The sequence below is a fragment of the Haemaphysalis longicornis genome, unplaced genomic scaffold (assembly GCF_048455015.1).
Source record: "Haemaphysalis longicornis isolate Haplotype H1 unplaced genomic scaffold, Haemaphysalis longicornis Haplotype H1 scaffold_4, whole genome shotgun sequence".
Lineage (NCBI taxonomy): Eukaryota > Metazoa > Arthropoda > Arachnida > Ixodida > Ixodidae > Haemaphysalis > Haemaphysalis longicornis.
Window position 1 is genome coordinate 219,284,751 of NW_027526361.1, and position 60,948 is coordinate 219,345,698.

At 47.9% G+C, this 60,948-nt stretch overlaps 1 protein-coding gene across 1 annotated transcript; it reads right to left on the minus strand.

The window, feature by feature from the left end:
• Positions 1-14,737: 14,737 nt before the first annotated feature.
• LOC144180220 (uncharacterized) lies at positions 14,738-60,027 on the minus strand. The gene is made up of 6 exons (XM_077708600.1): positions 60,007-60,027; positions 33,890-33,976; positions 33,725-33,808; positions 30,742-30,846; positions 28,561-28,665; positions 14,738-15,172 (listed from the first exon to the last, which is right to left on the minus strand). The coding sequence occupies exons 1-6, from the start codon at positions 60,025-60,027 to the stop codon at positions 14,738-14,740; spliced, it is 837 nt and encodes a 278-aa protein (XP_077564726.1).
• Positions 60,028-60,948: the final 921 nt, after the last annotated feature.

A 60,948-nucleotide genomic window follows, 5' to 3' on the forward strand; every position in this document is an offset into this window, starting at 1 on the left:
TATACGACGTTGGCGGAATCGCAGTTAAAGTTCCCTTTTATATTAACATAATAGTTTGAAGCTGTGCTGGCGGCGCGCTCTGTGGTAGTCATTTGTGGGCATACCTTACACCGTTGTTTGTTACAGGGCATGCAACCAGTAGTCTGTGGTCGGCTGATGCGGGATTTAGTGAGAACGTCGCCCAAATTTTTGCTGCGTCTGTAAACAACACGTGGCGGCTCGGGGAATATTCTCTTTAGGCGTTCACTTTGAGCGAGGATATTGTGATGTTTCCTTAGCATGGATGCAACTTTCAGAGAAGAGGCCGAATGGGTCAAAACGAGGTTTGTTTGTTGATTTGGTTTTGGAGCTTTTTATACCAAGGATAGGCCCCACCTCTACCTCCGCCTCCACGAACAGCCGCTGCTCTATCCTCCGAGGCCCCCTCAACCAGGCCTCGATATTGCGATGTCGTCCGGGGAACACGCCGAGATTGACTTCCTGGAGATCCCCGAGGTGAACCCGGTGCCCGTCGATTTTCTAGAGAATTTTTAAAGCTAAGGAAAGTTGTGGAAAAAACAATTTGATATGAACATCACGTTAGCATTTTAATTGTATACAGGAAATCAAGCATTGGCCCAAAAGGCTTGATAATTAACCTCAAACCAGCTACCTCTGACCTCTCGCCTACTCACGAGGCAAACTGGCGGAGCATACTACATAAGCCATCGATGGATCTTTGGAGCATTGTAATCGAACATGACCAGTGTTGCCTCGATGCCTTAAAAAAGGAAGAAACCTCTCTACTTAAAAAAATTCATTTGGCTGCGCAAGAAAAGACCGAACTAGAAATGTTTAAACTGAACAAAACAAGCCATTTTTCCGTTCTCAAGGCAAAAAAAATGATCCGCCATGGTGTTGATTTATCCCTATCCGAACCTAGCACATCATCTTCCCATAATGATGTACCCGAGCCCGACACTCCTGTTAATTTAGTAAACCTTTCACCGTTACTCTTTCAAAGGATGAATTGAGCGCATTGTCTAAGGGGCTATCCTTTTGTCCTTCCAGTGGAAAATTAAATGAGCTGCAACTGTACAAGGATCTTGAAAATTTCTCCCGCTCACTCCGATTAAAAATGTCCCCAGAGATGATAACACAAGACCGAGCCTGCCATCAGTTAGCCATTGGACGCCACCACCACAGCAACGTGACAAGTATATGGATACGTACATCAAGGCGGTTCAAAAAGATGTCATAGCGGAATATAAAAAGCGCACCTCCTATCGACCGAATCTCACAGGAAACGAACAGAGGGCACTAGAAATCCTTAGCACCCGCTCTGACATAATTATAAAGCCCGCTGATAAAGTAGGAGCCATTGTTGTCATGAACCAAACGGATTATAACACTGAAGCGCAAAGGCAATTATATGACACGTCTTTCTACCAGCCCCTTGCGGCCGATCCGACATTAGAATACAAAGAACGAGTCCGCAGCACCATAATTGAACTTAGGGATGAAAAACTGAGACAAAAAAAACTGCGCGAGCTCTTATTCCATTGCACTGCACCCCAGGACGTTTTTACCTCCTTACCACAAATCACAAATACAACAATCCGGGCAGGCCCATAGTCTCTGGCATAGGAACCGTGACCGAGAACATTTCTAGCTATGTCGGCAACATTATAAGGGAAATCCCGCCCATTCCATTTGTACATAAAGAATACTACTCATTTTCAAAGTGAAATAAAAGACCTCACGATACCAGATAACCACTTCCTAGCAACAGTAGATGTAGCCTCTTTGTATACAAACATACCTCACGCCGGTGGAATCGAATCCGTTATAAGAGCCTACGAAAATTCAGAAGGGAACAAACCTATTGACAGCAACACTTTGGCCAAACTATTAACTTTAATACTTGAATTAAACAATTTTGAATTCAATAACCAGCACTACGTCCAAATAAGTGCACATCTAAGGGAACAAAAATAAGCCCAAATTATGCGAACATATTGATGGGAACCCTTGAGACACAGTTCTTGGAGAAGTTCCCTTTAAAACCACTGTTTTACAAGCGGTACATCGACGACATTTTCTTGGTTTGGTCTCACGGTGAGGAAGCCTGAATCAATTCATATCCGATTTCAACAGTGCTCACAGTGATATCTCATTTTCACATGATTATTCAACTTCTACATTAAATTTCCTTGACCTGCAGATAACAACTAACGGACACAGACTGGATACTTCGGTGTACAGAAAACCCACCGACCGACACCAACACTTGAACTTTCACAGCAGCCATGTGAGACACTGCAAAACGGCCATTCCATACAGCCAAGCCCTACGGTTCCGCAGAATTTGCTTAAACCAAAATGACTTCGCTTCTAATTGTGATCACCTCCGCATTGACCTCGCACGATAAAAATACCCACTACCACTCATTGAAGATTCAATCAGGAAGGCATCAGAACAGGAGCGTTCTAGACTTATTAGTGGCAATAAAACCTCCACTTCGAGGTCACAAACCAATCTGATTCTGACATATTCGGCATCTGGCCCAAACGTCAATGAAATTTTAAGAAGACACCACTACATCTTGCTCCAGAGTGAAAGAATGAAGCACGTCATTCCAGACCCACCCCGCGTGGTGTATCGCCGGGAAAGAAACATCAGAGACATTGTAACATCATCTCAATCAAGAGAAACTAGTTTCACAGGTTCTACACCATGTGGAGAACCCCGGTGCAAATTGTGTCTGATGATGACACCAACAACAAGCGCTCAGAGCAGGGAATCTGACTTTTCCATGCAGATCAGGGGCAACTTTAATTGTGACACTGCAAATATAGTTTACCTTCTCGAATGTGGTACTTGTGGTGCGCAATATATTGGACAGACTGAAAATTCTTTTAGAACTCGCCTCAATAATCACAGATCCGGTGCAAAAAAAAAAACCTTATCTCCCCCTTTCAAAACATATCAACTCTTTGAAACACCCGTTCGACCAATTTAAGGCTACAGTGCTCCAATCAGGAATTAAAACCCCTTTCGACAGGGAAGCCTGCGAATCTTGTCTGATCCACAAATATAACACTCTCACAAGCGGTATCAATGAGACTCCGGGAAGGCTGTCGTGCCTTCAAACCTAGACCTTGTAGCGGCCCGTATCGCATTTTACCACTTCACGAGCATTGGATGGTTCATCGTTGTCAGCAGGTTACTTTTCAGTGTGCTTTAATGCTTCTCATGCACGAAATCTTGCTGTATCCCATCATTACACTTTCCAAGCACTATTTGGTCTAGAGTTGTGAATAAGTTATTTTCTCCGTATTATTCATTGCTGTTTTGCCCGAAATGTCACTTTGTTAGCTATTTTTGTTCACTGTTATGGTTCCCCGTGTTCTACGATTTGTACGCGTGTATTCTTTGTTTGTTCTTTCTTTTGTCAGTTTGTTGAAAGAATGCTGTGTGCGAATTCATACTGCCATTGATGACTAGCTACGAAGTGTCATTTTTTCATAGATCACTGGAGATTTCTTTTCGTACGTGCGCCACATCTTTGTTTTACTTTTTCCATAAAGTGCAAGCCCTTGTTACTTGCAAAAATATCAAACGTAAGCTAACAATTTGTTGTATCTATCCATTTCATGTCATGAGCCGGGGGCTCGTTCAACTGCTTTTTTCTGTGTGCTGTTTCTTTGTTTATTTCCTGCCTTGTTTGTCATTTCTCAAAATCCTCGCACAACCTGCGCTCTTCTTGGGTGGCTCACGCACACCTTTGTCGGCGTCGGCGCCCATCGAGGCGTCTTCATTGTCCGCCTTGTGCCCGGGACGCGGGCCGCGGATAAGCCATTTATGTCTATTATCTGGTCTCCTCGGGAAGCGGCGGCATTTTCCTTTGAGGACGCGGCCCCCTCGCTAATCTGCCCGCCTGCATTCTTGAACTTCAACGTCGCCTTCTGTCATTTTGCGTTCCCCAGTGTCTGGATGACTAATTGTCGATTCTACGCTTCCGCCTTATGCGGCAGGTTGTTTCCGCTCCTTTGGAGTGAGATGCCCAGTACCCCTTCCTTATTTGTTCACTGTTCTTAATATTGCTGTGCGTGGGTGGGCGGTGGCTGAAGGAAACACGCTTCCTAAGTGTCTCGCTTTTGCTTTTCGCCGCGTTGTATATTCAGATGGATTACCGGCGCGCCCAGTCGTGCAGTACGTTTCTTTCCACTTTTTTCTTGCTGGACTTCCTTCTTGTACACTTTTGAAATCATGTGTCCACGTGCTCACAGCGCTCCCTACGAGCCTACATATACCCTGTATTCGACCCTTGGACTTCACTTGAAAAAGGCTGTATCCCAGCCGAAACGTCGTATTGAATATTGTTATGTTTTTCGTGGTGATTCTAATTTAATATATATATATATATATATATATATATATATATATATATATATATATATATATATATATATATATATATATATATATATATATATACATATATATATATATATATATATCAGTGTGTAGAACCGAAAAAAATACCGGTTCGGTTACGGTTCTGGTTCAGGCGAAATCATTTCGTTCCGGTTCAGTTCCGGTTCGACAAAATCACATACCGAACCGGTTCGCGAACCGGTTCGGGAGCTTGAACCGGTTCGCGAACCGGTTCGATAACTTGAATTATCCCTGAAATTAAAAAGAAAAACATTTCGTAGTTTCAAACGACAGTCAAATCAAAATATAAACAAAAATTCAAAATGCTGCTGTTCCCCAAGGGCAGTGGCGCAATTTCAAAGCAAACTTAAACAATTACCAGATATTACAAAAGCAGGTGAAGTGGCGACGATTTACCACCTACTTTCTCACCCAGACTTTATGTTGTCCTAGCGACTATTCATAATATTTTCCGCCCTTTCCTTTTTTGTTGAAATTGCAATCGTCGCTATGGAATCGCTCATCACGCTAACCTTGAATCCTTAAATTTAGGCCTGCGTGCTGGCGCGTTCAAATACCAGCGCTTAATACCAATGGCGCACATTCTTTATATTTGTAACAAAACAGAAAAATTCTACAACAGGCACATAAATAGTACCAATGAATTAGATTATTTGGTAACGGTGAATAATTTGTTAGCTGTCACCTTATCGAATGTGTTAGCCACACTTTTGTTAAAAGTAAGCTTTAGTTAACGCTCAGTCACTGCATTGATGCTCTGACCGCTGCAATTCATTTTGCGATAGCTATACCGGATGTGTGCATTACAATCATGCAGTATGTCATCGTACGGCCTGACCAACGGCCATCGTTCCATGTGCTACATTGCGGAATCATATAACAAATTATTCTGTTACAAAATGAAAGGGAAATTTTACGCGCGGAGCATGAGATGGGACTTTTATGGGAAGACGCTCGCTAATTCGTCCACAGCAGTACTCCCCTCCGGAACGAGCAGTAGAAGTAATGTAGCGAGTTGGGCAGTCAGTACAAGTGCACATTCGAAAAACTGCAGATCTGAAAGAGACAAGACTGCATCAGCAGCAAACGGCTTAGCCACTGAGCAGCTCCTGCGGTCACACTTGTCAAGTATTAACAATTTGCAGGTGTCGGACCTTTTAAACAAATTACGAAATGCAAAAAGTTTGCACACATCAAGTGTGGGCTTTCGCTGTTGCGCAGTGGAGCACTCCTGCAGCCTGATTGCTCCAATAAAGTCGCAGCTAGGGAAGGGCAAAGTCGTTTTATATCCCCTGCAAGCTACGGAGAGTTACATTTCGTTTGGTCTGCTTGCACTACGCTCGCTCTTCCAGCAGCAACAGACCATTGCTACATTGGTCCTCATTCATTTTCCCTGTTGTTACATAGAGCGTGATAGTGTTCAATTGTCTGGAGGGACAAGTGCGCGAGCGGGTACGAAGTTGCACCACAGTTGTGGCACAGCGAGGAGGCACACAGCCATCGTGCTGATGCGGGCCGCGCATGCTAACATTCTACAATCTCAAACCATGCGTTATCACTAGGTGTCTCCCGCGCAGTCCGGAACACGCCGCTCAAGCGTTATAGACAAGCCTTTTGCCGACTGTACGTGACAGAAAAAAAAAGGCCTGAATCACGTTGACTGTGCAATATCAACAACGGAGGGTCGAACCGTTTCGGCATGAACCGGTAACCGTTATTTATTTTTTCGGTTCAGTTCCGGTTCGGGTTCAGCGTGCTCAAAAAATAACGGTTCGGGTTCGGGTTCAGTTCCGGCAAAAATACCGGTTCAGTTCCGGTTTCCGGTTCGGTTCGGTTCCGGTTCGACACCCTGATATATATATATATATATATATATATATATATATATATATATATATATATATATATATATATATATATATATATATATATATATATAACTAAAGAAGGACTTGTTATTTATTCTTCGCTCTTTAAATAAGCGTTACAGTCTTCGAAAAGATGGAAATAAATTAGATCTGAAACCGCAAAAGAAAGCCGACCGTGCTATTCAGGTAGGCTAAAAGGGTCGTACTCGAAACCGGCTTAACCCTCGTGCGTCGGAAGTTTTGACACAATGTGGTAGAACACTGTATACCTCACAGAAAGTTAGCGCTGCAGGGTTTTGTGAGAAATGTGCGAATAAATTGCTCCTCAGTAACAGCAACCACAAAACAACTACAGCCAAAATACAATTGTCTCAACTTAAACCAGCATATTTATGAAAGAAAGTAAATATTATAAGTTACGATAGCAACCATGAAAACAGATACCACAGTTCGGTGCCCCCGCTCATTTGATATGAGCTAGTCGATGTGGCCATTGTTTCAATTAGTGCTACAAATTGAGATCAGTCAATCATTACGCAGTCACGGCCAGATACCATCGATGATCCATGCCTGCATCGGAACGCGTTCGCAAATAACTCGAGCGCCGTGACAGGGTAGTTGCACATTCGGTGTCCATCGGCACTGCCACACTGCACGAGGCACCAGAAGACCAGCAGAAGCTGAGTTTCCGTCACGTCTTCATAACGAGGCAGTCTAGAAGGGCTCGAAAGAAGGCTGGATTGGGCTGAGGCCTTCGCAACTATGCGGAGAGATGTAGCCCTGTTAACCACTTCTAGCTCCTGGGGCGCCACGTCGGTGAAGAGAATTTCCCTGCCAAAGAAGCACGGCGTCTTAAGCCTGAATAGCCGACGCAGACTCTTGTCAATCGCTGCATCCTTGTTAAACACTTTACACAAGAGAGCGTATGCAAATTCAGCGCCCAGCATTGCGTACTTCACGGCGGGGAGCGTATCGAGTCCGTAGAACGGCATTCCCATTGCCACAGGGAGAAGCACGAATTCATTTTGGCTGGAGAAGGAGAAGGGCGGAAGGTGACCTCTCCTAAGGCTTCGCGCGCTGACGTCGTATTCGACCATTCGGCGGCTGCCCGCTGCCCGTTTTATGTTTTCGAAGACGTTGTCCCCCATGTCTGGGTATTTTCCGTAAATCTGGTCCAAAAGTCCGCTGCTCACTAGTCTTACAAGCTTCAGGGACTCCGGTACTACTTCGCTATCGAGAAGAGCATTGGGAACCGCCGTTGACCAAGCTGACCTAGCAAAGTGCTCGCGAAAAGTGGCGTGCACGCTGCTCTCAATGCTTTCAACATCCTTAATGACTGTGTCACCCACTTCATTGCTCAGAAAATCGGCGTAAAAGGCAATCCCCAGGTAGGTGTGAGCAACGTCAGCACAGAACAACAGCTGACCCTTGTCGGGTTCGACGTGGCTCATAAAGAACCCGTTGATGAGCTCGGAACTGGCCAGTAGAGAGAGCGCTTGTGCGATTACCCAGCCTACGAAGTAGGAGCACGCACTTTCGCCCAGAGACACTACTATGCTGAAAAAGCTCTCAAAGAACTCTTCGTGCTCTACTTGCAAAGAGAGCTGGTCACCTTCCGGTAGACTGAAGCTGATCCTGAGCTGTTCTTTCCATTCTGTGTGTGAAAACGGCTTCGGTCCTAGGAGCCTGCGGACACGTTCATGGTGGGTGTTGTTCAACCGGTCTGGGTAGACGATGGTGAATGCGCGGCTCAGATTTAGCAGGATTTGCTGCTCCAGCTGCCAGTGCTCTTCGAAAGAAAGTGCGCGATTACCATTGACTGAAAACGCCGCAACCATGCTGTCAAAGTACTGGTGGTGGTACTGTATTTCGCCGCCTCCAGTCAGCATCGCGAATCTCTCGACTAGGATCTTCTCGAAGAATGCCGATGGCCGCACCATCACTTGTGTCTTGTTGTACAGTGAAAACTGTAGGACGCTCGCCCAGCCCCAGCCAGCGGCCGACACTCCGAGCAACGTCGGCAACAGACGAGTGCCATTGCTCCGAACAGGCCAGCGAACGCCAAAATTCACCAGAAGGGCTCGAACGTCGTCCAGGTGGCTCACGTTTTCAGAGTAGACGAGCCTGCACGACCGGTAGAACATGGCAGCCTTTTGCATAGTCGACTGTGCTTTGCGGGGTGCGCTTTGGCGTTGAGCTCTGGTCGCTACCTCGATCATAAACCTGAAAGAAGATATAGAAAACAATTTACATCTTACAATGCTCGTAAAAATAATCTACGTACTAAACTAACAAGATTTTATGACTGCGAAAGGGCTGGTGTCAAGTTTCCAAAGGTTTTGTATCAGCGGCAGCCGCTCAGCTGACAAGCAGCCGCAGTCGCGCTGTCCCGCAGTTGCTTGCACACGCATGCGCCAACTCCTCTCCACCGCTGCCACTGGCGAGGCGGTGATTCTTCAAGCGTTACTGGTGGCTTTCCTGCACCACTATAGAACTCAATATGGTGGATGTACGTGCAACTCTGCTGCCCTAGAGGAGCTATATAGACGAACTCTGGGTGAAGGCGGCTTCGGCGTCTGCCGTCGCATTGCCGGTGCGTCGGGTTACGACCTTGCTGTGGTGTTGTTTGCGCGATAAATCGTTATTACCTAATCGCGAAGAGCAAACCATGTAACCTACCGTGTGTCACATTTTCTGCGTCGCTGGTTGCTGCACTGGCTATCGAAGTACATGGGAACATGCTCCACTGTTCGGCTTCCATAGCGGCCGCGAACGGCGGCACAGTGGAAGCGAGACGGGTGCTTTCAGTTTCGAATCTGTCAGTTTCGAGTCGAAGCACGTGCGCGTGTGCGAGAAGCCTTTCGTCTCAAGGGAGGTTATTCAAGCCAGTTGGCTGATAATAAGCGGCCAATTTGTGCATCTCTAGTGCGAGAACCGCAAGCTCCGCGTTGACGACGCAAGCGATCTTGACGCGTTGACGCGTTGGCAAGCGATCTGCGTGTGAGTTTTTGTCTGTTAAACACCTAACCTATATGCTGAGTCTAGTAGCCACCCATGGCTGTAATACCTACCCCTCCTTCCAACCCCTGAGCCCCAATGCACGCTTTTACGCTGCTTCCATTTCGTTATTGTTTTTTCCTTCCGCTGTCCTTGCTCATTTTGAAGCTGTAGAATTGTATTATATTATTTTGCCTCGCTATAAGTGACGCAGATACAGCGCCTAACCAACGTAATAAGATGCCGGGTTCGTGTAATTATTTGCTCAGCACAGCAATTCACCCACGGCTGTATATCGCTTTAATTCCGGTGATGGTCATCTAGTATCACCTAGGCAACAAATCAAAGGCTAGTCAAAATCCGAAAATGCCAAGTGCACACCCTCCGAACCTGAAAACATACCCGTGCCTGTCACAACTAACAAACACCGCACCATGCCTTTGTAACATGTGTGTTCTTTCCTTTACCTCGAAGAAAAGCTACGCCGCAATATCTGACTCAAAAATATGCCTAGTTTGGTAGCGTTTGTACTACTGGAAAGAAGAGCAGCAGAATGTGGGCGTGTTGCCGACGGAGAAACAGCCAGCCAGCGAGCAAGCGTTGCGGAAGGCAGGCGGAGCCTTCTCATTAACAAGGGCCATCCTAGCGGCAGCTGTTGTCCCTGAATGAAACTTCCGCCGGAGTTTCGTGACCAGAAAAGTGGCCAAAGGTTAGTTGTTTGGTTGGGTGGAATATCTGCTAAAGAAAACGGGTACGTACAGTACCCCGAAGCACCATTTTCCCAAAAAACGGAAGTTGTTTTTTGTTCATTTTAATATACCGATTTGGTGTGTAAAGAGCTTCTGCACAAAAAGGCCGAAGAAAGCAGGAGGGGTAGATACAGCGCTAGGAAAATCTTGGGGAGTGTTCTAACACTAAAACGCCCCCCCTCCCCCCCCCCCCCCCCAAGCTACGCCGGGGCAGTGCGGCTTATACTGACCCTAAAAAATGTGCTCCCCAATTAAAGCAGACAAATGTGAGTTACGGTACAGCAAGTTAGATTTTCCATATGTTCTGAACGTGCGACACGAATGGAACCCAATAACCGCCACGGGACTCGAGTCTACGATGATGTGCCGATAATATTTCGGCTTTCGACGATCGTGCCAGCGTGACAGGACGTAAGCAGTGAGCAAGAACCGACGGCGTATATCCTGAGTCACAGAATGCGGCAAAGTGCCTTCGGCGCCAATGTGCAAAATTGGAATAGTTCATGGAGAGCTACGCCAGGTTCCAAGCACACTGCCTCGATCGTCCATTAGGGCCCAGTTGCAACGTGTGCTAAAGTCTGCAGTTCGACAACAGCCTCACCCTGGACACAAAACACCGACACACACACTCGAATCGAAGCATATCCTCAACAACCCCAAACGCACCCAGTTTCACTCGAGCAACAGCCTTTACAGAATCGAATGCCTTGTTATTTTGTAGAGGCTATGCTTTCGAGTTTTGTTATCGAATTGGCGGGAGATAGTGTTCGGAATATTTACAGTACCATGTTATCGGTTCTGTGCTACGCTCCATAATTGATTGGAGATTTACGAACAATTTCATACCAAAGATACAGTACCATGCGTCAAACAGTGCAAGCGCTATGAAACGAGTCGACGCCGATGTGGTCGCTCTTTTGTGAACATTCCACTCTGATACACACCATCTGCATCGCACCCACAGTTATCTCGCAATAAGGAGCAAGTGGGCTGGTTGGCTCATGCTAGAATGTGAGAAAAGAACGCGAACTAACGGGACACAGATTAGGACGCACTCTGCGTCCCTTTGTACACCACAGTGTATTTGTGTGTGTTTCCTACTCGGCATCCCATTTGTTCTCGTTGTTTTCTAACATTTCAGGTGCCCCCAAAGGCGGTCAACGCCTCCAGTGTAGTAGAGAAACTGTGGCGAGTGACCCTTGCTCCCAGGAAAGGCTGCTGTTCTCGTTTGCTCGCGAGTGGGTTGAGGGAAAATGGTGGCACATACGCCGGACGCGGGGTTTCGTGCCATAGGTCAGAAACAGCCGCCATGACCGGGGGGGGGGGGGCGGGGGATAACCCAGACGCATCGTACCAAACCAAGAAAACGCTGCCAGTGAGGCTATCAGAATCTACGTTTTAAAATTGTAATTCTCAATATCGGCTGACTTGGCATATGGCAATCGTGGCCGCGTAGTTTTGTGATTAACGTTGATACAATAATTCTCACTTCCACCCCCTTGTTACACAACAATTTCTGCAAAGTAGTTGTGCGTTCGGCTCATCCTCCACCTCTAGCGAGGTTGCAGCTGTCAGAGCTGCCCTTCATTTCAGTGGCGCCAATCGTCCCCGGGGATGGGTGATCTTTCTGGAGTCGCGGGGCGCCTTGCAAACCCCGCAAGGGATATCCATTCACCACAGTCAGCTTGTGTGCGAAAGTAACGAAATATACACAGTGGAAAGCACGCGCGTGCCATCAAATCGTGCTTCAATGACTGCCAGGTCACTCAGGAATAGAAGGAAATGTTACATCGGATGCACCCGCCGGCACCGGCCACTCGCTACGCAGAACAATCAAGCTTCCTTTCTCTCGCAAGGCGAGTTGCGCCCCTATCTCTCCAACTAGGTGGACTGAGCAAATGTCAAAATGGCAGGACGCTCAGAGGAAAGATCAGCCTCTTCATGCCATTTACCCCCTTGGAAAATCCTGTTCCCCCGGGACTACAGTTTGGTCATGAAGGAGTACTGCATCGCTTGCTCCTAAGCTTGGCCTGCACCCGAGGCTTCAAGTTCGAAGTGGGGTGGAAATATTCTCCGCTGTTCCCCACGTGCGCTGTGGCTGCCCCTACCGAGCACTTGCTTAAATGCCCGCGATTTGCCATTGTGTGAGCTAGAGTGGCTAGCTTCCTGTTTCGTGTACGGCTTGCAGCGATGCTTCAGTTGTGCTTCTTTCTTGAACCCTGGGTCCCCAATACTGGGCAATCTTTAGCGACAAATAATTTGCTGCGTTTCTTTGCGGGACTCTGGGCTCTACAAAAATTTGTAATTGTTGAACTCTGCGTGTTGCTACATCAGTACGCGTTTGCGTCATCGTGTCCATTGATTTGATTGATTGTAGGGTTTAACGCGCCGACGCAACGCATGAGGCGCGCCGTAGTGGAGGGCTCCGGATTAATTTCGACCACCTAGGGATCTTTAACCTGCGCCGAAATCTCGTACACACGGGCGTTTTTGCTTTTCGCCTCCATCAGAAAAGCGGCAGCCGCGGCCGGGAATCGAACCCGCGACCTCGTGCCCAGCAGCGCAACGCCTTAGTCACTGAGCCACCGCGGCGGGTCAACGTCGTCCTGTCCATATTTATTTTCTCTGTTGGTTTGGCCTTCTGTGCCTTTTCGGCACCATAACCTCTACAATTTCATTAAACATTCTATTGAGTTTGCTTTCTTGCATATTATCGCGCGCCTTTCTTGCCTTTCTTCATATTTAATTTTTGTGTTGATTGTCATTGTGGCCTTCCCAATCTACCACATCCACATAACTGCATTTTAATGATCCTCATATGGCGTAGCAACCACTGCCGAGCTGACAGTGCTGTCTATACACTCGAAAACCTCTCTCTAGCTCTTCTCTCTAATTCATTATGGCTCATTTATTGACCTGTTTTCTACGTCTGCGTGTTTGTGTGTCTCTGCTCTGTATTGGGCGGTGTACTTAACACGCTCCTGTCCCTGCAGAAGACAATAGCCACGGGAATACTCGGTGGCTCATTATCTGTCTTCGAGGTCTCTATTGCATCGAGCACTGCATACCCTCATTTCTGAGAAGGAATCAAGTACAAAGTAAACAGTTCTTGATATGTAATTATGTGCCGAAATAGTGGACGCAACAAGTGATCAATCAGCATTGCGGGCATTCAAGTTTAATGCTCACATACGTAATTTGCCTACTTCGAAGGTATTCGGTATCAGAGATTTGAGGGGAATTTGCCTCCTCCGTTCTTACTGAGCCGCTGTTTCAGGCTTAGTTACCGCTCGCCGGTACCGTGCGGCAATGCGTTCAACTGGCAATTTTTACTGAGCAATAGTTTTACAGGCGTTACTGTCTCATCGATTCTACTACAGCCATAGCCCTGCCACGGTATGCGTTCCACTATAGATTTTTTTTTTTTTGCGATAGGCATATGAGCATTCATTGAGCGTTTCAATGCTTCTTGGGCCGCAAATATTTTAGCGCGCAGAGCTTTGGCGCATGATACAGGGGCGGCATCCGCGTAACCGAGCGCGCGAACAGGCCACCCCTGCAGAATGAAGACGGAGGAGTAGCCCTGGCGAAAGTGTGCGGGGGAGGACGGCACGCGCTGCTAAGGCGTCATCTCCGACAGCGTCACCACGTCTCAGTAAGTCTCACTGCCTCCCCCTCAGACTTTCGCCATGCTTCTCCACTGAGGTGCGCACTTCCGGTCGCACTATGCCAGTCGCTCCCCCCGCCGTTTGTGGCTCATCCGATCCATGTGACATTTGCGCGGGAGGTTCAAACACGATTTGGAACAACACCGTGCTCTGCGGCAGCGAACAGCTACGAGATAACGGCAGAGTAATGCGCGCCGCCGTTCTTTCGTTGATCGCACGACCACTTCCTGAGGCGCAGCGGGTAGGCGTAGCATTAAAAATTTCATATTAGGAAGTGTAGTACCAGTGACGTGACTTTTTTTAGATCCCATACCACTGCTACGTCACTGCAATGCAAGAGACTTACGCCCAGGACATTGCCATGGTTAGCAACACCATGACCGTAAGGAACAACAATTCTGTAAACGCCCTCGGTGGTGGCAAGACTTGTCTCTTGCGTTCATATGCAGTCCGGCTTTCCTAAATTCGGCGCCTCGCAATGTCGTGTTACGGCGCCTTTGAGTGGCCATGCGACGTGGCGTTTGGAAGGGAGGCTTCACTAAGCCGTGTTTACACGCCTATGGCTACTATGTACGCGTCTTCTGCTACACCACCAGCTGAGAAAACAGATTCTTCTATCATGATATCAAATTCAGTAGGGGCACTGCTAATCGGGGTAAATCTGTTAACAACTGCTAAAAACTCAGATTAAAAATCTCGGTATGTTCATAATTGTAATCTTTTATAACTCGCAAGGGCAAGAAGTGAAGCGCTCGCAAATACGGCCCAGTCGCTGCGCAATTCGTGCGGGGACTGATTGGCCAAGCGTTGCCAAAACAGGCCTGAAACCCTCGCTAAGTCACGTGGTACCGCAGCGGTGGGGCATAGTGCGAGAGCAGTGGCTCCGCCACTCCGTAGGTGATCATGCGGATGTCAACAAATGACGTTGTATATCTTTCACTGTAAAACCGCCAGTAAAAAACATTAATACCAAGTTGACCAGTAGCAACGCAGCAGGAGCTAAACACTCCCTCACTCACTGCTCATAGATGACACTGGCGAGTGGTTTGGTTCGCGTCGACTCCCAGCTCGAGCAGACGTATCCGTGGAAGTCTTGGCAAGGGTCCACGGACCGATTCAGGCTTGCATCGAGCAAGGCGGCGTGCCCGGCGCAAGCATTGCTGGAGCAGAGTCGAGGGGCGTCGCCGTAGGGGCCGAGGGAGGCCAGAAAGGCGGCTCCGATGAGCGTGAGCATGACACAGGTGACGGCCGCAAGGAGCGCGAGCTGTGCGCGCCGCTGATCAGCCGGCGGGGCAGCGGGAGCACCCGACGGCAGGCCAGACGTTGTCTCGCTGGCCACGGGCGGAGTGGGGACGGCACCGAGGGCGGGCTCTTCCCCCTGAGGCTTCTCTGGCGGGTGGTGCTTGTCCGGGCGACTTCGTTGTTTCTCCTTTCCACCGCCTTCAGCCGCCTGCACGTGGTTTTAGTTGTTTTGCATCAGGACCAGCTACACAACTTTACTTATTTATTCTATGTATTTATTTTAATTTGTTGTACTTTTTATTTATATATTTATTTTTTGTTATTTATTTATTTATTTATTTATTTATTTATTTATTTATTTATTTATTTATTTATTTATTTATTTATACGGCGAGGAGCCTTTAGGCTGTCAAAGCAGGAGTATACAGGACAGCGAAACAATGCCTGTTGGAAACTGCGAGCACAGAGGACCCCCCTAAGTAATACCAGCCATTGAGGGCCTTTAGGGGTACTACGAAATAAACAAAAAAATTACGCCCACCTCCCCTCGCGGGAACCCTGGTGTGATGCGACGCTGAAGGGGGTTCCATTGTGCGTTTCCGTTGGGTGGATTACTCGAACTGCGTGAGCAATCATCGGGTATTGCGAGAGAGAGAGAGAGAGAGAGAGCAAGCGTAGCGCGGACGACCGTCGACTGACAGACCGGCCGGAGCTCGGCACTCCGCCTAATGCGCAGCACCCGAAGGAGAGGAGACCGCGGAGAGAGAGGGCGCTGCACATGCGCCGCGCGCACCGCCGCCCACCGGCGGAGTGAGAGAGCGCGCCGCACTGCGCGCGCATAGATGTTGGGGGAGAGGGCGCGCTATCACCGCGAGAGGAGGAGGGGCACAGCGGTGCGGACAACAACGGACGCACGCAGGAAGGACAGGGCCGCCGACAAGAGATGCTCTCACCGTCGCATCTAAAATAGACATATAACATGAATATGTAGAGTAAGGTGGGAGGGACAAGTTCGTACCAGTGTGATTGACCACTTAATAGACAGAGTACTCACTGAAAAAAAAAACCGCAGGCGTAACAGTAGTGTTAACCAGATATTTGCTGTCATTTGTCAATATCTTATGGATACCTTTTTTTCGTTTACAATTGCACCATATATTTTCCGGCATTACGCGAAATATTACAAGGAAACATTTTTTATGCACATGTGATAGTGCCTGGTTGCCCCCCTTCGAAGGTTGTTGTGTTTGTGAGCGGCGAAGTGCCGGCACGCCCGAGTGAAGCTAGCGATCCCTCGCACATTTTCCAAATAAAAGAACGAACACTGCTCACGTGCTCGACTCAGGTATAGTGATTAGCAGGAGTGATCCCAAAACAATATATCATATCGTCCTCGCCGTGTAGCAGTTGGCAGCCCCGTTCCGGTTTTTATGGGTAAAAGTATCTCGAAAACATTTACTCCCTAAGAAGTAGTGAATACGAAAGGAAAAGTGTAAAATTGTGCTCTTTGCCGCCGAATCGCCAGGGCGACCACGTTCAACTGCTGTTGTTACCGTGGACTGTTTAGATTCCATCGCTGTAGATGCCGTGCACAGACGAAATCCGAGTAAAAAGCTTCACGTGGAAAGCAGCGCGCTCATTTCGTGTGCATTCCTTAGGTGGTGCCTACAGTGGCCGCAAAATATTCCTGTCACGCGGAACCGCACGCGTACATTGGTACAATTGCGTCTTTTCGTTCTCACCGTTACCCTTTTCCTTCAGGGTCTAATTTATTGTTTCTCTAATTTTCCGTGACTGAAAACTCTCGGCAATCGCGTATCGTAAACCCCAATATACGCTAGCAGAAGAATCATCATCATAATTTTACTAGGGTTCAGTGCAGGACGATCGGTTTCCACCGTCGCCCTCCAACAGCTCCCCTTCTGCGCCGCTCGAGTACGCAGTTTACCCCCGAATTCCTTTTGTTGAAACTTTCGATGAAGACGAAGATGAAGGTGGCACCAAACTCAGCAGACGCATAGGCGAGAAAAAAGAAAACGACTAGGCGAGGCTTTAAGTTGGCTGCTTAGAATACGGCTCTGTACAAAATGTAAATATATCTGTAAATATATCCACATCACGGAAAACCAAAGACATCAGGGCCACTGTATCGATTGCCAGGCTCCAGAATACTGCCGGCCTACTTGCTACAATCAGAGAGAAGCTGGAAGCCCTTGCATGCGGAACAGAAATCGACGGCCAACACCACGATGCTTTAGAGTCCGTTAAAGATGCGTGTATAATCATTCGCTACTTAGAACAAAGTCTTTACGGACGAGAAGCGCATGCCCCTCAGGACGCATATCTCGTAAAAGAAGAAAGAAGGCAACAGCTACGAAAATATGAGTGGAGTCACACAAGCGAGAGTAAAGGGTCACCACCAGCCGACCTTCCCCATCTCCCGGACACCGTGTGCCTCCGTGACCTAAAACTCGGCTGACACGGCACTTGAAGTACCAGGCTGCTGTGCATAGCGCCCTCATAATTGACGGCACAACAATGCCCGAAAAGAGAGATCAGAGCAGAACACAGGTTGCACCGGGTGCGCGTAGTCTACTTTGGCCGTCTCAGCATCAAACGAAAACATCCTTGACGCTGAGGTAGCTTTCTAAGTTTCCTCCAGTAAAACCTACGTTCCTGAAATTATTGAGTGTACCCTTACGTGTGAGTATCCAGGCGTGTGGTGTCCTGCATACTCTATGTGAAAGAACCTTTACGACGGGGAAGATGTGAGACTAGATGAGGATCGGCTAAGCAAAACGGTCGAGACAAATTCAACAGACAACATGAAGTCATCAATGCGAGACAAGCCGGACCATGCCTCGGAGGGCTGTGGTTGCGGAAGAAGTGCGTACGCGGTAAGATATACGACTGAGACAAACGTGAAGCAGCTACACCCAGACGATGGCAAAGCCGGAAGACACGAACGGCTTGAACGCCCTGATCGTAATGACTCGGACACCTGGAGAACCGTACACATTCAAGTAAGCTTTAGAGACACTGCCAAATTATACGCATCCTGTTGTTCAGAAAACTGGCCAGATGAAGATACAGCCGTTGAATGAGGACATCCGGGATTAACAAAGCGACTAGAAGTGTTTCCAAATCAATAAAACCTGAAGAACGTGGTACCGTGGCGGTGTACGCTGCACAGGGTGTAGGCATTGAAGGATACAACAATCATGTCAGTTGCAAATTTCAGGCATCAATGAAGATACTTCTGATGTTAGCCCCCATTCTGACCTGCAGGAAAATATATGACTGTGACTGATCCCCTGACGCGCTCTTCATGAAGAATGGCAGACAGAAAGTGAGAACAAAGACGAAGTCCAGACGAAAGGGAATGCGAAAATATGAAAAACGAATCAATTCGAACACCTGCTGGATATGGATGGGAAACTGAATAGACACCATCACTGCTCGCACGAACTCTTGTGGGGCGGGAAGATGCTGAAATTTTGGATGAAGGCGAGGATGAAGCTGGCACCGAGCTCAGCTGACTCATAGGCGCAGAAATAGTAGACGACTAGGCTAGGGTTCAAGATGGGTGCTTTGAATACTGCTCTGTGCATAATGTAAATATATCTGCTATTCCTAGACGGCGGCTTCCTCCCTTGCCTCCCTGGACGTTCTTCAACACCCTTATTTCATCTCTCCATCGGATTATTGGTATTCCCCTTCTTCCAGACCCACTCTTGGTATCCATTGTTACCCTAATTGTCTACCGGTTGTCAGTGCGCCTCACTACATGGCCAGCCCAGGTCCATTTCATTTTCTTTATTTCAACAATGATATCTTCTACTCTTGTTTGTTCTCTGATCCACGTAGCTCGTTTCCTGTTACTTAGTGTTACTCCTAACATTATTCGTTCCATGGCCTGTTAAGCCGACCTAAGTTTGCTTTTAATTGTTTAGTAAGGCGCCATCTTTGAGCTTCATATGTCATAACCGGCGGTATGCACTGCTTGTAGAGTTTCCTTTCGAGTGGCAGAGGTAGCTTACTTGGCATAACTTGATAATGCTCGCCGAGTGATCCCATCCTCATGTGTATTCGTCGCCTGACATCTCTCTCGCGGTTGGAGTCAGTACTAACCATCTGTACGAGGTGGTGGTATTCTTTCACGTCTACCAGCATTTCGTTTCTTAAGCTGCAGCTGTCGATTTTGGCATGCTTATTCCTTATTACTTTAGATTTATTCATATTTACTTTTAGCCCCACGGCTGGGCTTTCTGATTGCAGTTCTTCAAGCATTGCTCTATACTATGTCGTCCGCGAACCTCAGATGGCTCAAGTATTGTCCGTTTATCCTTAATCCTATGTTTTCCAAGTCAAGCTTCCTATATACCCCTCCATAAATGCTGTGAATAGTTTTGGGTAGAAGGTATCTCCATCGCTTACTCCCTTCAAGACCGGAATATCTTCCAGAAGTCTTATGCAGCTCTCGTCTACTTCCTGTTCTTTTAGTGCTTCTAGCACAGCTGCGGAGAGTACCGAATCAAACGCTTTCTTATAGTCCATAAAGCGCATGTAATTTGGTTCGGTATATTCTACTGATATTTCTATCGCTTGATGTGATGTGATCCATGGTGTGGTACTCTTTCTTATATACAGCCTGCTCGCAGAGTAGTTGGAAATCCAGTCTGTCACCAATGCGACAAACTTTAACTTTGGTAAAAATCTTGTACACAGGCGAGAGTAGCCTGATGAGTCTAATTCTTCAGGTCCTAGGGATCTCCCTTCTTATGAATCAAAATAATGTTTGCGTTTTTACAGCCTATGCGCACTTTCTGAGTTTTACAGCATTCCGAAAGTAGTACGGCGACCTTTCCTAGTAAAATATCTCCTCCCTCCTCCAAACATCCATCGTTATGCCGTCGTTACCTGCAGCTCTTCCTCTCTTCATGATTTCGAAAGCCTTTTCTACGTCCTCTTTGGTTACTAACGGGACACTGCAAGTTGAACTACTACTCTCAGTAGTTTTCTCTGGTCTAACGTCGCTGGTATGCAGCCTGGTGTACAATCGTTCTGTTAGCTTTATTATCTCCTCCAAGTTGTGCGTTATGTTACCCTACTCGTCTCTGAGTGCGTACATACCACCTTTGCCGAAGGCTAGCTTTCTCTTAGTTGCTTTCAAGCTTCACCTTATTGGCCCCGTATCCTCGATCACTGCCATGTTAAAAGCACGAATGTCGTTTGTTTTACTTCTCTTAACCAATTTCCGCAGGTCGGATAATTCAATCAGTTCTGCCGTACCTGACACTTTCATGTTCTTACGTTTGACAATTAGTTCCGTCGGTTTCTCAGCTAGTTTTTCAGTTTAGTTCCTTCATTCACTTACCCGACATGTGCTGCTGATTCACTGATTGCCGATGTTAGGTCGTCATTTACCCTGCTACACTGACTTCCTACTGCTCTTTCGAAAGCGAAAATTTGTTTTGAATAGTTATTTTAAACTCCTGTGATCTGGCTCTCACTGATTCCATGCGGGTTTTCTTAGTTTTCACGAGTTTCGTTCTTTCTGTAATGAGATTGAGCCTTAGCTTGCATCTAATCATCTCGTGATCGCTGCTCTGAATCCTACTTAGCACCTCTACGTCTTGCATAGTACCTCGGTTGCCACTTAAAATGAAGTCAATTTCGTTTTTTTGTTGTACCATCAGGACGTTTCAATGTCCATTTTCATTCATTTGTCTTGGTAAAGAATTTGTTCATTAACCTCAGGTGATTTCTCTCTGCAAATGCCGCCAGTGTATCTCCTCGACTGTTGCGATAGTCTATTCCGAAATTGCCCACTGACTTTCACCCATTTGCTTCTCACCGACCGTTGCGTTAAAGTCTCCCATCAAGATCGGGATCTGCATTGTTGCCTTCTTCATAGTTGATTCGACATCCTCGTAAAATCTGCCTACGGCTTCATCATAGATGGTTGCTGGCGCATAGGCACGTACTATCTCTACATGTATCGCTTGTTTAGCTTTATCACAACTACCGGCACTCCCTCGCTAATGCTGAAAAGTTATTTCACGTTTCCTGCTATTTCTCTGTGGATTAAGAATCCAACCTTGCGCTCTTTCTTCTCTTGGGGTCCACTTTAGCACAAAATATGCCCGCTTTAGAGCTCCATAAAGCCTTCTGTTCTAACTTCGCTTAACCTCATGATATCCCACCTAATGTCTGAGAGCTCCTCAGTAATACAGCTAAGCTTCCTTGGCTAGGCAGATTACGTGCGTTAAACTCTTCCAGGGTCAAGTTCCAATGCTTAAACTAAACATGCTTCTAAATGCGCCAGGTAAACTACAAAACCTGTACTGCAACGCATTTACAAGGTCCGCATTTATAAACCGGAGAAAGGATCCAGCGTGAGATTGTGCATACAAGATTGCCTCAAATTTTCGAGAGATGCGTTGATTACCAGACAATAATTTTAGCCAACTTGGGTTCAAATCTCGTAACTTTGTTCAAAATAGCTTTCTTTAGATATTTAGCGTCATTTCCGGCATTCCTTCACCGTTTCTTGACCGATTGTTGTTTTGAGTCATCGTCCGTTTTGTGTGCCGTCCGTCAGCAATTTTATGCGAAATCCTAGGGGTAAGACAGCGGAGTATCGACCTACCGGATAACCTAAGCCAATCGAATTAAGAAGCGCCCACCACGGTACCTACAATTCGATATTGAGGTGGCACGGGGCAGTTCTGCCTCAAAAAGAACCTTAGCTCCTACATGGTTGTCGGCGTACTAATGTCTGTTTAGTAACTATAGTAACAGACATTTGCCGCGTATCCTCCTTTCATTGCAAATGTCGACGCAAGACGACAGTCGACAGGCGCACCTGGCAAGTAAATGCATCCCTTCTCTTTCCCGCTCAGCTCTTATGCTGTTCCTCTCCCGTCTCGTTCCTTCGAAGATAACACGCTTGATGATTTCTCAAGTCACTTTAAATTTACCGCGTTCCACTGTTCCACGTCGGGTGCCTCGATGCCAGCGCTGCCATACGGCAGAGACGCACGTGAATCGAGGCACCCGACTACAACATTTATAGAACTACGTTTCCCTTGTCCACGAGCGTTCTAACCCGAACGCGGAACGTCTAGTGGACCTTTTCGTTGCTGCGGCCGTTTCTTTTTTTTTAATTGTGCCAGGTAGCGAGGGCTGCATCTAGCGACGATTTTCTGCAGTTGATGTACTTATTTTTTGCTATGACAAAAAGGAAGCCCTCGTAATTTTGTTAATAAAGGAACACTGCAAATATTACTCATGTATTGATTTCCTGCCTTATATTTGCGTAATGACTACTTCTTGTTCGACAATGTTGACAAGTATGAACATTAAAACGGGACTTAGACGTTCAAGTTTGACAAACAGACATACAACAAACAGACAAACGTTTGTATGCATTTTTGTTGTATCTATACAGACAGGAAGACCAAAGCTTTCCAGTTCATGTAGCGCAAGAAAGACGATCGTCATTAAAAATCTGCAGTGTGAATGTAATAGGCGACGCACGCGTGAACTTCAAGGATGCTAAATTGAGCAGCTGTAATGATATAATACCAATACCAGTTCAGCAACTTTTCTTCTTCCCCTTCTCTTGCCCACCCCCTCCCGCGGTCGCGAGGCGCGGAGTCCATCGCCGCAACAAGCAAGAATGCAAGAGCCGCAGCCTCAACAGTCTCGGCAGCTGAGGGAGCCTGTGGATAAAAGGAAGTGTTCAAGAAAGCTTCACTTCAAACATTAAAGCAGTTCCATTCAGCGCGAAAGTGGTCGGAAGTGGAAAGCAGTGATTAATCAGACAGAGGGGCTGTGGTGCCGTTATGAGGTCATTTACACCGCCCCTCACGCTCTTCGCCACCCTGTTTCACTCCTCTGTTGAACTGATCAGAGGTTTCGTCCCATTCAATTCGAATTTCCTGCCTTCTCTGTGCAAGCGCGCGCTGCGCCTGGAACAGCACGTGCGGTAGTTCTGTTCTCTGTGTGATTGCTTTCATCTCGCACATGCCGGAGCCTTAGTGCTCATTTTGGAACGAGTGGTTTATTGGCGGCCATTATTTTCGCTCACTATCGTAAACACCGACCCCACGAGCGTTCCTAGCTATCTGGACGCGGGGGCTGTCGGTTTTTGCATCAAATGTACCTGCAGTTTTTTTTTTTTGCGCTAAACATCGCGTAGATGCATGAAAAGCGTGAGCGGTTCAGGAGTTTCGAAAGTTTATGACTATATAGGCAGTTTGTTTTTTCGAAGCCTCCGTTACGCCTCTACGCCATGGTGGTCTGCTTGGGTCCCTTACCTCGCCAAGCCACCTGAGTGCGGCAGTGGCTAGACGGCGTGATAGTGAACGAGCTACGACGACAAGGCGAGGCCCTAAAGTGCTCTGAACTTTAACTCAGCGTTCTGCCACCCTGGCAAGAGAAAAGACCAGCTGAGCTGGCGCTCTGGAGCAGGCGCGTAGCTAGGAATTTTTTTCGGGGAAGGGGGGGGGGGCGGGGAGCCACGGTCGTCCAAATGATTGGACGGGGAAATATGTAGGCAAGGCTTCTTGCACGTTGTTTTTCAACAGAAGCTTGAAATCACTGACTTCAACATGCAATTTGTGTATGCTAAACGCTAACAGTAAAGCCCACCTTAAATAGCTTAGATGATGATGATGATAATGATGATCACCCAAAATTCCAGTTCCCTGGTCTATGGGTAGGCCACGGGCGATTCGTCCGTCCGTAGAGCAGGCGGTTCTAATAAAAGCAGCAAGAGCAACCTCTATTCGCGTACACCTGCACGCTCTTTGTGTTGCCGATGTATGAAAGGGTCATTTCAGATAACAACGAACAAGGCATGGCTGGTCGACCTCTCCATTTTGCTTGAAATTTTTTTACCTCATTCCCGCATGTATGTAATGTGCGGATTCACAAATATTTTCGGCAGAAAAAATTTTGGCCGAATGGAAAAAAATTTGGAACCCACGCGCGTGGACCACGACCGCTACCTGCAAATGCGGCGCAGCCAAATTTAGCGACGTCTACCAAAACATACGCTAATCAGGCCGGAATGGTAATTTTTACGCTTAATCTACGCCTGGTGTACAGTTCGCGCCCAAAATATCGTTTGCTAGAATAACATATTTTTTTAATAATCTTCCAAATATTGCTCAGAGCGCATTTTTTTTTGCATATTTTGCGGGCCAGTATTATCGTATGTAATTGAACTAGAGCGTTCAATGTTGAGTGAGGGCTGCTCCTGGCAAGCACAAATAACTGTCGTAAATATCGTGTCTGTGCACACTACGGTTAAAAAGTAAATGACGCACAAGTGTGAAGAAAAAACTAAAAGACTCCGAGTTCAGAGGCTTATTAAAAAAAAACTCTTCTTCGATTTTGCCTAAATTCTCCCCAGATGTTAGCCTGTGAATGTACTTCAATGATCATTAAAACATGTTGCATCATTTTGTTCCTGGCGCGCCTACAGTGCGAGAAAAAGCCTGGTCGGCCAGGTCTTCACAAGATCCTTAGACATGAAACAGTAAGAGCAACTACCAGTGAATGTGCAGACATTTGATATTTTTTTGTACCAAAGGCAAACGATTACTTAGTGATAGTATTACAGAGAATTGAGAAGCGAAACTGAAATTTTTATGTGAATTTTGCAACGAAAATAAACAATCTGCGCACCACTAAATGTGTACTCTTCGAAGAAAAAAAACGGAGGAACTCCAGATTTACGCGCATTTAAAAAAAACGCTTTTTCAAGTTTTATAAAGCTTTCCACAGATATTTTGCTTCTAAATTAATTGCGTGACCCATTAAAGAAAGTCGCATCATTTTGATCTCTGAAACGCAAAAGAGCCATGTCAAGCATGCTCGTCACAAGGAGCTGAGACATAAAACGACGATTGGGACTTTCTGCAGATTTCCCTTATTTATTTTGTAGAAAGGGCAGAATATCTTCTGTGATATGGAGAATAGAATAGTCAAGTGACATTTACGAAGTCAACGTTTGACATGACAGAGTTCCATTGGCACCCCATTAATACCGTGCAGCTACTAGCTTTTATTTACACATTGCTTGCTGCATCAATGTTCACAGTTTCCTCAAACGGGCACAAACAGTCTGCGCTGCGTATAGTTTGCATATATCTGCTTCTGATGACTTCCTTAAACGCCACCGTACACGTGCCATGACTGTATGCCGGGAAAAGCACGCACTGTTCGCCATTCTTCCTTTTTTGTTTCGCGGTAGCTGGAAACTTCGTTCCCCTCGAGGTATATGAAGTGAACGCCCTTGATCTTCTCAGACAACACAGTTACCATGTCTTTTGCCGTTTGAATCGCATTTTTAGTCGTTCTCTTAGGTTGTAAAGTGTCGCCTGGTGTTTGACGATTACCCAACTGCGTCGCCGGCATTCTTTCCGTCCCCTGTTGCGGAGAATATCCATTGCGTTTCAGGCACGTCGCTCTTTCGCAACTAATGAAGCTGGTACCTGTTTTTTAAGTTACTGGCAGCTCCGCCACTCACATAAGTCGCCTTGGAGTACAGTGGGAGATTGTCGTCTACCCACAGCCTGACTTTTTTTTTAACCCCAGCAGTCATGCGCAGTCATGGGCCATGGCAGACGTCATCGCTTGCAACCGCAAAACTATGACAAAAGAGACTGAGTAACAAGCTAAATATATACAAAAAGAATAATAAAATCAGAATACTTAAAAGGAATAATAAAAAGTGAATAAATGAAGATTAAAATGCGACCATAGTCAAATAGCGGGATGGCAGCGCAAGGCACTCTCCCAGTTTGAGAGAACTGTAAACTTGTAACCGTTCGAACGCATGCAGCCCCTGTTCTTCCAGTGCCCTCTTTCACTCGTTCTGTCAGCCAAGTCCCCGCCGCCGGATACGGCAGAAAAAGCCAAAAAAATACACGACTCAAACAAAAAAATGAAGATCCCACATGTGTTATCCCGGACCCCACCGGGCTCAAGGCCTTTTGCCTTCCTGTTTGGTCGCTAATTCGGTAATTGAACCAGTATGTCTGGAGAAGGACCGAAGAGGGGCGCGCTAGCTGGAGATGTTACCCGCCCCGGGGTTGTGTGTGGCCGATGTCCGTTTTTAATACTTGCCATGTGTGCTGCCGACCGGACGGGCTTCTGTTGAACCTTTGATTTTAGGCGAACGAAAGTTACGTCCAGGCGAGTTAAAAAACAAGACTGCGTGCACCTTGTCAAATAGCTGATCTTATGAACCAAATATAGCGCATCACGGCAGCAGTGCGCACAAAAAAAGGGCATTGATAATGTAAGACAAAGAGTGACCGCGGTTGGGGAAATCTAGAGGAAGCTATAACAATAGACCCGAAGACCTTCAAATTGCGCGTTTTACCACCATACATTGCAGCGGTTTCGCCACCGCACGACAGTATCCGCGCTGCGCGTAGAATGACGCACGATATTTCGAGGGCTCACACAAGTACGTTTAGAGGAAAATATCTGTGGAAAGCTTCATAAAACTCGAAAAAGCGTTCTTTTTTAAATGCGCTTGAATCTGGAGTTCCTTCCTTTTTTTTCTTCGAAGAGTACACATTTAGTGGTGCGCAGATTGTTTATTTTCGTTCCAAAATTCACATAAAAATTTCAGTTTCGCTTCTGCATTCTCTGTAATGCTATCAATAAGTAATCGTTTGCCGTTCGTACAAAAAATCTCAAATGTCTGCACATTCACTGGTAGTTGCTCTCACTGTTTCATGTCTCAGGATCTAGTGAAGACCTGGCCGACCAGGCTTTTTTCTCGCGCTGTTGGCGCGTCAGGAACAAAACGAAGCAACATGTTTTTAATGATCATTGAAGTGCATTCACAGGCTAACATCTGGGGAGAATTTAAGCAAAATCAAAGAAGAGTTTTTTTTTAATAAGCCTCTGAACTGGGAGTGTTTTAGTTTTTTCTTCACACTTGTGCGCCATTTACTATTTAACCGTAGTGTGCACAGACACGATATTTACGGCAGTTGTCTGTGCTTGCCAGGAGCAGCCCTTACTCACATGTGAACGCTCTAGTTCCATTAGTTACGATAATACTGGCCCGCAAATTACACAACAAAATGCGCTCTGAGCAAGATTTGGAAACTTATTACAAAAAATATATGTTTTTCTAGCCAACGATATTTTGTGCGCGAAATGTACACCACGCGCAGATTAAGCGTAAAAATTACCACTCCCGCCTGATTAGTATATGTTTTGGTAGACGTCGTTAAATTTGGCCGCGACGCATTTGCAGGTAGCGGCCGGGGTCCCAGCGCGTGGGTTCCAATTTTCTTTTTATTCCGCCCAATTGTTTCCGCCGAAAATATTTGTGAATCCGCACATTACATATATGCGGAAATGAGGTAAAAAAAATTAAGCACATTGAAGAGGTCGACCAGCCATGCTTTGTTCGATGTTATCTTAAATGAGGCATAATTCCCTGCTATTGTATAATGTATAATCTTTCCTATTTCCTGCTATTGGATAAGACTGTAGTGTAAGCTATAAAACCTGGTAAGCCATTGTACGATGGCTCATTGATAAGCCTATTGTAACCTACGTGTAGTAGGTCGCCTTGCTTTCTTTTTTCTGTGTAGTTAAGCTTTCCACTATGAATTCCACCCGCCGCGGTGGCTCAGTGGCTAAGGCGTTGCGCTGCTGAGCACGAGGTCGCGGGTTCGATTCCCGGCCGCGGTGGCCGCTTTTCTGATGGCGGCGGAAGGCAAAAACGCCCGTGTGTACGAGATTTCGGCGCACTTTAAAGATCCCCAGGTGGTCAAAATTAATCCGGAGCCCTCCGCTACGGCGCGCCTCATCGCCTGCGTTGCGTCGGCGCGTTAAACCCTTCAATCAATCAATCCACTATGAATTTTTTTGTTCATGTGACAGCGCGTTTTCGTTTTTTGGAGTTTTTTTGGCTGCCATGTGGTGCTGCTCAAGCCTAACGCGGCTGTGTTAGGCCGGCCTACCTGAATTGCGTTTTTTTTTTGTGTGTGGAATAAAGTACTTCTAGTTTTATTCGTATTTTTCCCGCAGATCTCACCATTATTAAGGTGATCATGATTGATCGGAAGGTTTAACGCGCCGATGCAACGCAGGCGATGAGGCGCGCCGTAGTGGAGGGCTCCGAATTGATTTTGACCACCTGGGGATATTTAACGTGCGCCGAAATCTCGTACACACGGGCGTTTTTGCTTTTCGCCTCCATCAGAAAAGCAGCCTACGCGGCCGGGAATCGAACCCGCGACCTCGTGCTCATTAGCGCAACGCCTTAGCCACTGAGCCACCGCGGCGGGTATTAAGGTGATGATGCTATACTAAGCCTGAGTTCATTGAAATTTTTCGCAAGGGAGAATCGCACGAACGGTACGAACACTGCGAAAGGTAACCAAAACGTACGCTAGCACCAGTTTTCACAGTCGCACGCTTCAAAAATCCTTCCGGAGCTCTTTTTTTTTTAATTTTTGTTTTGGAGCATTGTGCTGACTACGCGGAAACTTCAGTAAGTAAACCAAGCGCAAGCCAGCTTCACTAGTCTCATGCTGGGAAAATTCTCACCGGTTGTAATTTTCCCTTGGAATCCCGCTTTGTCTTCTCGGTTGATTTCGCTTTATGTTTTCGGGCCGTTGGGGCTCCGTTTGTTCCTTTTGCTTGGAAGTTGTCCTGCACCCGAGAAAGCATAGCATCTGTCACATCCCGAACTTTCTCGCTCAGACGTCTCACAGTTCAGGAACATAGCAAAACCATTGAAAGCAGGTGGTATCTCGCAGAGAGCAAGAAGCCGAATCGAGGGAAAAAGAACTACGGCACGTTTAGAGCCACGATTTTGTCGGCCAGTTGCTACTCGAAACTTTGTCTTGCTATATACTTCGAAAAACCGTATTTTTAATTCAAAGAACTGCCTTGATCTATTCGCTTGCACCGGCACTCTCCATGTGCTGTCGATGTATGATTCTTGATATTATGTAAAGTGTTATAGTTCCCAGCTGTTATAATGATTATATTGTATTTTAAATTCCCTGAAAAGCTTTTGTATGATTCCTTGATTAGCTGATTGTAGCCCACGCGTCGTACGTCGACTTGTTTTCTCTTTTTTGGATACCAAAGCGTTGCACAATGAGTTTATTTGTACATGTGACAGTGATATCTTCATCTTTGAAATTTCGTTTGGCTGCCAGGTGGTGCCGTTAAAGTTCAATGCGGTTTTGGCAGGCGGCCTGCCTAGCTGAATTGCCTTAGTTTTAGGGCGCAGTCCGCTGGCAGCCGACCCCGTTACCGAGTGACCGAGCGAAGCATTGACGGCGCGGAGAAATCGGAGAGGATCGTCTGGCGAAAGCTGAAGAGGGGGGGGGGGGGTGGAGCGACCGGCTATGGTGTCATCTCTCTCATTGCCTCCCCCTTACTTACGTTTAGCGCGCCCTACCAGTATCTCCCGTTGTGCCCTCTCCCTCCCCGAACGCTCTTTTGTTCGCCGCTAAACCAAACCACGGGACATATGCGCGAAAAGTTCAAGGCCGCTTTTTACGCTCTCTGCTTCCCCTTCTCGGCCAATACGAACCACGTGACATTTGCGCGGGATGTTCAAACATGATTTACAAGAACACGTTGGCCGGAGGCGGCGATGCGCTGCGAGATAACAGCAGAGTAGCGCGCGCCGCCATGCGTTCGCTGATAACGCGATCACTTCCTCAGACGCAGCAGATATGCGCCGTAACCGAAAACACTGCAGCTCGCGCTGTTCCCAAATTTTGCATTACGTTGTATTGTAATCATCAGTGACATTTTTTATGTGGAATAAAATAGTATTTAAATTACTGTTATGAGTGAGTGCATAAACTTTATTGTGCCCAAAACTGACGCAGGATAGAGGCGGTATGGGATATTCCGCTGTCGCAGAAGATAGCGGCGATGAGCCCGTGGGCCCAGGCGGCATCCTGAGCCAGTCGGACGATTCGTAGTTGGGACTCCGCGTCGGAGCTGAGCAGCATGGCCTCTCACTACTACAAATTATTTATGGTAAATCTCGGTGTTGTGGGTGTTGTACAGATAGGTTGCTGTAGCAGGCCCAAATGAGATGGCAGAAGTTAGATTTCGCGTCACCTCCTGGCAGGAGTCTTTATAGAGGTCGGTATACAGGTGTTTGTAGGCGGTGGAGTTGACCGTAAGGGCACCCATAACACAGATTGCCAAATTGTACGGGAGTGATGTGGCGCCGGGTATTTGAGGCGGGATAAACGGTAGGGATTGGTTGTTTCCTAATAAGTGACTAGCCCGTCCCCGCACCCCATGTTCAGCACACGCTTGGAATAGTCGAAGTGGCTCCGGCAGCTGAACCCTACGGCCGCCTCACAAGCTTCGGGATATACGTTACCTTCACACTCTTCCAGTTAGCCGAGTGAGTTCCGGTTCCCCAGCAATGATTGAAGTAGCTTATGAGAGCTTCAATGAGGCTATCATCCACATTACTGAGCGTCGTGTTATTGTTATTGTGTTCGTAGAGTTTACCATTACTGAGCTGATCGTGGTGACTCAGCCCGGGCTTGTTACGGGAGAATAGCACTAAGCGTAGGAACAATTTTAAACGTAATCAAAACGCAAGCAAATGGCAGTTGTCACAGTCACACGCTTTCAAAATACTCCCTGAGCTCGTTTGATTTTCAAATGTCTTGTTGGGAGCACGGTACTGACTATACTGTGTATGGCAAACCATCTTTCAGAAAATGCTGGGAAAATTCTTACCGGTTGCAATTTTTCCTTGGAATCCGGCTTTGTCGTCTCGCGTGCTTTGATTTTAGGTTTCGGGCCGGTAGGAGCTCCGTTGTTTCCTTTTGTTTGTAAGATGTCCTGCACCCAAGAAGGCATAGCATCTGTCACATAAACAGCTTCCTGGCTCAAACCAGTCACAGCTCCGGAACATAGCAAAACCTTTGCAGGGTGGTAGCTCCCGAAGAACAATAAGTCACCAAGGATGTCACCAAAGATAAAAAAAGAACTCTAAAGACATTTTCCAGGACCGAAAAGGTTTTGTGAAATTCTTTGTCAACGTTTGCTTTCTGTGCATTTCGATAGAATAGCTTTAATGGCACTCGAACTTATTCTCACAAAAGTACTCAGCCTGAAACTGCACAAAAATGTCACTTTGGCCCCCACTAATAGCTCTGAAAGGATACTTTGAATTTTGCGCTATAACTACATTGTAATCACCGCGGAAGGAACTGGGGTGAGCCGCAAAGCTCCTCCTAAACACGTAACAATGGTAACTGGTGGGATTGAGTTCGCACTGAGAAGGGCGCATTCGAATACGATGGTTAGTCCGTCGAAGTGACACCACTCAAGATAGCGTCGCTGCATACATTCCTACAGCAGAAGGTGTAACGTGACCGCCTGTAAGGGCGCGAGCTGGAAGGTTACCAGCTATTCATGTCTTTTCATGAATTTCATTGATGAACTGGCTGCTTTGTAGTATCCCACTCCTTTTGAATTTCGGAGGACCTGCTTCATCAAAACAATTGATACTTGGGGTGGGTTGGTACGCAATGGTTTGTTGAAAAAAACGCCCCGCTAGGGATACACAACAGGTCGTTTGTTTACAAACATGCGTTTTAAGTGCTGCAGATTCGTACTGACTAGAATATCGCTTCAATTCACACTAGTGAAAAGTTACCAGTGCCGACACTAATAGTGCTCCTACTTAGTGCAAAAATACGACTTCGAAGGGAAGTCATGTTCAGTGCAACCGTCATTTAAGGAAATCTCTTTATGGTCTATGGTTATTAAATCAACGTATTTCATGCTCTGTAGTGCGGCGCGCAGGGGGAGAAACATCGCCCTTTAAAAGCGACGCTGTAGTGTTTGTAAACATTGCGGGATAACTGGCGCACATTGTAGTCTGGAGTTTCTAGGCCATGTTTTCTCACCTCTCGCTGTTTTTACGCGAGTTTCTTTATTACAATACTCAATTCAGAAATGCTGTCCTCCTCTCTGCATCCTACGCTCCGTTTTTCTATGACGTTTCGTATGACGTCACAACCAGATGGCTTGACTTGACTGCGCTACTGCGTGGCTCGCCGACCCTCCTACAGAATCAGTCAGACAGGAGGTTAGTCGGATGGCCGCCGCTGTGTCGTGGCAATTCGTTCGCTCACGTGAAACTAAGCCACGATGCGTTTGTACCTGGACGTATGTGCCTTCACTTTGTAGGCTGTATCACGCTCTAAGTCCAAGTAGCTCTACACAAGCACACGTGAGACGCTTCGCTGGCTGGTACGATAGTAGAAAAGCCAAAGGCCAATTGAAGGCTTGAGAAGAGGGAGCGAAGTTAATATAGGTACTAAGAAATTAAAACCAACTGAAACTTTTACCGTACAGCGTAAACGCAAGGTGCGGGAAGCAGTTTTTGCGCCGGGTGAACTAGCATAGCCGTCAGCAGCACGACCGCACTTCTGCGAGCGCTTCTCCACCTAAGGAATGCAGCGGCTAGAGACGAGATATTTGTTCAAATTTGGGGAGCACTACTGCACGAGCCCTATTCAAGAAATAGGAATCTAAGCTGCATGGAATGCTGAAACTAATGAAAATGTAAACTGGCTTTGCATTACATACTGTATATCTTGCCCCTCCAGTGCTAGCTTATGGCAGAGCGGTCTGCAGCCCTAGATGCATTGTTTTCCAATTTGGAAGTTCGAATCCCCGATAGCGCGTGTTTTTATGTTGAATTGTGTAAGTTTAAGCAATGTTTTCTATACTGAATTCACCATTTTTGCGCTGTGACCTTCATTGCTCCACGAACGAGCTCACCGAACGCGGGAAGACTGACACTGATGCGCTGGGGAGTTCTCGTTGGCGTGGTGTTTGCATAAGCACCCACTACTGTGGGTGCGGTCCCGAATCAGCGGACCCTTGGACTAGTGCGAACACGCGTGTTACTATAGAGACAGGAGCAAGGCAGGCTTCAAAGGGGGGGGAAAAGCACATCGCATTTGATTGTCTCCGGTGACTCCGAAGGGTGTTCACCCACTGCGTACGCCTCAGCTAGTAATCGCTACGATTCCGCGCTGGTAGGCTTATCTTACGCATCTTACAGCAGACAGCATGGCAGAAGCGCGGAATGCCGGTTACTGAGAAATCAAGAATGCCCAGCCAACAATAACTTCGGGGTGCAGGCATGTTGTTTCACAGAACCGAAACCGAAACTGGTTTGAATTCTAATCTTGCAATCTCCCAATCACGTAGCACATTGCAAGGACGTCACAGCATTATTTTGTGCGGCCGCCGCAGACAGCATGTGAAAGTTTTTGTTCTTTGTGGATTTATAAAATCAATACCGCCTTACCGACCGGATAAGCGATGAAAAGTGTATTTGGCCCAGACTACGCAGTGGAAGCAAAAACACGATCTGGGCAAATTAACTACATTGTCGCTTTAAGAGAGTATCGCTTAAAACGAAATCACATTCTTGTTTCGAGGAACTAATAAAATTGACAGGTTGATTGATTCAATGATTGATCGATTGGTTGATTTATCTGTTGGTTGAATGATTGGTTGAATGATTGATTGATCAATTGATTGATTGATTGATTGATTGATTGATTGATTGATTGATTGATTGATTGATTGATTGATTGATTGATTGATTGATCGGACATGGCATTACGAGAGAATATCAGATTTTCGGAGAATATCCGAATTTCCCGAAAGAAGAGTGCCATGAAAGAACCCTTACCGGTGGTGACAGGATTGTAGTGTGGGCCCCATCCGAGACAGGAAGTGTGAGGGATAGTGATCTGGACTTCGGATGATTTCCTGGCTGCAATAAAGAGAAGTTTTTAGCCGCGTCTTTTCACACCTGGTGCGGGGAAAGCCGAAGTTAGCAAACCCCTTTTCTCACCGGCGAAACAGCGGGGGTGTTATTTGACCCGTGGGGCTGGGTTGCATCTTGTGTCGGATCGCCCACGTCTTGCAGAGCCGCACTTTTCTGCAATGGAGGATCGTTATGAAACAGCGCACGGGCTGCACAGCAACCGAACACGCAAGCAAAAAAAAAAAAATTAAAGGCGTTGCCCTCAATGTGAAAGCTATCGGAAGCGCAGAGCAGTAATTCTCCAGAATGAGCTTTTGCCCCGTTATCCACTCACTGCTGCATTTCAAATTTTCCGCCCTCGGAGTACTCACGCGCCCCCTGCCTGAAACTGAGTCAGTGGGAGTTCTGCTCTCTATGCGCGTGCTTTAATATCGTATGCTCGTGCTTTCTTGCGTCATTTCGAACGCGTAATTTTTTTTCTTGCGCGCTGGAGCCTTTCTGCTTCATTTCGAGCACGCCATTTCTCTCTTGCGTGGCCGATTTTTTCGTAAAAACCAACCCAACCAGCAGTTCCTGACTAAATGAACGCCGGGGCTGCCGGTTATATACGCAGATTTTTCCCAGAAGTTTTCTTTGCGCAAAATAACTTGGAGATGTATGACAACCGCCAGCGGTTCACGAGGTTTGAATGGTTATGACTATTTAAACCTTGGTTTTCGTAAGCCTCAGCGTTACTACCTCACCCCGGTACAGAAGGCTCTACATGCGTTCGTTATCTCGCTGCGGCGCCTGATTCCGGCACTCGCATTGACCGTGAGCGAGCTAAGACGACAAGACGAGCCCATAAAATGCTCTTCACCTAAAAGAAAAAACAACTGCGGTAGTTGTTTTAGGCAGTTGATGTTCTTCAGACCGCTCTTCTTTATTCCATACTAGTCTAAAAACATAGCGATTTATTTTGCGCTCCCATGTTATGTTGCATTTTTGTGCTATGCGAACATTAACCTCATTAAATAATTGTAAATTTCAAAAGCAACATGGACCCAAATTTTTTTGCAATGATGCCGGAAAGCGTCAGAGTACTGCTCGTTCTGTTATGAAAGCACATGTGGGGGTGTGTGCGTCATCGCCCCTGCCAATGGCAATTGGTGAATAGACCATAAGCCTTTGATGGCTGCGGTCACCGTCACTGCCAAATACCCCCAGTGTGGACATCAGTTGCTTGGTACGTAAGACGCCTGGATGCGTAAAAACAACTGTGCCCAGTAGGAATGTTGGCGGACTTTTCTCTTTCTGCTGATATTTTCTGTTGATCGAATGTTCTCGCTTTTAACAAGTACACCAGTGATATCCTATTTTCTGTTTGCCCCTAGGACGCACACACGATTTTTAGAAATTCGAACGTGGTCGCACTCCGCGTATTCATTATATAGGGGAGTAAGTGTAATTTAAGCGGGAAATCAGTGCAACATACACATTCAATGCACACGAAACAATGCCTCGCCGGAATAGCACTCGTAATTGATTTATTCAGGGTTCGTCGAGGACGCAGTGTCATTTAGAGGGCGTTGATTGTCTGAAATCAAACGCATTGTTTTGCGCTTGTAAATCTACTTTTACTGCGCTACTAGAATTTATATTTCACCCAGCCTGTATATTTTTGTTTTGTTATGTTTGTTCTGTTAATTTTATTTATTTATTGCAATCAGTGTGAACTTTTTCATTCATACTTTGCTATACAGCTTAGCGACTTAGATGTATGTCTCCACTCCCCCACCCTTTGGTAATGCCTTCGGGTCCTTAAGGTAGAATAAATGAAATGAAATAACAGCGTCTGGGCCGCCGATCGCCGCAAACCGGTCTCGTTTTTCTGCACCCATACTGTGTAAGGATTGAGTTATCCGCCTTCAGGTTGGCGGTTTCCCTTGGCGATGGAGGTTTTACTTGCTTCCTTGCTCAATCTTCCAGTTTCTTCTTCACTAAAACGCTTTCATGTTCATAAAATAGGCGTTTAAAATTCAATGTGTGGCTTGTCGTTATTGCGAGTTATTGTCGTTATTGCTTGCGAGTTAGCAATCCTAACCAAGCAATTATGATTACAGATTACAGCTAGATTGGAATTGCTCTTCTGCGCCGGGAGCCATTAGCGTGAATGGATCAGTTAAAATAGTGCCGAATACTTCTGTTGAGGAGGTGATTCTAAATCCACATCTGCCCCAGAAATGCGGTGCAAACTCTTCCGTGTCCACTAAAATAATTTCTTAAAGCAATTTCCTCGGGCGTTCACTTTTGCGAGTTTTTCCTATAGTATATGCACAACTGTAGGAAGGAGCTCGGTATCAATTCTTAGAAATTTTAAATGTAAAAAGTGAATCGCAATATCGGGTTTTATATGCTAAAGTAACAGACCCCTTCATCAGTACTGTTCTACAACAGATGTTTGCTCCATGTCTGCTGCTTATTTGCGATAGCCGATACAATCATTTGGTATTCACGCGGTCATATCACGCACATCAAAGACCACGTGCCCGTTGTGTGCGCGATTCTTCAGCACACCCTTTTTTGCGGTTTCTGTGAACCCGACCTGAGGCTATTAAAAGCGTGGCCTCAGCACACTCAACCTTATCAACTACTTGCTGCGTTTTTTTTCTGTTCGAACTGCGTAACGTAACGTGGTCCCCAACACAATTGCCAACTTCGGCGCCTATTTGTGTCTGTACTCGCTTATGTCATCCAAAAAGAGGAATAAACTCGAACATGGACTGAGGGTAATAGCAAATAAAGTGTGACACCGCTTAGAGTTTACATGTGACCAGCTGACGAAGTTGTAATATTGTCGCGAAGACAAGAGCGATGCAGTTGTCTTGAATGAGAAACACGTTTATTGGAGCGAACTTGTGCTCCCCTAACAACTCAAAATGATACAGAGGCGGCGAAGCAGCGGTCAACAAAGTGACTTGCACAGGCGAGTGTCGTCGAATCGAATGTCCCGGCGTCCGCACTACAGGCTTTTTATCTTTTGGCGCGCGTTGTTCTCGAAACGTCGATTCGCATCGAGAACATAGTAGATCCACGAAGATTATTCTGGGCTGTTCACGTTAGATGGGAATGCTCTCCCTATCACAACAGATAACACATGCGGCACAGAAAGAAAGAATGGAACACGCGCTTCCCTTGGCGCAGAGATAACACAGACCGGCGCAGCCGGGCCGTAAAACCAAAACACAAATAAACAAACCCAATGTATAGTTCGCGGCATTACCCCCCTCTAAGAGTGCATCGACCCGATGCTAACATAAGCGACAGTCCGAACAAATGAAAATAAAAGTTCGTCATCGTCCGTAGAAAGGTTTTAAGCGAACCACGTGGATGACTTCAGGCCGCGTGCGTTGTCGTGATGTGCCGGAGTCACCATCGGGGATCACTTCGTAGGTGAGTTGGCCAACACGTCGTAGAATCTTGTAGGGTCCGAAATACCGTCGCAGGAGCTTCTCACTGAGTCCGCGTCGTCGGATGGGAGTCCAAACCCACACACGGTCCCCTGGGCGGTACTTGGCGTCTCGGCGTCGGAGGTTGTAGCGGCCCGCATCCACCAGCTGCTGGTCCGTTATACGAACTCGAGCGAGCTGGCGGGCCTCCTCCGCACGTTGAAGATATCCGTAAACGTCGGCGTTGAGGTCGTCGTCTTCTACGTGCGGAAGCATGGCGTCGAGCATCGTAGTCGGCCTTCTACCGTAGACAAGCTCGAACGGCGTCAGCTGCGTCGTCTCCTGGATAGCCGTGTTGTACGCAAACGTGACATACGGGAGCACTTCGTCCCAAGTCTTATGTTCAACGTCAACGTACATTGACAGCATATCTGCGATTGTCTTGTTCAGACGTTCTGTTAGTCCGTTCGTTTGGGGGTGGTACGCCGTCGTTCTTCGGTGATCCGTGTTGCTGTAGCGTAATACTCCTTGCATCAGTTCCGCAGTAAATGCCGTTCCGCGGTCTGTGATTAGGACTTCCGGGGCTCCATGTCGCAGCACAACTTGGCTTATAAAGAACTTCGCCACTTCTTGTGCAATCCCCCTCGGAAGAGCGGCGGTCTCTGCGTAGCGCGTCATGTAGTCTGTCGCTACGACAATCCACTTGTTCTGTGATCGTGACGTAGGGAACGGGCCCAAAAGGTCCATTCCAATCTGTTGAAATGGTCTCGATGGGACGGCGATCGGTTGCAGAAGTCCGGCGGGTCTTGTCGGCGGCGTTTTTCGTCGTTGGCAGTCACGGCAGCTCCGGACGTAGTGGGTGACGTCAGAGGTAAGGCCGGGCCAGTAGTACCTCGCCTTGATTTTTCCAATAGTGCGGGCTGTGCCCAGATGTCCGGAAGACGGGTCGTCGTGGCACTTTATTTCCTTCTGTGCGATGAGCGTGTAGAGGCCGCTTGCTTGGTACGTAGTATTAGACTGTTGAGTCGTCATAGGAGCATTTCAAAAATACTGCAGGGAAGACTACGCATTTGGATACTTATCAAGAAGATCTGATCGCTGATCCTCGCGAATAAGCAAGAAAGGACGAGTTACACACATCTTCTGACCGATACTTTGAAGAAAGTTGTTCTCTATCTCTTCATGTGTTGCAAACTTGTGGGGGATACAGCTTCAAATTATTCAGATGCGTCAGAAGCTGGCAAAACAACTGAATCGCTAGAAATACGCTTTTTAAAGCAATACAGCAACGAAGCGGGCGATTTCTAGCCCAGGCACTGTTGCCCCTCACAAGCGGAGTGTAGCAGACGACAGCGACGCGAATCCCTAAGCCGACGTCAGAGCCAGGGGGCGCCACTCAAAGATCTCACCGCCAATTGTGCGGGCTGTGCCGAGATGTCCGGTAGACGGGTCGTTGTGGCACGCTTCCAAAATTTCGTCACGAAGGTCCGCGGGGATGACGAGAAGGTAATTCGCTCTTGTTCCGGGCTGAATTTCTTCTTCTCAAGGACGGAGTTTCTCAGGCTGAATGCTGGTAAGCTGCGTTTGAAGGTCCTAGGAACGACAACGTTGCATCCCTCGAGGTACTCGATTATGCCGCGTAGGTCGGGGTCGGCACGCTGCTGGGCGGCTAGGTCGCTCTCCGTCACGATCCCGAAGAACGCGCTGTCTTCATCAGAGTCTTGTGGTGGTGGGTCGACGGGGGCGCGGGACAGGCAGTCGGCGTCGGAGTGTTTCCTGCCGGATTTATAAATGACTGTAACGTCGAACTCCTGCAGGCGCAAGCTCGGAGCCACCGCCCAAGACGGCCAGAGGGGTCCTTCAAATTGGCGAGCCAAAACAGCGCATGGTGGTCTGTTACAACCTTGAATGGCCTTCCATGCACGTATGGGCGAAATTTTGAAATCGCCCATATAATAGCCAGGCACTCTTTCTCAGAGGCAGAATAGTTTTTCTCCTCCTTCGACAGACCACGGCTGGCATAGGCGATTACCCTTTCGCAGCCGCTTTGCTTTTGGACAAGGACGGCACCCAAGCCTATATCACTGGCGTCCGTGTGCATTTCCGTTTCGGCATTTTTGTCGAAATGAGCGAGCACGGGCGGGCTTTGCAGGCGTTTTCGCAGCTCGCCGAATGCTTTTTCTTGGTCGTTTTCCCAGCTGAAAGGGGTGCTATCTTTCGTCAAGCGCGTGAGTGGCTCTGCAATGCGTGCGAAGTTTGCGACGAAGCGCCGGTAGTATGCGCACAGCCCGAGAAATATTCGCACGCCCTTCTTGTCTTTCGGCCTTGGGAAGTTCGCAATGGCTGAAGTTTTTGCCGGGTCAGGTAGGACTCCCGCGGCGTTGACGACGTGGCCCAAAAACTTGAGTTCCCGTATGCGAAACTGCACTTTTCAGGCTTCAGCGTCAACCCCGACGTACGAATGGCCTCGAGTACAGACTCCAACCTTTCAAGGTGTTCGTCGAAAGTCCGGACGAATACCACTACGTCGTCGAGGTATACGAGGCAGGTGTGCCACTTAAGGCCAGCTAGCACAGTGTCCATGACTCTTTGAGACGTCGCTGGTGCAGTGCACAGCCCAAACGGCATCACCTTGAACTCGTTTAGGCCGTCTGGGGTTATCAATGCAGTCTTCTCTCTGTCTCTCTCGTCCACTTCAATTTGCCAGTAGCCGGTCTTCAGGTCCATCGATGAGAAGTACTTTGCGTGGCAGAGGTGGTCGAGGGCCTCGTCCATTCGGGGGAGGGGGTACACGTCCTTTTTCGTGATTTTGTTCAGTCGCCGGTAGTCAACGCAAAACCTTAATGTGCCGTCTTTTTTCTTTACGAGTACGACGGGCGCAGCCCAGGGGCTTTTCGATGGCTGTATAATGTCGTCGCTGAGCATGTCGTCGACTTGAGTCCGGATGGCTTCCCGTTCGTGTGAAGAGACGCGGTACGGTGACTGTCGGGTAGGTCGGGCTCCGTCTTCGGTTATTATTCGGTGCTTCGCTAGAGGGGTCTGACGTAGTTTTGCGCTCGACGAAAAACATTCGCTATAGCGACGCAGCAAAGCCAATAATTTTTTCCGTTGTTCTTGCGGTAGCGCCGGATTCACGTCGAATGCCTGCGCGAGCTTGAAGGTTTCTACGGGTGTGCGTTCAAAGTCGGCGACCGCGATCACGTCACTTGCTTCTTGCGTTTCTCTGAGGAATGCAATTGCCGCGCCCTTGTTTAAATGCTGGTACTCCTCGGTGAAATTAGTAACCAAAATGTGGGATTGGTGTTCCTTGAAGCGCGCAATGCCTCTTGCGACAGACACACCACGGTCGAGAAGCACCCTTTGATCAGTGTCTACGATAGCGTCGACGTCAGGAGCAGCATCTTCACAGTAGACGGCGACCATCAAGCTTGCGCGGGGTGGCAGGGTGACATGATCATCGGCAATCCTTACAGCAGCACGTCGTTCGGGGTTCGGTTCCGGCGTCATGGAGTGATGGGGGGGAAAAAGTTATTGACTTAGTCTGCAGATCGATTATTGCACCGTTGTCCATCAAAAAGTCCATTCCAAGAATTACGTCGCGGGAGCAGTTAGGCAGAACGACGAACGCCGCAGGGTACGTTGTGCCGTCTATGGTGACGCGCGATGTGCACGTTCCACTTGGCGTCACGAGGTGGCCTCCTGCTGTACGTATGTGCGGACCGTCCCATCTGGTCATAACTTTCTTCAGTTTAGACGCAAATGGTCCGCTCGTTACTGAATAGTCAGCTCCCGTGTCTACGAGGGCGACTACGTCAAAGCCGTCGATGGACACCTTGACGTCAGATGCAGTCTTCCTCGAGTTCCGGGTTCGTCGGGGCGTCGTATCTCTGCTTGTACGTGTTGATCGTCGGGCACTGTACATCGTCGTTGTCGTCGTCTTCTTAACGGACGTCTCGGTCAGGTCGGGTACGCGTCGCGCCGTGCAGCTGTCGTCGTGTTCGGGAGTCTCGTCAGGGTTAGGTCGGGTCGTCGGGATGAGGGCATGTCGTGAATCGCTGTCTTCAGCGCGTCCTTGCGTCGTTGGAGGGTTCCCAGGTTTTCGCCGTAGAGCAACTTCACCTCCAGACGTTGCCGCCTTTAGTTTCTCCCGCGTGGGCTGGGAGACCTTCCACGTGCGAAGTCAGCACTGCTACGGTGGGCCGGCGACTGGTACGGGTAGGGCGACGGCGAACGGTTGAAACGGGCTGGTCCACGGCTCGTGTTCGACAGGTATTCTTCAATCTCAGATAGGTGCTGGCCGGGTCGGGGGCGTGGTGCGTCGACGGAGAAACCACGTAGTTCGAGTCTCTTGTATGGGCAGCGACGGTAGATGTGGTCGTCCTCTCCGCAGTGGTAGCACAGAGGACGATTATCCGGTGTTCGCCATACGTCAGTCTTACTCGGCGTCTGGGTTTGTGCTACCAGGGGTCGGGCGGGCGACAGTGGGCGGCGGTAGGGCGGGGCCTCTTGACGACGGGTTGGAGCAGGGCGGGGTTGACGAACAGCCGCGGAGTAGGTCATGGCTTGTGGTTCGCGGGGTGCTTCCGACGGCGTAAAAGTTCCCAGTGCGTTTTGGACTTCTCGGATTACGTCGGTCAGGGAAGCCACTTGAGGTTGCGGCGTCATTGGAAAAAGCTTCCGAAGCTCCTCCCTGACCACTGCTCGGATTGTCTCTCGCAATGCATCGGAGCTTCCATTTGCGGCACCGATGGTCTAGAACAGCGCGTTGACAGGGCGGTCGTACTGCCTCGTCCGACTTTCTAGCGTCTTCTCCATCGCGGCCGCCTCAGACGCGAATTCCGCCACTGTCTTCGGAGGGTTACGGACTAGACAAGCAAAAAGCTCTTGCTTCACTCCTCGCATTAGAAACCTGAGCTTCTTTTCCTCGGTCATTTCAGGGTCCGCACGACGAAAAAGTCGCTTCATGTCCTCAACGAAAATCACGACTTCTTCGTTGGGGTGCTGCGTTCGAGTTTCAAGCAAAAGCGCAGCTCGCTCTTTTCTCACCACGGTAGTGAAAGTCTTAAGGAACTCCCTTTTGAATTGAGTCCAGTCGGTCAAAGAGCTCTCATGGTTCTCGAACCAAGTTCGAGCAGCATCTTCTAAGTAAAAGAAGACATGCCGGAAAGTTTCTTCGTCGTCCCACCTGTTGAAGATGCGGACGCGCTCCAGCTTCTCCAACCATTCTTCGGGGTCTTCAGCGGGGGCTCCCCAGAACGATGGCGGTTCTCGGGGCTGCTGCAGGATGATTGGCGACGTTGTTTCTTGCACCATGGTGTTGGTAGCAGCGTTCCTTCTCTTGGGCCCTTCTGGCAGAAGACCGAACTCGGGTAGCAATCCTTGCAGTCGGGGGCTTTCTCTGGTTGGACTGGCTTGGCGGCTTCGAGATGTCGTAGAGGGCATAAAGGCTTAGTACCCAGCACCTCCACCAGATGTCGCGAAGACAAGAGCGATGCAGTTGTCTTGAATGAGAAACACGTTTATTGGAGCGAACTTGTGCTCCCCTAACAACTCAAAATGATACAGAGGCGGCGAAGCAGCGGTCAACAAAGTGACTTGCACAGGCGAGTGTCGTCGAATCGAATGCCCCGGCGTCCGCACTACAGGCTTTTTATCTTTTGGCGCTCGTGGTTCTCGAAACGTCGATTCGCATCGAGAACATAGTAGATCCACGAAGATTATTCTGGGCTGTTCACGTTAGATGGAAATGCGCTCCCTATCACAACAGATAACACATGCGGCACAGAAAGAAAGAATGGAACACGCGCATCCCTTGGCGCAGAGATAACACAGACCGGCGCAGCCGCGCGGTAAAAGCAAAACACAAATAAACAAACCCAATGTATTGGTTTCGCGGCAATATGTATAAAATAAGGAGGCAATCATTGCTGCACCCAATCTATCACCCAAATGTAAATTCTATTAGCACGGTCGCCAATGACAACTGGGCGTGTATTTCTGTTGTTATCCTTTTGCGGATTCTATTTTTTTAATCAAATCAGATGGTGGGCGTCGTCATTCGCCTGACTCCCGCATTTATTTACAATGATTTATCGTCTTGAAGCAGTGTTGTAAAGCCCACGTGCGACTACCTTTGGCGCTGATAAGCTTCCAATATGGCCCTAAGGTACCATTGTTGGCATGTTATATTCCATCATCGTCGCAAAGTACGCTCTGCCATGAGCCCTCTTTTTAAACATACTTAGCGGCAGGGACACGTGTTCTGGGATCATTCATTATATCTGGGAGAGCTCGAAGTACAAAGGTTTCATGTACGGGCATGAGGCACCCGAACTTATGCCTATATCATTATATACATTATTGTTTTGTAAAGTGCCATAGAAAATAATTTTAACAGTATGTTTTCACATTCACAAGGGTTCCGCTTCCCCCTAATAAACACACCTCCCTTCAAAAAAAATCGCAATTCACGTTGGTGTGCCCGATTCATGATGTCTGGTGCAAGTAGACGTAATATATGCTCATTCTCAAGACCGCTAAATTTTGCAGGCGATAGATACCAATATTTGAACCGATTTGGCGGTCAGTCTTATTGTGAAGCCTTTCTTTCGATGGGAAAAAATACTAAAAAATGTTTTAGTTTCAGCCACTGTTTAGCCAATGGTTTTCACCAATGCCTTGGCGTCAATTTTCTTCTCCGTCTTCTGCCTTCATGTTCCAAACTTTCTTTATTTGCTACAGCTTTATTTAGGTCAATTTATTTTCTTGGGGATCAAGCGCCGTGAAAAACAACCAAATTCTGTAGGGACCTAAGCACTTTACATGGGGTGTGAATGACACACTGTGAACGTCCAGTTGAACACCTGAAAAGAAATTTCAAAGCTTAGATAACTATGTAAAATGCTTCCTTTTTATCAGGAGATATCTCCCAGCACGTTTCAACAGTAACCGTCCAGTATAACATTTTAAATACATTCTAATCTTTGCCCCCACTAGAAAGCCCAGACCGTACCGACACGACATCATCTGCTCCTTAACCAAAACTGCCGACGTCGGGGCTCCCGTCACGTAGCCGACGTGCCGGCTGCGGTTGGCGTGCTCTGCTGCGCCGTAGTCCAAGGTTCGGCGAAAATTCGTCTGGCGAGGAAATAACATTTCCGGTACTAAAGCTGCACTCACCAAAATGGTAAAAACAATAGGTAAAAAAATGACGTTTAGGGGCCCGTACGGGTCCCTTGTTCACATATGAAACGAAAAGCAGCTCGGTCGTATTTATACATGCGTGGAGTGGTGCAAAGTGCATGCGGATGTTGCAGGCATGGGCCCACGTGTCCGAATAAGAGCGTGCGGGTTTGATTGGATGTGGAACGATTGTCGCAGTAGGAAGGTTGATAATATTTTCTCGGGGGCAATGATTCTGGCCGGATCCAAAGCGATGACATGACCGTTTACGTTTTGGGGTTCTGCCAAGGCGTTTAGCTGGATGCGGCCGTTAGTGCTGGGTGTGTTTAGCTGGGTGCGGCCACACGCGTGCAAGGCCTGTGCTCTTCTACCATGGCGCGGAGGGTGGAAGAAAAGAAAAGAGATGACCTCGCAAGCAATGGATACCCCAGCCAAATACTAAGCGCTCAGTTACGCACATCGACTCATTCACATTACCGAGGAAGTGCGGAAGCGCGCCGCCACTCCTTACGCTGTCGGTGTAAGCGAAATGCTTTCACAAATCTTTGATGACTACGACGTCCAGGTGTGCCACCCGCATACAATTATGCTCGGACAGCAACTTGTACATGCCAGAGGTGCGCTAGAACGCCAAAGATATCCCAGGGTTGTCTATGATTCCTGGCCAGACTTGCGACGCAGCCTACATTGGTTAAACTGAAAACTTCAGCAGCGACTAAAGGAGCACCAAAACGACGTTGCTAACGGCAGAACCCAGATAAACGCCTTGGGAGAACACCAAAACGCAATCGGTCATGTCATTGCTTGTGATTCAGCCAGGATCACTGTCACCGAGAAAATATCAACCCGCCTACTCCGAGAATCTTTCCATATCCAATCAACCCCGCACGCTCTTAGTGGGACCGCTGGGCCCATGCCTACATCATACGCATGCGCTTTGCACCACTCCACGCATGTATAAGTACGGCCGAGCTGCTTTTCGTTCCGTATGAACAAGGAACCCGTAGGGGCCCCTAAACGTCGTTTTTTTTTACCTATTGTTTACCGCTTTGGCGAATATAGGTTTAGTACCGGCAATGCTACGCCGTGTGTATCGGGTCATGGTTTCGAGACTGGGCGAAGACCTCGCTCGGTCTGGGCGATCGCGTGCTCTCGCTCGCGTGCGCGTCCAGACCGGCAGCGGTACAAGAAGATTGGTGACGTCACGTGCTACCTCCTATCATGGCGGCCACTCAGCGTTCGTTTTGTCGAAACAGAAACTGACACGACTAATCGACGCCGTAAATGATTGTTTACGCTGCGATCGACCGTCTAATGTGCCATTCTACGATTAGTGGGATAATAGGCCGCGAAAAAAAAAAACCCAACAAGCACATTTTGTGCCAGTACTCGTTGGAACTCTATGTATCCGCCTTGCGTTGTTTAAGGAATTCGTAATCTCGCTGCTACAGACTCTATGCCTCGTGATTGACCTTGAAGCTTTCTACTAGCCTTAATCTGTCTCGCACGCGTTACACTGCTCCCGTTCTTGCCACCGGGCAAAGAGACACTTTACGAGGACGGCGAATTTCGCTGTTCGCCTCTTTGTTCGTCGTGTGGCCGCGTTGTTGCACTTCCTTCATCTTCGGAGTACTTGCGTGCAGGGCACCTCGGGTTATACTCCCCGGTTTTATCCTGCGCTTTGGAAGCCCTCGCCCTATGGAAGGCTTCCCAAGGAGCCCTTTCGCGGCGTCCGATGCCGACGCCATTATTTTTGAAGTGCGAATGCACTTCTTAAGCGAGCCTGAAGCGTCCGCCGCCGTCCGCATTCCGCCGCCGTCCGCATAGCAACAGCTGCGGGTGCGCGCGCTCCTCGTCTTACTTGGCAACGGGGGGAGATGGGCGCGCGGTGCCTGGCCGCTGACATGGCACATACCTACGTGAGGGATTGGCCAGGAATCTCCTCGTCTTCCTTGGCAACGGGGGGAGATGGGAGCGCGCTGCCTGGCCGCTGACATGGCACATACTCACGAGGGGGATTGGCCAGGAATCGGGCGTGAGAAGGGCTAATGCACCCGCTTAAAGGAGTACTGACACGAAATTTCAAAGCTGAGATCCGCTCTAGCAATCAAGTACAACGACAACACAGATAGGTGTCTGTGAATAAATGCATCTTTCTTTCTTTGTAGTTGTGTGTGTGTGTGTGATCTCTCTTTCGCGAACATTACCGAACCACGCAAATTCAACTCCTGCATTCGCACTTTCACATTCGTCCCCTCGGGGAAATGCGGGGAATTTTTTTTCAAGGGTCACGTAACCCTGCCGTCTACCTCTTGAAGCGATGCTACCAGGGTTCTTAGAAATTAGGGGTAGTGTAGGCGTGTTTTGCGAGATTTGCTGGGAGTGGAACCATACTATTGAGAGAATAAGGAGAGCGATTTATTACAAGTATACGAGGTCACTAGCAAAGGGGTGTGTGGATAACAACAAAAATGAGGGCCTCGAGCGATAGAAAAAAATGGTATCATCTCCACTCCGTGGATGATGGCGGGAATGCAGATTACGGGGACTCGAAATGACATCCAAGTTTGGCCCCGAGTGACATCCGATGTCAGCACCGACTGTCATTAGATTTGAGCAGTGAGTTGCACGTTTATTATTCCCTAAATGAAGCTTCAACTCAGAGCTCAAATCCAATTCGGCTTGATGGTGGTGTGCGCACCGATTGTCGTGGACAGACATTTGGAGGTCCTGAGGTACTCCGCAGCGTTACAGGCGAGGGAGCAATCCGTTTAACTCTCGGGTACTAATTCGTGGTCGCAGCCCAGTGGGTAACAAGACTGGCACTAACTCTGTCCGGTCTACCAGTCATAGGCTCTAATCGTCCCGGTGCCTGTGCGATTTTTTGCAATTGTAAATGCTATGCGCACTGACGCGGACAGACGTTGTGCGGTCCTAAGGTAGTATGCACCTAAAATTAATAAGGTCATCAGGTCTACTTCCCCGCTGTACTTCGAAATCATTCAGTCTTTTCCGGGAGGATGCAGACAACCCCTCCCACGCGGGCGCGTGTGAGTGTGCCCTGCGCCACTCTGGCGACCACGTTGTAAAAGGGTTTGAGCCATACTACTAAAACTGCAGAATAATCGCGCGGTTCTACACTGTTATTGTAACGGATACACAGAAACGAAAACCATCCATTTGCAGCTGAGCAACGTTATCTTTATAAAAGCTTCTTTCTGAAACACGGAAGCATGAACTCATCACTGGGAACACAGCGAGGCCGAATGGGAGAGCAGACTGCATTTCCGCCTTACAAAGTTTCACCGAGCGCCCGTTTTCATCCCCCGGTAGTTCCTGCTGCAACTCTGATATAAGGAACATGCAGATACCCCAAAAACCGATTGTCAGCTAACCAAGCAACTACTGGGGTTAATATAGATCGAGACGTGAGCACACCCAGCGGCAGCTGCGATTCTAGATACGGCAGCTGGCCACATGTTGCCGTTGTCGCCACTGCAGAGGCCGCGCGTGGTCCGCAGTTCTTGGAAAGTGTGTCAGAGATGTCTCTGATTAGTTCCGACATGGAAGCCGCGTCCGCGTAGCGCTCAAATATACGGACTGGGAGTAGTACCCGACGATGCCCGAGCGGGGCAATATGCTAAACAGCATAACACAAATTCAGTTTCTTAGGAAAATTAGCTAGCTCCCCGTTACGATGAACGCGACCTGTTTCGCACCGCTCCCACTCTCTGAGTGTTACAAGGTGGCAGACAGGCATGTGAGGGCGTTGAATGCAGCGTACAGGCACGTGCGTGTGCTTACAGCTTCGAGGAGCACAACGAATCGAGATCCACTATCTCATGGGGAACCTGAGGCACCTGGGACACTGAGGAACTCAAGCGTTCAACAGGGAATAATGATTTCACATTCGAAACCCACATGTGAAAACCCACAAGTCCCTAGCTGTTTTCACATTTTATTTACATGATTAAATAAACAACGAAAAAACAAAACCATGTAAATAAATAAATAGAAAAATAAAATTTTAATACCATGCTTGTTACATCCATTTCTTTTTTACAGAAAATATATTTGAATAAAGAAAGAACTACATTTTTGCTCACTTTGCCGTCACTAAGGCAGTACTCAGCGTACTAATATGCGTACATAATAGTAACGGTCCAATTTTGTGCATGCAAACACCTTCATCGCCTCCCCTGCACTTCATCTACCCTCCGCTCTATACAGCGTTGAGTGCTGTGACATAATTAATGGAAGTCAAAATTGGCACATTGCTTTGGGTAAATACCGCGGAGAAATGTGAAACCCAATGGGATAGTTTAAGCGAGACCAATTCTGTGTTTGAAGTGGAACACAGATGGCTTATAGCAAAGCCAATTTGTTATGCTTAATACAACTACGAGAGCATTGACGATTTGTGGTGCTGTACCCCGCATGAATATCCTCCCGGAATTCTCTAAGCATGCGGTGGCGTTTCAAAAAACGGTATATTATGCATTGGGTCCGAAAGGTCATGGCCAGGCTGTCTACAACCATAACAAATTTACGATGTTTCTGTGGAAAAATCACGGCGAATAGACGTGAGCACATCTCGTAACATTAATATATACGGAATATATTGCGCGCTTTCTATTCCTGATACACGTTGCATCATTGTAATCTCTGTTTTACGCAGAAAGTATGCGCTATTAACTATGTGAAAGTGGATGACCAGTTAGGATTGTGACCTAGAAGTCATGCACACGTTTGGCATAATGTACGAGCAAATTTGATTTATTTCAACCGCTTATGGTGGTCGAATAATAAGAAAACCAGTTTGGTAAATTTTCTGATGATCATTCGCGATAAATATGATTCGCCGTGAAGCGCGTTCAGACAAGGATAACACAAATTACCGGAACTCTAGCCTATGTTCCTCCCGCACACCGACCACTTCATCCTGCAAGTTAGGTCCCATTCACTCCGTGTTACAGCGCGGTCACCATATCAGTCATAGACCCTTTACAGCAAGGGAGAGCACGCACCGGAACATTCGGCTGTAAACTCCTCGCGCTTGAGGACTGCAGCCTTGCTAGTTTTCATTTGAAACGCAAACAATGCACAAAACCCTGGGCATATAGGCTGAGCTCAAAATCTTCTACTTTAATTATAGGAATGCGCGGATTTTTACAGAAATACCAGCTCACAAAACAACGGCGCGCAATTGCTTCGTGCTGGGACCAGGGCTACAGCACTGTGGCGCAAATAAGGGGGCGAAAACAGTTTGTCGAGCCCACAAACACAAGCGGCCTGCACTTACAGATGATTTGGGTCGTTTGGTGGATCCTCGCCTCTTCGAATGCAAGGATTTCCTGCGCTTATTTCCGAGACTCTTGCTGCCGTCTTCCATGGCCTCGTGTTCTCCAGTTTCTTCTTCGTCGGAGCGTGGCGGGTTTGGCTTCTTCTTCTTTCCCGCTTCTTCTGGCTCATCGCAGAAATTTTAGATGCCAGCACTGAGTCACTTGTGTAGATTTAATTCGCGTAACCTCTGGAAGTCAGATAATATTGTCATCCTCAAAGGTTATCCTCATCGGTACATTTCGCCTACTGATGACGGTAGTGCTGGAAATGCGGAAATGTACGTTCCAAGTAAGGTAGAAAAAAGCGGGTATACAAGCACAAAACTTCCCCTAGACAGAGAAATTCTGGATACGTGCCGATTGACGGGTACGTTCTAGCTGTCAATTGTGTCCTAATGCTCCTGGGGTTGCTGTACCTGCCTGGATAATGAACGAATATCCCCACGAAGTTTTGTCGCGTGGAAGCCTGTGGGCATACGCCGCAGGACAAAATGAAGGGGTTCTTTTTAACAGCGAATATGTCTCGCAAATCGTAATTTTTAGTGTCCGCAGTTGAAAATACCGAGAAATTGCCGAGCAGGCGCACGTGAGCTTCGGCCTCGCGGCGACCTCCGGGCAGTTAAAACAACCAAGAACATTCATTGCGCTCATGTATGCGTGCCTCGCGACGGCCGCCCAGCGTCCTTTGCACACGTCTCTCAAGCCGAGCCTGCCCACTTAGTGCGATTGGCCAAGATTGCCCCCCCCCTTCCCCCCCCTTAAAAAAACAGCCTTCGCCGTAATCGTGGAAACACCTGCTCGGAACGGGAATGACATGTCCTTCGAAAGTGATATACAATGATTATCACTTCCGAAAAAATGAGGGACGCTCACACTCATAGCACCAATGATGCAGTAAACATTGTTACGGCAGGGAAGGAGAAGCAAATGGGCCGCCATCATGAACTAAACCTTCGCGATGTTATTGAACGTTGCGTACAGCTTCGCCACCTTCAAGTCTTACGCGTTAATGTGAGCTTCCTTCACGTTTTTGTAGAGAAGGGGTATGCGTTCTTGTTTCCTGGTGTGGATACATATACCAGCTCTGATGGAAATTTCTAGGGCATACAATATCATATAGACCAGAAACATCTATAGAAAATCTCCGCCTTAAAGCTTCTAAAAAACCGGCAATTTTAGCCGTGCTACCTGAACGCTGTTCCAAGTACCTAGAGGTAAAAATGAATATCAACGTCATTTTACGACTTCGTCGTTCTCTACTGTTTTCTGTTTTATCGCGCGGTAACATCTGGCGTTTTTCCAACCAAAGTATTACGTACTGCTGCAGCGGCTGTGGAGCACGGCTCATCACCGTGACCAATTGACAAGAAAAGTTCTCAGAATGCCTGCTATAGATCGCGGCTATTCATTAGAACCTTTGCTATGAGCATTAAACTAGATGCCTTACTGTTCAACCCTCTTTTCATTATGTTACGATACGTGGTCTCAAAGTTTTGCCGCCAACCTCAATATTAATAAATATGCGGACGACTATCGAATTTTTCAGGATAAACCAGGCACGAATAAATGAGCCATAATAGCAAAATACAAGTTTTTGTTATTCGAAAGATTTCGTGTTTTATAGTGCCCCCAGCGCTAGTCCGAATGCAAACGATGCTTTACTCAGTCAGAAATTAGTTAATTTGAGTAAAAAGTTTGATTTCCCCGCTAAATTGTGCATTTTCGTGGTGTGGAACGACGTCAGACGATTAGGAAGCTTTGTTTACCGTTAGTGAACCTACATGGCGACACCATACCGTGGCAAGCCATTTTTTGCCTTTGGTTTGTTTTTGGCCGTATTGAAACCTGGCTTGTTTTTGTTCTGGGAGAAAGTATAGTGTCGCTCGACAAATATGATTACGTAAGACACCGTTGCTTGCGTCAATGGGCCAGTTTCATCTGAGACAACCGCAAAGCCCTGCAGTCTTGTGCATCTAAAGCAAGCATAGTGCGCGCAGTACGAACAGCAATACGAATCGGTACTTCTATGTTTACGTGTGCTTCCGTAACTTCCACTGTTTGTCCCAGCATTGTTACTGCTTTAAAGATAATGTGGCCTCAATTTAGGCGCAGATAGCTAGTTCGGCAAGCTTATAAGCTCTGCCTAATTTACGTTTGATTTTGCCGCCCTCCGCAAATTGCAGAGCTGGCTTGTATGGCATCAAGGGTTCCGTTGCGAAAAATGAGCTAGTGGGGCGCATGACCAGTTCCTTTTTTCCTAATTAAGTAGCTTATTTGAGCGAACTATACGTTAAAAGTGGCGTCAGTATGACTCTAATGAGGCAATCTTTTGAATGAACCAAAGTTGTGTTTTCTCTTCATGGCTCCGTTAGGTTAAGAAGCAGGTTCTGTACTCTATCTGCCGCTACATGTATATCCCTTTGAAATGTTAAAGGTTGCAGTATGGATTGTGCGGTTCAACGCCACTTGAAATTGCGATGTTGATGGTAAATTTAGCCGGGGAAAAAGGAGACGTACCCGTAAAAAATTTATACACATCTATTTCTTCTTGGGTCGCTCGCGCGCATCAGAACATTTGTAGTGGGAAAAACATTTCAGCGTTTAACAGCGCCGAAGCTTCACCTGAGTGCATCGAAGTGACGGGATATGGATTAATTTAAAGCAACCGGGTATCTTTTGCTTGCGCCGGAATCTCGAGGCACGGGCGTTCGTGTTTCACGCGTCCGCCATAAAATCGGAAAGCGGCATCGACATAGACGCCGTGTACACGGGCTCATCAGTGCTGTGCTTTAGCCCCTAACACTGAAAGGCGGGCTAGTTGGTGAACATTCATAGCTGTAACTTGAGCGCACAAGAAAACGAGGACTTAACGAAGACTGCGCTGGTCTTCGTGTCTTCGTTCCGTCGTCGTTTTTTTTTTTTGTGCGCTGAAGTTACAGATATGAATTAGCCACTAAGCCACCGATGATGTTTTGGGTGGCAACCGGTATTACCTGAACACGCGCATTTTTTACAGACCACCGATAACTCAAAGCTTTCCAATTGCATTAAGATGGGAGTTTCAGAATCTTGAATTTTGCCGGAGACGCTATTCCTGAAGGCCCGAGTTTTGCCTACTCCCGAGTTTACAGCTACTTGTACTATGAAAGTAGAGATAGTGGAGCACTCGATACATCTCGACGGAAACCGCCCGAAACGCTCGTAACACTCCTTGCATATTCAGCGCGCTATATTGGGGCCGCTTGCGTTGATGAAGTACGGCCTGTGCTGTCTTCGGGATGCAGCACCATCTGAAATCGATCTGTAATCATCATTGCCTAGCATAAACCAGATAACCCCATGACATAAGGAACCAACCAACCAACCAACCAACCATTGCTACTTTGAAATCCCAAGCCTGGCTGTTGGCCACGCCCGGCGCGGGGCGGTCCGTTTTTCTCGGTGTTCTGTTCTTCCACTGAATTATGTTTGCAACATGTCTTGAGGGTAGCCCCAGTGCAGCTCTCCGCAAGCACACACCCAGTAATCAAAGGGGTCTACTGTAGCGAACAGAACGCGCCCTCCTCCGTGCCATGGCTTTTGTTCACGTCTTGCTTGAGTGTGCACGGCGGGCGCTTATCAGAAATTGTCCCGTGTCAAGACCATGTTTAAGCATTGGCGAGTGCGTTTGAGCATTGGCGAGTGTCATTTGTCATCCACTGTGTTTTCACCGTGTATGAAGAAGGCTCCCGTGGTAAAATCGTGTCGTTCAGCCTCTCCTCTCGGCTCGTAGAATAGTGAATTCCAGTTCGGACCGAACACCCACGCGAGTGTCGCACCATTGACTGACGGCGGCCTGGTGACTTCATTTTTGTTTTGTGCTATGTTCTTGTCGCTGCTAGCGGGTATGAAAAGACGACTTCATAGCTACGACGCTACGCTTACACAAAGTGGACGCAATGGGTGGGTGTGGCTTCGGTTGTTACGCAGCGCCCATCAATGGGCTGGGTTTGTTTGACTGACATTAGAACTGGGACCAAACTCGGGCATGGTTTCACACGGCCGAGTTGAACTCAGGACGCCAGTGGTGGCAGCTGCTGCGGCGTTGTTTATTTTTATTGTCGCCGTTGCAGGCATATTCCTACCCCGACATGTGTTTTAATTGAAAGGGAATTTTGAGCACATCTTTAGCTATCGAAAAGTTCTTTACATTTGTTGTGCAGTTGTCTGGCGACAGACCCCGTTTGCGACGACTTAGAGGCGGCTTTCGCTGCATGTCCGTCGACGAGCAAGGGTATTGTGCGCTACGGCTTTACGCGACGGGCAGCTTCTACAGAAGCGTTTGTGGAGACCGCACCATCGACCGCCACCAGTCAACCGTCAACCGGTGTTGGCGCAATATGATCAGTGGAGACGTGTTTCGAAGACTTCGCCTTTCTTTTAGGTCGTTTGGCGGACATGGCTTCCTGAGGTTCCTACCGCGCGTCTATACGTCTGCAGACGGAGCGTGCGCTTTAGTTATTGTTTTGCTAGCAAAAAAGTTTCGAGCGAAGCGTTGCATGATGGTGCGTTTTATTATGAGCGCGGCAGACAGACTCCCTCGAAGGGTTGCGTGACGCGTTCTTCTTGTGAAAAGGTTCCTGGCAGGACAGGTTATACGTATTGCATATACCGTCAAGGAGACAGTCGACGCGCCGATAGCCAGTTGAGGTGGTTTATTCGCAGGGATGCAGCCTTTAGGAACGCAGTTCCGAGCGTTGAGATAACCCAGCTCGTTTCTCGCGCACACACCTTCTTGGGTTCATCCTCTCCCCTGACACGTCGTTGGCGCATATCCTCGCGTCTGGATTGGACATAATCCTACCTTCGTCTTTCCAATGGTTGATGCTGGTACGGGGCATACCCCGATAGCTTGATGGCCTTTTGCTGCAATACAATCCTTGCTACATTACCATTATTATCCTTGCTGCAATACAATGAACGGCGCGTGCCTATTGTGAGAGGTGATCTTTACACATTTCAACGGGTTTCGTTCAGCGTCAATGTCATATGGCAGGAAGGAGAGCATGGAAAGCGAGTAAAGGGGAGATCTAAGTATTAAAGTAACCGTGTGACGCCAGAGAGAGGGTAATCGGGAGCGGAAAGGGCGCGAAAGAAGACAGTGTTATGAGGAGATTGAGCTCTATGAAAAAAAAAAACGGCTGCGGAGAGCTTCTTCGAACAAAAGCGGTGAAGAGAAAAATAAAATAATGCAAACAAATCTGCAAAGTTGTTGTCCTTGTTGCTATTCCTTCCTTCGTAACACATGGCCACTTGGGGTATTGTCCCGCAGTTGGGAGCTTTGAGGAACTAAGGTGCCCGTTTCGCAAAATTCATACCACTATGAATATGAGAAGTAACAGTTGTAGAATCGTGCGTGCAGAGTGAATCCTGAGCGTGAGGTCACGGGAGTAGGACAGGTGCACACCACCCTCGCAGAACCCCGTTTCTATGGGGGCTGTAGCGCGCTCGAGTCTGCTTGCACACTAAGACGAACAAATGAAATAGGAGAAACTGACGCAAACACGCAATAGCAAAAAATAAGCCGTTTAAACAAGTCCGTGCCTAAGACAAAGAAACAAAAGCGATGAAAAAGGCGCAAGTACAATGTCTTAGAAAACCAGTTGCTGATACGTCTCACCAGGGTTTCGCCTGAAAAGCACGTAGGCAGACTGGACCGCGCCGAGGAAAGTTTGCGTCGAAAAGCAGAAGGTTCGCATAACGTAATACGAGGAGCAACTGTTTTGAATGTGGCGCGCTTCTATCACCCGCTTTCTTTTTTTGCCTTTCGGTCATAGTCACGTGATGGCAGAGTCTGCCACCAACGGCATAAACAACTTCTTAGGACGAAACTTAAAAAAAAATGCTGATATCAACGCCTCGTATAAAAAATAAAATGAACTTTGTAGTGAAATACAGATGAATAAAGTAAAAGTATAATAAAATAAAGTAGTTGGATTTGCTTGCCTCCCGTAGCCACCATGCGGCAACGGAACGAGAGAACGCACTGAAGCATGCGCCACGGCCTAGTCGCGCATCGTTGGAGCGCGCAGCCCTGGACCGATTAAGTCACCTCAATAGTCAACAGGTAGCATGAATCGCTCTTTCTAAACGTTTAAACCCAGCCCCGAAATAATATGCTGAGCTTATTATTTCACCACAGCTCCGCCTTGCCCGATTTTCGCTCAAACTCGGGCCTTCTGGAATAGCACCCCTGATTTAAACATTCCAAAGCTAGGAAAAATATTTGCTACGTTTTGGTGGAACTCGAAACGCCCTGGTAATCTTCTCGATTCCTGGTAAAGCGAGAGCCTCGGAGCTTTGCTCTCGATTTTCGATTTTTTACCCGTATCAGTGAAATGGCTTACTTTAAATTTTGATGCGCATTTCCTTTCGCGACCGCACACCGGCGTGCATGGTGTCCACATATGCTACCTGGAGGTAATCACTTGGAGGCTTACATAGAGGATGTTAAAGGTAGGAGGCTGTAGAGCACTGCACGGGCCTGATTTTAAGGCCCTAGCCCGGCCCGAGCCCGCTTTGTGAAGCCCGAGCCCGACCCGGACCCGTAACACCGAGCCCGGGCCCGGCCCGGGCCCGGGAATTCATAGGTGAGCCTAGCCCGGGCCCGGCCCGGGCCCGTCGTCTCAAGCCCAGGCCTGGCCCGGGCCCGTCGTCTCAATCCAAGGCCCGGCCCGGACCCGTCGCCTCAAGCTCACGCCCAGCCCGGGCACGGTCTATTTTTTTTTGAGCCTAGGGAGGGCCCGCATGTCTGTGACCAGGCCTGGTCTTAGATGTTGAAGAAAATTTGTTTATTATATTTGGTCGAGTGTCTTCGTAGCGGGAAATCAGACGGAACATGTAGTCTGTACAAGCACGCCATTAATTGCAACGCAAAAAATAAGGGTTTAAAAGTACACGTAGTTTAGCTCACACCATCTGCAGTTCACGCCATATGGGCGAAATAATCACACCATCACATTTGATCACCAGACTTGGCAACTTCATGGGGTTGTTTCGGTCACAAGTTGGTAATAATGAAATTTCTTGCTCTCCATTTGAACCCACGAGTATGTGCGCGCGTTGAAATATTTTCCCTGGAGTGATTGTTAAGCGGCGGCGCTTCTCTAGCACGCGAGTTTGATTTCCAGCCACGGCAGCCGCATTTAAATTGGTTCGACATCTAAAACACACGTACACAGGTGCACAGCTCCAGGGTGGCCTAAGTAATTCCTTCCCCGCTAGGGGAAGGAATTGATTAGGAAAAGCTTGATGCAGTACATGAAATGTCATTAAAGAGACAGTATAGTGCCCTAGCAAAACACGTTTTTAAAACAATATGTGCAAGTAACATCAAGAAGCGCGTAAAAGTATACTCAGAATATTCAATTTTATGCTCTTTTCTACACTTCACGTCGGAACTATAACCGGCCGGGCCTATGAATTCAAGCCCGAGCCCGACCCGGGCCCGTGGCGTCGAGCTCGAGCCCGGCCCGGGCTCGCGGAACTGAGCCCGAGCCCAGCCCGGGCCCGTGGCACTGAGCCCGGGCCCGGCCCGGGCCCGACGATAATCGACTTCGGGCGGCCCGGCCCGGCCCGCGGGCCGGGTTGGGCCCGGGCTTTCGGGCTGGCCCGGGCCCGTGCAGTGCTCTAGGAGGCTGTTGCGCGCCCGGTTCACAGCTGACGATGTGGAAAGTGTACTCGCAAAGAATCTATAAAAAGGCATCATCATAGTGTTTTTTTGGTGCACAACTTCCTTGCGCCGTTTTCTTTTTCGGTTACAAAAGTGGATCGGGCCAGCATGTGCCGACGCGGTTTTATTATGGCACTAAAACGACTTTTTTTTAAAGAGCCCTGTGATGTAATGGGAGGCGTGAAAATCAGGGAATATTCGTACTGCAAGTTGGACATCGAATTGGTAACGGAGCGGAGGGAGTTCAAGCTACTTTTGTTGGATGGCACAGTGCTTGGTGTATACGTGATTTTATTGCGTAGCATTCTTTGCCAAGTACCCCCCCCCCCTAGCCAAGAACGTGTAACGCCTAGAATTCGAAAAAAAAATGTGTAACTTGCCGAAGAAACAGATTTATTCGTTATAATAACGTAAATGTAGGGATTTGGTAGAACAGATTTTTGAAAACCCAAAAAGCAAATCAAAATAAAAATAAAAATTTTACTAAAATGATCTGTCGAAATCAAAATTATGCCCTTTATACATCGCCTCCAGCATGAGAAGATTTAAAAAAAACACCAAAGAACTATTAACGTACAAATAAACATAGCGAAAACTGACGAACCCTCCACTCCGCCTTGCATCTGCAGAAAAGCAAATCATTGGCGATGTAAAGGAACTTAATATCTATAATCCCATAAATTCACACCATTAGAGCGAGGAGGCAAAAAAAAAATACAAAAATGATAAATTAACCAAATGTCTTTGGCTACGCACATGGAAATCTTCCTGTGAGGAACTCACACTCTACACAAGCGGCATAAAAATGCTATGCTCTAGTAGACATTTCTTTGATCTTCCCCAGATATTTTTTGTAACGCCCATTGGAAGGGAAGTGTGATAACGCCCCACGGAAAATTTTGCTTGCTTACTCTTGTTAGCAATAAGCCCGATAGTAGAAACTGGTAGGAACTCAGATTTCTTACTCCACTGTACAAATTGTGGTGACCTGTGACCAGTGACCTGTGACTAGCGGTGACCTGTGGTCACGTCCTGATCGTGAATATTATGGGAACGCATAAATGTGGCTCACAAAGGGGGAAATACCGCTACACGCCTGCCGGTACGACTAATCCGCCGACTGCAAAAATTACCATTAGAAGGGCTGCGCAAGTGCTTTCAAGCACGCGCCACTCAAAAGAAAAAAAAATTATGCGTCTGCTCGGTTTGCTCGGTTTGCGACAACCACGGGATCATAGCACATCCGCATACATCTACAGTTTTAAAGCGTAGGTAATAGCACAACTGCTGGGAAATGCGCACCGGTGGAGGGGGGGGGGGTATATGGAACCCAAAGCGCAACTTAAGAGTTCCTGTTGAAACTTATATTGGCTTGGAAGATCTAGGTCACGGTGGTGAGAGTGGGGAGCGGTATGGGACGTTGCAGCCAGTGGTGGCTATGCAGCGGGGTATCACGGTATGCAGAGCTGCAATCGAGGAGCCAATAACGCGACGTTGATGCCGGATCGTGCTTCCGCCCTGAGAAATCGATGGATTGAAGTATTGAACTTTTGGCTCACTTGAGCTTTTGATCAGGCGCCTTGCAAAGTATTGCCCAGCACATCTCTGCCGGTACAAGCCACGGTCGGAGAGATTGAGTAGAGCTGTAGAGCAAATTCGCCCTTGCTATGCTTAAGAAGTTGGCATTATAGGTAAACGTTTTCTTTTCCTCTTTGTTTGTTCCCCTTATGTGCTAATACAATTCGGAGCCGTGCCAATAACCATTGTTAGGCCTACCTTTTCCCAGGCAGCGCGGAGGACAGCCGCAAGGATTTGCCAAGCAACGGCAGAATCATACGGCATGCTGCTGATGCCGTTCGACGGCGTGAGGCCTCGAAGTGCTACGTTAGGCCTAAAGTTAGTACGGCGAATTCCTATAAGCAAGCACCCTTAGCAATTGGCGGGAACACCTTCGAGGCACAGGCCTCATACCTGGCAGACCACCCGGCCTTCATCGGTGTATTTGGGGACCCCATCATCGCTCCCTCCTGTATTTCTTCGCGAAACGGGAGCTAATCTATACTTGTGACATAGTATTTATGCCAACGGGCATACTATCGTAATAAAAAAAATTGCCGGGAAAGTGTTTGTCTAGCACCTCCTGGCACCTAACGTCAGCTTTGAGACTCGCGTCTGTATCGTACTACCCTGAGCTTCTGAGTTTCTGAGGGGCAGAAGTGCCTGTGCTCGAAATCACCCGTATTAATGATTTATGGGAGGGGTCGGCAACCTGCGACACACGGGGCCGTATTATGCGGCCCCCAGCACGTCGTCAGAACCCCCCTCCCACTTCTTTTCAGAAGGCCGACACGCAAGTTTTGACCTCAAATGTGGTTATACGGGAGGTAAGAGCAGGCAATTGATCGCTTTCAGTTGGCATTGTCCCACATATTCCCACTAACCTAAATTACTGCCAGTTATGGTCGAATACCATTGTCAATTCGCTGATCTGTTTCTCTTTGCCTGCTACGCTCCCTCCCCACCCCGTCTGATTTGCCGTACGGCCTTCAGCTGTGTCGGCATCATGCAACTCGGTCCTCCCCCTCAGAAGGTCGCCGACCCCTGTTTTAGAGCATTGAAAGCGTATCTCCAGTAATTAAGTTATTTTGCAGCTTCTAAGTTGTTGTATCCGCCGCCCCCCGGGTCACCATACGTGCCAGAGAGACGCAGACGCTACCTCGTACCCACGGAAAATAGAGCCTTTATTCTTGTTACATGCTATTTATAACCGGGCTTGCGGTTGCTGATGATGCTGCTGGAAATTGGCCACCTTAGCATTGTGCGCCACCTGGTGGCATGAACAGAACTACATTACACAACACAACATCCCCTCCTCCCAAAAAGGGGCAGCACACCGTCGCACAACACAACATCCCCTCCTCCCAAAAAGGGGATTGCACAGACACTGCATTGTCTCATAAGTCATATTCAGCCAGCCACGCAGGCTTGCGTCGATCTCTGGTGGATCGCCGTGGAGCCGCACTTTCAGCACTTGTCTCAGTCCCTCCCGACACGTTCCTTGGAACACTCATGTCCGTGACATCAACACTCGGCACACCAGTAATTGCAGTTGAAGTTGGAACTGCCGTTCTGTCGATGCTGGCAGGGGTAGTAAGTGGCTGGAACATCTGGGAACTCGGGGGCTGTGCTGCGGTGGAGCCGGGAGTCCCAGGGGAAACGCAGGTTGCCTCTGTCGCAGTATTCCAGGCTGCAGTGTATGCAATCAGCCGCTCACGATTCCAAACGCGACCGTCGCTCAGCTCGTACGTGTCCTTATGTTGCCACCGAACCACGGTGAAAGGAGGTGAATACGTTAGGGAACCTTTTGGCACATGTCCCGGTAGCTTAATCCGAACTGCTTGTCCTGCGCTCAATGACGAATGTTTGGCTGCACGACGATGGTCCGTATAGTGCTTGCTTGCAAGCTGTTTCTGAGTTACCCTT

Bases quoted from the DNA above. Each gene is read 5' to 3' on its own strand.
- LOC144180220 (XM_077708600.1), bottom strand. From the start codon at position 60,027: ATGCCGACACAGCTGAAGGCC. The intron at 30,847-33,724 runs GTAAGGGTTCTT...TCTTGGGTGCAG, and splicing joins CTACAATCCTGTCACCACCG to GACATCTTACAAACAAAAGG. The intron at 15,173-28,560 runs GTGAGAATTTTC...AACCACGTGCAG, and splicing joins CCAAGGGAAAATTACAACCG to GCGGCTGAAGGCGGTGGAAA.